We start from the raw sequence: 70160 nt of genomic DNA, 5'->3' as shown, positions 1-70160 counted from the left end.
GTAACAAATTACCACAACTGCATGGCTTAATACAGCAGAACTATATTCTCACCATTTTGTAAGCTAGAAGTCCAAGAGGGCCTGTCTACCTCTGAAGGTTCTAGAGAGGAATCCGTCTTTGACTGATCCTAGCTTCTGGTGGTCCCCAGCAATTCTTGAGGCTCCTTGGCTTATGGCTGTATCATTCAATCTCTGTCTCTGTTGTCACATGACCTTCTTTTCTGTGTTTCCATATCTGAATCTTCCTCTTCTTTCTCTTATAAAGATATCAGTCATTGGATTTAGCCCCAACCCCCCAATCCATTATGACCTCATCTGAACTCTGCAAAGACTCTGCTTCCAAATAAGGTCACATTCTGAGATTCCAGGTAGACATGAGTGGGGGGCGGGGGGGCATTATTTGACACAGTACAGTATTACTCATTTCTCCTGCTGTTAGAAGTGAATATACTTGAGATCACACAGCTTTGTAGTTAAACTACTTGAAGAACTGCATAGATTTCCCCCTTTCCTCTAAATTAAAAGCAGATCAGCCAGGAAACTTTCTTTTAAACCTTTGTCCACAGAGACACATTTGATTTGCTTATTTCAGAGGGCAACTGCTCTCTTCTTGGGCTTCTCTAGCTCTGTCTTAGACTGGCCACTGTCTGTTGAGGCGTTCTAGGGGGCCCTGCTGTCTACCAGAGTTTGGATCCAAGTTTTTGATATTTTTTCTTTTTTTTTTAATTTTTAAAATGTTTATTATTTTTTTAAATATTTATTTTAGCGAGAGAGAGAGATAGAGCGTGAGTGGGGGATGGGCAGAGAGAGAGGGAGACACAGAATCCAAAGCAGACTCAGGCTCTGAGCTGTCAGCACAGAACCTGATGCGGGGCTCAAACCCATGAAGCGCGAGATCATGACCTGAGCCGAAGTCAGACGCTTAACTGACTGAGCCACCCAGGTGCCCCTAATGTTTGTTTATTTTTGAGTGACAGAGAGAGAAGGAGAGAGAATGAGCAGTGGAGAGGCAGAGAGAGAGGGAGACACAGAATCTGAAGCAGGCTCCAGGCTCTGAGCTGTCAGCACAGAGCCCATTGTAGGGCTTGAACCCACAAGCTGTGAGATCATGACCTGAGCCTAATTCAGATGTTCAACTGACTGAGCCACCCAGGCACCCCCTTCTTTTCTTTAAAAAGAATTTTGTTTTAAATTTTTTTTAGAGAGTGCAAGCAGGGGAGAGGGGCAGAGAGAGAGAGAGAGAGAGAGAGAGAGAGAGAGAGAGAGAGAATGGGAATCTTAAGCAGTCTCCATGTTCAGTGCAGAACTTGATTTGATGCGGGGCTTGATCTCACGACCCTGGGATCATGACCTGAGCCAAAATCAAGAGTCAGATGTCTGACTGCGCCAGCCAGGTGCCCCGATATTTTTTCTAAAAGTGGCTCTGATCTATGAAGAGATCTACCTCTCTGAATTTTATTTGAGCCTCAGTCCTGGAGACTTTTTATAAATGGTCTTTTTGGAACCGTCAGTGATTTATAGATTCTTCTCTTGATGGAGGGAAACTTCCTTTTAATGAACTGCCGGGAAATAATCAGGAGCATTTTAAAGCACCTAATGTGCATAGGACTCTTTTCATAGTAGTGGGCTTGGAGAAAAAGAAATGGAAGACATCTTTTATTCTGAGATGCTTTGAATATAAATTGACACATACACACACACACACACACACATAAAAATACTTCTGAGGAGAGGCCCAAAGACTGTGGTTAAATACCATGAAAGAGGTAGGAACTGAATGCTTTAGAGATTCAAAGAAGAGATCATTTCCAGCTAGGGTTAGAGCCGGGTTAGGTTTCAGGAAGGAGGCTGCCTTTGAGCTAGGTCTTGAAGGTCTAGGATTTTGATAGGTGACATTAGAATGGAGGCTTGTTCCAGGTGGAGGAGAAGGATGTGTGTGGGGATATACATGTTCAGGAAATAGTTCACATTAATTGGAGTATAGAGAAGACGTAGCCTGATATTCCCCATTTCAGGAGATGGGAACACAATCCCTTCAGCTACTTAACCCAGAGAGAAGCAGCTTCTCTCATATTCATATCCAGCAGTCAGTACTCCTGTCCACACAACCATCAATGTTGTTTTCCAGAATCCAAGTAATTCTTACTACCTTCTCCACCACAGTCTTGGTCCAGGGTGCCATCATCTTTCACCTGAACTATTGCAGCTGCCTCCTGGCTGGTTGTCCTGCCTCTACCATTGCCTTCCTACAGTCTATCCAAAATAGCAGCCGGTGTGATCCTGTTAAAATGCCAGGTCTTGTCTTCCTCTGGTCAAAAGCCTCCTGTGGCTCCCCATCTCACTCGGCGAAAGAACACCTCTTCCAGTAGCCTATAGGGTCCTATGTTCTCTGATTCCCTTTTAATGTCTGTGACCTCATTTCTTACTACCCCTCCCCCTGCTCATTGCATTCCCATCACATTGCCTCCTTGAACACCCAGGGCCTTTGTACTTGTTATTTCTTCTATGTGCAATGCTCTTTCTCAGATACCCTTATCTCCTTCAAATCTTTGCTTCAGTGTCATTTTCTTAGTCCTTCTTTGACCATGGTATGTAAAATTGGAACCCTTCTGCCCACTCCCTCCCCCTGGCACTCTACTCCTCTTCCTTGCTTTCTCTATGGTACGTGTATCTTCTTCCTCTAAGAGTATGTAATTTATAAGGTTTCTTGTCCAGCTCCCTTACTAAAATGAAATATCTTAGAAGGCAGAGTTTTTGCCTATTTGCCCACTGGTGTATCTCAGCACTTGGAACTGTACCTGGCATGTTGTTGGTGCTCAGTAAGATGGATGTGAATGAGCGAAGTGTCACAGGACTCATAAAGAGGAGAAGTATTGAAGAATTCTACAAGGATCACTTTCAGCCAATGAAGAAGGTGCTATTGAATGGAGCCTGAGAGCTGTAGGATTTGCATTCTTGACTATGTCGGGCAGGCTGTCAGATCCTCTGTCTGTCGGCCCAAATAAAAGGCTCATCCTCTAGCATGCCTAAGCCTTCACATGTTGTTGGAGACAACAAAGCGATTGGTTCAACAAAAAGAAAAGGTTTGGTGTAGGGGAGAGGATCAGAACAAGGCTGGAAAGACAGAGGCCAGGTCAGGGAGATACAGAAGAAACCCTCATTTGGCCTCAAGACCAAATGGAGGCATGCCCAGGCTATTGCTCTTTGACTTTTGATGAGCTGATGAAGACTTTATTAGCTTCTCTGTCTGATGTTTCACCTTATTAATGATCCCAGTTTTGAAGGGCTTCTGGGTTTAGATGCTCCTAGGCCTGTGGGACAAATCTGGAAGACTTAGAAGGTTCTAGAGTTAGGCTGTCCAGTAGGGTAGCACCAGCTACAATGGGCTAACTACATTGAAATTAATTAAATACAATTAAAAGTTCAGCTCCTCAGTTGCACTAGCCACATTTCAAGTGCTCAGTAGCCATCTGTGACTACTGGCTACTGTATTGGACAGTGCAGATGTGGAACAGTTACATAACCACAGTAAGTTCTGTTGGATTGTGCACAGTGAATGACTTGAATTTACAGTACCAGTTCATTTTGGTATCTTGCGAAAAAGAATTGGCCTGCCTACCTATTTGTTTGGGCTTGACTGATGCCTTTGTCACTTTTTTTTTTAAAGTACCTAACTTTTTAGACCTAGTCTCTGTGTTTGCAATTTGTGTGACTTACAAGGTAAACAGTTAAACACATGTGCAAATGGATATAAAAACATTAACCCTGTAGTCCATTCACACCTGTTAGAATGGCTATCATTTAAACGACAAGAAGTAACAAGTGTTGGTGAGGATGTGGAGAAAAGGAATTCTTATACGCTGTTGGTGAGGATGTAAATTGATAAACTGCCAATAGAACTACCATATGATCCGGCAATTCACTTCTGTGTGTTTATCTGAGGGAAATGAAAGCACAAATCTCAAGAAGATATCTGCACCCCCCATGTTCATTACAGCATTATGTACAACAGCCAAGACTTGGAAACAGCCTAAGTGTCCATCGATGGATGAGTGGATAAAGCACATATGGTATACATACAAATATACATGTGTATACACAGTGGAATATTGTTCAGCTATGAAAAGGAAATCTGTCATTTTTGGAAACATGGATGGACCTTGAGGATATTATGCTAAGTGAAATAAATCAGAGAAAGACAGATACTGTATGATCTCACTTATATATGACATCCAAAAAACAAACAAAAAAAAACCCACCCCAACTCTTAGACACAGAAAACAAACTGGTGATTGCCAGATGTTGGGGGTGGGCCTGGGGGAATTGGATGAAGGGCGTCAAAAAGTAGAAACTTCCAGTTACAAGCTAAATAAGTCCTGAGGATGTAATGTACAACATGGCAACTATAGTTGATAATGCTGAATAGTATGTTTGAAAGTTGCTGTGAGAGAGGACCTTAAAAGTTCTTATTACAAGAAGAAAATTTTTACAAATACAATATCTAAATTGAACATACAGAGGATGAGAGCATATCTGGATGTGGAGAACAAGTGATAAGACATCACAGATAATTATTAAATTCCTTCAATAAAATGACTATTACCAAATAAAATCAGAGCTGTTTATATTCTAGGCTTTCCCTGCTGATGGAAATGCTGCATTGGATATTCCTCAGCACTCCCTTCTTTCAGAAAGATCCCTCTTGGTAGAGGGCCTGCTTTCTCTAATACCACTGCGAACAAAACAAAACAAAACAAAACAAAACAAAACAAAACAAAAACAAAAACTTCTCTAGCTTCAGTGAGCCTTATTTCAGAAGTATTTCTTGAGAGGAGGAATGTATTAAATAGGCAATGTTTTTCTATCATGTCTCCTTTAAATGCAGGTAGGGTGCAGGGTTTATTTTTGTATGTTCTGTTAGAGTTGAAATCGACTTGGAAATATTTCTACTCCATGCTTCATATTTTAAACAACTCTTCCTCTTCTCCCCTTTCCTTTATTAAATCTTCCCAATTTGCAGTATTTTTTAAAGATGCACATAAGTAGGTCTGAGTGTGTCTGTCCATGAGTGAGCATCTGTGTATAGAGAGATGCTCTGGTGAAGAAGATGTTGGCATTTGATGATGTGAAGATAGTCTTCCCTGTTACCTCAGAGACAATCACGAGGCCAGGGTACCATGTAGACAGAACCTCTGGGGTAGGATACTCCTCTTTAATTGGTTTGTTTAGTCCCTTCCCCTCCCCACACAGAGACCCCAGAATCTCCCTTCTAATGTTCTGAGATACTTCCCCTTCCCCCAAACACCGCTTTCCTTTCTGCTAATCTCAGTACGTCTGTCTGGTTAGCTACTTCATATATAAACCCTAATTTTAGTTTCCCACTGCTTTCTCCAGTTCTGCACAACTTGTATCCATCTTTTCTCTGTACTGCAAGGCCATTTTTCATACTTTTTGTTGAACCAAATCCTTCTTGAATACTCTGACCATCCTGTTTCCCACCAGGAATTTTTCTTATTACATTTTACCTTTTTTATATTTTCTGTCAGATGGTGAGACCTGGACTGAGGATCAATTAATTATAAAGCAGAAAAGTCTTGAAGTAGGGCTACACTACCTGAAGGAGATGAATGTGAACAAAACAAACACGAGGGGCCCTATGAATGCAGATGAAACTTCTGTAACGTCATAAACTCTATCCAACAGCCACAGATTCTTAATTGAAGAGACATCCCAAATGTGTACTATTTGTGGAAAGTTATTTAGGTGAAACTCATACCTTATTCAGCATGAAAGAATCCACACACAAGGGAAGACTTTTGAGTGTCATGAATGTGGAAAAACTTTTGGCCATAGTTCAAACCTTATCCAGCATCAAAGAATACATACTGAAGAAAAACCCTATGAATGCAGTAACTGTGGGAAAGCCTTCTGGTGCAGTTCACACCTTATCCAGCATCAGATAACTCATACAGGAGAAATGCCTTATATGTGTAATGAATGTGGAAAAGCTTTTGTTCAGAGCTCAAGTCTTACTTGACACCGGAGAATCCACATGAGGAAGAAACCCTATGTGTGTAGTGAGTGTGGGAAGGCCTTCAGCCAGAGCTCAAATCTAATAGAACATCAGTGAGTTCACACCAAAGAGAGACCATATGAATGCAATGACTGTGGGAAAGCTTACAGTTGTAACTCGCACCTCATTGAACACCACAGAGTCCACACAGGGGAGGCTCCTTATGATTGCAGCAAGTGTGGGAAATCTTTTAGTAGGAGTTCACTTCTTATTAAACACCATAGAATTCACATTGGAGAGAAACCCAATGAATGTAGTGAATGTGGGAAGGCCTTCAGTCAGAACTCTCACCTTATTCAGCAGCAGAAAACTCACAGTGGAGTAAAAGCTTCTGAATGTAAGGAGTGTGGGAAAACCTTCACGTACAGTTCATGCCTTTCTGATCATCTGGGAATCCATATAAGAGAGAAACTGTGAATGAAATGAAGATGGTAGATGGAGCCTTTGGTCAGAGTTCAGCTCTGATTGAATGCCAGAGAGCCTGCATGGGGAAGAAACCCTTTGGGTTTCATGAGGGTGTACAGCCTCCAGTCCTGGCTCAACTCTTATTAAGATGTGAAAATCCAGATAGTGGATAGATCTCATGGATGTGTTCAACACATGAAAACCTTTAGACAGAGTTTCCACCTTATTCAGCATCATTAGATTCACCTTGGAGGAAAGTGTGTCAGAGAGGGGTGTGAAAGGAACCTAATGCAGCACTACCAAGGTGATGGCTAAGTGGAACCTTCAGTTAGTGCTGCTGTTTATCTGCATCACAGGGAGATTCTGTGGTTTGCTTTTCAGATCTTCCCAGTTGTCTTCTGAAAATGGAATGAGTCAGATCCACTTCAGGGAAGAAAGAATCAGGGAATTCTGGATTCAGATTCATAGATCAGGAAAGCAGCAAGGTGACCTTTGAACCCAGTAGTTCTCCTTCTAGCTCATCTATTCTGTTGTAACTCTTGATGGAAGTGACCCTTGGGTCTTGGACCAGCATTTCACTCCTCAGTGTCCTGCAGATTATTGAATCTCTTGTTTTATATGACCTAAATGCACTTAATAAACAGGCATATTTTCTAGGCCAAATAACTTCAGTATGACATGTCACGGGCTTTGTTATATGTCAGCTTGGGTAGGTTGAAATGCACTTGCCAGACTTCCCTTTCCTGTAATTTTTGGTTCTTGAGGGCTAGAGAGGGAGATTCTTGGGAGACTGGGAGGGCAGAAAAAAAGCAGCAGTTATTTTGTAACTCACCCATGCGGTTGCTAGTTAGCAGCTGGGCCTGCAAAGGGTCCACCTTCCCCTGGATCCTCCTTTGCCTTCCCTAGGTTGTGTGTGTGTGTGTGTGTTTGTGTCCTTGTGGTTTTACCCCTCTGATTGAATCTTAGTCATACTCAAGGTCACTGTTCTTGAGACAAGTACACATTTATTTTAAGTTTAGGTGGAGAGAAATGGGTAACTTCTGGCTGTTTTTGAAACAAAACTTCAATAATAATTTTCAAGATTTCCTTTAAGAAAAAGCCACAGTTCAAACTCCTTTATAACAAAAATGACATCATAACCTGAGGCAGAGCTTCACTACTGGGTAATTGTTGAGGAAAAAAATGAATAGTGTGATACATAATAGATCATTTTTTTAAGGATTTTTTATTTTGGGGTGCCTGGATGGCTCAGTTGGTTGAGCATCTGACTTCAGCTCGGGTCATGATCTCATGGTTTGGAAGTTTGAGCCCTGCATTGGGTTCTCTGCTGTCAGTGCAGAGCCTGCTTCGGATCCTCTGTCTCCCCTCTCTCCTCTCTGTCTCTGCCCCTCCCCCACTCATGTGTGTGCTAGCGCTTGCTCTCTCTCAAAAATGAATAGGATTTTTATTTTTAAGAAATCTCTGCACCCAAACATGGGACTTGAATTCATGACCCTGAGATCAAGAGTCACATGATTCACCAGCTGTGCCAGCCAGGTGCTCCCATAATGGATACAATTAAAAAAAACACACAAAAACTTTTGAGTGCTCATTACCATGAATATTTTTATCACTGAAAGAAATCCCAAAAACATCTCTACTGGGTAGTACATTGTTAGATTTATTCTAGGTATCTGAGAAAAATACCTACTTTGTTGTAAATGCTTATTTTTTTATCACAAAAAAATAAGATTGTTTTACCCCTAGTTAGTCTGGATTAATGATTATTTAAAATATCAAGTGAAAATTATACTTACATTGTAGACTCTTAAAATTGAAACTTGCCTGTCCTGCAGCTTCCATGCCTGGTCTGGTGCTGTGCACACAGTAGGTATTGAGTGGATGGCTGTGGAATGAATCTGTTTACTGGACACCAAAGTCTTGTTGTTTGTCTCAGCTCTTCTATCTACACTCCTCTACCTTCCTCTCTGTATAATCTGGAGGTGATTATTAGCACTAACTAAGGGTCACCTTGCCATCTAGATGTGTCCCGAGTATGGACTTGCACTCTGTGAGGCCTGATCTGACCTCTGAGTTGGTGTGCCCTCTTACTCTACTCGGCATGTGACCCTTCTCGAGTCCCTCCCCACTCCTTTCACCACACAACGGGCCCTTTCCTTCTGTGGGGTCTTGAGAAGCTTCAGGGATGAGGCAGGGCTTGATGAGTTGGGTTTGAAGGCTGGGCAGGATTCTTTTTTTTAAGGGTATTTATCCATTTTGAGAGAAAGAGAGAAAGCACATGTCAGGAGGGCAGAGAGTGCGTGAGAGAGGGAATCTCAAGCAGGCTCCACACTGTCAGCACAGAGCCCAACGCAGGCTTGAACTCATGAACGGTAGGATCATGACCAGAGCCAAGATCAAGAGTTGGACGCTTAACTGACTGAGGTGCCCCACAGACTGGGCAGGATTCTGACTGGCAGAAAAGAATAGCAGGGAGGGGCATCTCAGGACAAAGTCATTGTGCAGGGTCATGGGCCAGACTCCAAGGGTGGAGGTGTCCGTGGAGACCAGGAAAGGAGAGCAAAAAGTTTGTCTAGCCGTATCAAAGGCACTAAAGTAGTGGGGGAGTGGCTCCTGGCTGGCTCAGTCAGTGGAGCATGCAACTCTTGATCTCAGAGTTGTTAAGTTCAAGCCCCACGTAGGGTGTAGAGATTACTTAAAAAAAAAAAAAAAAGATGTAGGAAAAAACCCCACTAAAGTGGGGCTCTGGTTCTTTGGGCACAAGTGTTACTAGTGGCCAGAAAATTGACTAAGCTGTTAGACCTCAGGTGAACACGAGGGCAGCCGCTCATCCAGGTTGGCCAGGCTTTTCTCAGTCTTCGTATTGGAAGTCTCACATCTGAGAAAATGCTCAGTCCTGTGCGAACCAGGATGACTGATCACCTGAAGCCATAGTAACCCCTCATCCTTGCCCACTCATGGCTCCTAGCTGCAACAGGACATAATAGAGCGGGAATTCTTAACTTAGGTAGCATACTGTATCACCTGGGGAGCTTTCAAAGTACCTCCGTCCCAATCTCAGAGATTTTATGGAATTGAGTATGACCTGGATATTGGGATTTTGCAAGTTACCAGCGAATTCTAATGTGCATTCAAGGTTGGGAACCTATATATATGCAATAGGGGACAACAATGCTTCACAGGTGCTGAAAGACACAAAAAGATCACATAGGATCTGTGGCGTAGTCACTGAGGGCTAGCAAGAGGGCTGGACTGGGAGTGTGGAGCACATCAGGAGCCTATGTGAAATGAGAGAGAAGGTGTCCCAGGTGAAGGAGCTGTGGGGCCCTGGCATTGGGAATGGAGCCAGCTAGTGGGTGGATTCCCTAAGTGCAGTAAACCAGGTCTGGGGGCTGGAGAGCAGAGGCCTGCTCACTTCCCAGTTCTGTTAACTGGTAAAACTACAGTTTGGGTTTTCCCTTGGGAGCTCTGGCCCAAGGAAGCACAGAGTCTGGGGGAAGTCAGAGCTCCAGCTCATGGGGACTCCACCCCATTTTCCAGCAGACAGTTATTCTTGCTTGTCCTCTACCCTGGACCTGGGAAAATATGAAAATGCTTCCAGAGGAGGCTATAACCTAAGCCTCTGCACACATTCTAAAATCTCCAGTCCTGGAGGGGGCTGGCCTGGTAGTCCTTAGCCATGCTGTGGGCGCAGCCTTGGGCTCCCCTGAATGAGAGGTTCTTCCTGTGCTCTGTTAGAGGATGGAATCTGGGAAAGGGAAGATAGTAAGAGGAAGAGGAATTTTGGCATTGGCGCCCAAATATGACTGCTTTAATTTACCAGAGGCCTCTCATGGCCCTTAGGATGTAACTCTACAAGACCCTTCACATCTCTGCTCTGCCTATTGACGTCTTCAGTTCTCTGGGGGCCGCTCCTTCCAGTCATTTTGAAATTTGTTGGGTCCTTGAACACAGTATTTTTTCAAATGTAGGTCAAAGCAACTAGTGGGTCAGAAAATTAATTTATTGGAGTGAGTTGCAACCAGCACTGAGGGTAAAAGAAAAAAGTAAGCATGACTGGACTGGGATAGAAAGCATTTGTGTGCATTGCACGTAGCTAAGGGAAGTGAGATTTTTCCATGTGCACATGTACACATATGTGCCATGTATAGTAGTTCTTGCTGAAGAGCAGGTGAAAATCTTTGCACAATGCAATCCCCTTTTGGGGATAAGATTCCATGTAAATCCTGCCTCCTTGCAGGTCTTCCCTTGGGCTGAATTGTCCTCTGCCATCCCTGTAGCGTGCTATCCATCCTTTGTGTACTGAGCACATTTTTTAAAAAAGTGATTTATTCAGGTACCGGTCTCTGTGCTAGATGGCAAGTTCTGCGAGGGCAAGGACTGTACACACAGAACATTGAACGTTGTATCTGTCATTAGAGAAAGTACTTTGATGCTGCGTGGCTGAGTACTTTAGGTTACTGCTGTGGATATGTTCTTAGCCAAGTTTCTTTTTATTTTTTCCAGTTTTTTTTTTTATCTGAGAGATTTCAATATACGGAAAAGTTGAAAAATGGTATAAATGAACACGCTATATATCCTCTATGTAGATAAGTAATTATTATCACTTGTCCATATCTACTTTCTATCCATATAGTTTTTTTTCTGAATTATTTGAGAGCACGTATGGACATAACCTTCACCCCTAAGTAGCATGGCATGCTTCTCCTACAAGTAAGGTTAGTCTCCTACATAATCGCATCACTTTTTTTTTTTTTAATTTTTTTTTCAATGTTTATTTATTTTTGGGACAGAGAGAGACAGAGCATGAACGGGGGAGGGGCAGAGAGAGAGGGAGACACAGAATCGGAAACAGGCTCCAGGCTCCGAGCCATCAGCCCAGAGCCCGACGCGGGGCTCGAACCCACGGACCGCGAGATCGTGACCTGGCTGAAGTCGGACGCTTAACCGACTGCGCCACCCAGGCGCCCCAATAATCGCATCACTTTTAACATACTTAAGAAAAAGAATTTAATTTCCTAATAACATCTAAAATGCAGTCTATATTCAGACTTTCCCCGGTTGCCCCAAGAATGTGTTTTATAGCAATTTTATTTCTAATCAGAAAAAAAAAAAAAAAAAACCCAGGGTCACATTGCATTTGGCTTTATGTCTCTTTAGTTTCATTTAATCTAGAATAGTTCCTCTGCTTTTGTTTGTTCATTTGTTTGTGACAATGACTTTTGGAGGAGTCCAGAACAGTTATCCTTTAGAATTTTTCACAGAATTGGTTCCTGTTGTCCTGTGGTGGTATTTAACTTCCCTCCACCCCCCTGTATTTCCTCTAAACTGGAATGAGGTTTAGAGGCTTGATTAAACATTTTTGGCAAGAAAACCTCATAGGTCATGTCTCCATACTGTAATGCCTCCGTAGGCAACCGACGTCATATTATCCCACCCTAAGTCATGCCGTTTATTCACCTGTTTCAGGTAGTGACTGCCAGATCTCTGCTACGTAAACGTATGTTTTCCTTTTGCAACTAGTAATTTGTAAGGACGATAAACTCTAGCACCATGCAAATAATGTATTCCCCTACAGCCTAATGTTTTTAGCAACTATCCATGATCTTCTGGGCAAGTTCTTAACCCGAGACTTTATTCATTTGCAGTATGAGGATAATAATGCCTGTCATTTGGGTTTACTGTGTAATGAGATTCAAAAGTATAACATAACAGTGCACGTGAAAATGCTGCCCTGGTCTGCCATGATTTCTCCCTTCTTCTGAAGACACCATTCCTCTTCCTTTAAGAAAGTTTTTATGTTGATCCAGATATGTAATCCAAATTGCTGACTTCTCAGTGACCCTGTCTGCCTGGCCACTGTGAAGCACAGTTGACTTATCTTCTCTGGCCAGAGTGGAATGAGCATGTGACTTGAGCTAATCAGAATGCTTACTTGGGAAATTTTGAAACAAGGAGAGGGTGAGAATAGGGTGAGGAAAACCTTCTTTTCCTCCAGGATGACTAAATGTGAAGACTGGAGTCTGGAAGTGAATTGTTTCCCCTGCCACCTGGAGAATGAAAACCTATCGGGTGGAGGAGATCAGAGTTACCTGTCTGAGATGAGGGCAGAGGTTGTGGGAAGGGGGAGGGTCTTCCTGGCCTAGCTCTGGTCCTGCCAGCTGGACCTCTGCCCCGAGCCAGCTAAGCCTGTGGAGGCTGTCTCTGGGGAACATTTACAAATTGGGTTCTGAAACTTTGAGAGATACAATCCTGAACAGTATAGGGGCCTGTCACATGCTCTCACGTGATAGGTGACTGGGTGAATTAGTGGCCCATCCCATCTCGGTTTTGAATATGTCAGGGCCAGAGGAGAGGTGAGCAGGTGCCAGACATGGTACTGGCTTTTAAAAATCTTAGAGTTACAAATGCATTTCCTTGGTGAAAGCAGACTCAAAGTGGGGCGGAGTGGGGGTTGTGTGTGGTGCTGCTGGTGGTTTATCCAGCTCTAAGTGTGGCCACCCCGTACCTGTCTCCCAAAGCCGGAAGTTAGTCCTGCCCTCTCTGAAGAGTCTTCCCCCAGGTTGAAACCAGCCGCCAGGGTGAGAAGGGTAGCCAGCCTTCTTAGGGGAGGGCAGAGAAGGGGAGAGGGATGGAGGGGCCGGGAGGCCTGAGGGTGATCAGGCCCATGCACAGGACAAAGGCTTGGGAGGGTGCAGGAGTGGGGTGATCGGGGATGAGGGTCTTGGAGAAGGGGAATGAACTGGCAGGCTCCTGAGGAGTCAGGGGGGCTTGTCATTGGACGGGTCATTGGACCCTTTTAGCCCTCCAACAAGAGGAGTTACTATTATTATTCCCACTTCGCAGACGAGAAAACTGACACCCAAGAAGTAAGTTACCCAAGGTCACCCTGCTGGTAATGGCAGAGCTGGAATTCGAATTGAGATCTGCCTGGCTCGAGATCACTTCCACCCCGTTTGGCGCACGGGGGCGCGAGGTCCGTTCTGCAAACAGCCCCGGAGGTCAGGTACCCCGGGCCGAGGGCCAGGTGAGTGGGCAGGTGAAGCTGCAGGGCCGATGAGCCCCCACCCTCCGCCCCAGGGCCCCACGCGGGCTCCGTGGGCTCTGTCAGGAGAGGGCGCATTCTTGCTCCCGCCTCCGGGCCAACCGAAGCTCTGGACAGAGGGACAAGCTCTGGGCCAAAGGGTTGGATGAGGGGCTGGCCTAGAGGGAAGCCCTGCCCTAGAGGCCCGGAAACCCCGAAGGTGCCCCAGGAGGGAGGAGAGACCACCCGGGAGGGAGTGGCAAGGTGGGCCCAAGGATTGGGGGCGTGGAGAGGGCCCCCAGCACCCCTCCCCCTGCCGCCTTCAGGCCACCCCCCAGGCTTTTGCGACCCACTGCGGTGGCGGGGCTGGGGGGATGATCAGAGGTGGCAGGGGTGGGGGGATGATCAGATCTGGGTCCATCGTTGTTTCCAGAAAATGTCACTGTGGCTTTGGGGCAAGGGAAGGGCCCAGGAGGCTTTTCAGCAGGAAGGAACCTCAGAGCAAACCCGGATCAATTTGCTGCCCAAGTTGCCACTAATGACTGGTGGGAAAAGGGAGTGAGGCACCCTGTGACCCTGACAGGTACCCCCACCATTCCAACCCAGATGTACTTTATGTCACCCACCTCATTCATCCCCTAGCGCAGGTCCCAGCTGACCCCGGGGTTGCACGGCCTGGGGGGGGTGGGGTGGGGACAGGGGTGCATTCTGGCTGCTGCAGGGTAGCTCAGGAACTGTCCCAGAGGGAGCCCAGAGTGAGAAGCCTCCGCACAAGCCCTGCTTCCCAGATGCCAGTCCTCCAGGCTCCACGTAGCTAGCAGCTCTTTTACTTTCCAGTGTCACAGATCCTTTTTAAATAATAGTTAAAACACTCTGTGTAATAGTAGCTGACAGTTGTTTTTGTTTTATTTTGAATGTTTGTGGCAAAATTAAAAGTTGGCAGTTCTACATCGCCCCCCCCCCCCTCCACTCTCCCTTTCTCACACATGCAAATGAGCTTACCTAGTAGGAAGAATTCACTGGCCACTAAATTCCAAACTAAACTGCTGGCCTGGTCAGCTGAGGTGGGAGAGGCAGCCATGTGGGATTCTGGTCCTTGCCCCAGGGCTGACTGACTGGGATCCTGGACCAGTGGTGGGTCTTTCTCTCCTGCTCTGTTTCAACACTACAAAAAGATGTACAAATCCCCTGTCATATTAACAGGTCTATGGTCCTTCGAGTCTGGCCTAGATCAATGCACCCCACAAGTTGTATATCTGTGGGGCGCAGTCATCCAGGCCCAGTGCTAAGAGCTGTTCCGAAGGTCCTTCTCACTGGTGAGCAGCCGGGCAGGGGGCACGATAGGACTGGGGTATGCCTGGCCCTGAAGTAAGCCAGGCAGGGGAGAGGAAAGCATTGCACCTTGGGACGTGTTTTTGTGTCTCTCACCCCACAGTTACCAAGAGCCTGCGAGTTCCTGTCTGTTTTCATCCCTGAATCACCCCCATTGGCCTAAGCTGGTCATGGGGCGTCCAGTAAGTGTGGAGGGAATGGATAGTGGCTGGTGGCTGGGGGGGCTGTGTGCAGTGGCCAGGACCAGGCTGAGCTTCACAGGAGAGTTGGGCTTTGAGGAGGAAAGTGGGGAAGGAGGCTGGAGGAGTTGGGGATGGCTCTGGTATTCCAGGAGTGGAGGGAGACCTGTGGGCATGGGGCAGGAACAGTGTGGGTGTGGGGACTTTCAGAGAGGAAGCCTGGGAGGACAAGGAAGGTGGATGAGATGGGGACATGGAGAGAGGGAGAGGCTGGCACGCGCTCCACGCCAGCATGTGGTGATGGAGAATGGCTGAAATGGGGAAAACATGAAGGGCGGTTTTAGACAAATTGAGGTTGCGGGGTGGGGGGCGTAGGCAGGACACAGACCATCAAAAGACAATGTCCAGTGTCCTCCGTCCCACCCAGAGCAGGGGGGTCAAGATGTAGCCATGACTTATACCAGACAGTTTTAGAGCTAGAACTGCTCTCCGGGCCAACCGACTCCATCATTTGAGAGCAAAGAAGACTGGGGCCCTGAAGTTCATGTGACCCATCAGTGAGGCCTGGAGGGTGGAGGGAGTGTCTAAAGGGGAGCTTTGGAGAGAGGGAAGGATGAAGTTGTTCAGGTGGGAACAAGAAAAAGTAGTGACAGGAAGGAGGTGAAAGCACATTGGGATGTTTCCAAACCACTCTGCCAGCGCTCGAAGAGCACTCTGTGTACCTGGTTATACACAGCGTGTTTGGGTAGGAGGTGCAGGAGGGCACCCGCACTCCACCCTCCGCCATTAGGCTGGTCCTATTTGTGGTGATCAGCAGGTCCCACAGCCTTAGAGACTCTCCTTGCCCCGGCTGCAGTTTGGGGGGTCTGCATTGGAGCCTCTCCAGGTGTTGGGCCTGAGCACGGATGTTCACACAGGATGAGGACTGGAGAGAGCAACCCCTCACACTGAGGGCTTTGCACCTCAGACCCCAGCCTTATTATCTCTCTCATCATCATTCTGAAATCCCCAAAGCTCTTAACTGTTAGCTGCCTGCCAAGCTTAGTGGAGAGGGTCTTTGTAGGTGGGTGGTAGTTAACAGAACTGAGCAGTGAGAACTTTAGGGTTGGAAGGGTTCGGGAATGGCCCATTCCAACGTCCTCATTTTATTGAGGTGGAAATTAGGGCTCAGAGAAGGGACGCTGCTTACCCAAGATCACCCAGTGACTTAGCGGCAAAAAAAATACTTTATGCATTTTTTTAGGTCTGCTGAAGAAGTCTGTGAGGCTGTAAAGTTTATCCAGGCAAGGAAATCAACATTTCCCGAGCCTCACATATGTGCTACCGTTTGTGCAGGCATCATCTCCTTCCCTGTGTTCCACTTGAGAAGCCTTCACTTTTCCCTTGAACAGGTGATGCTGACTTTGGAGGACAAGGACATGAAGGGGTTCACGTGGGCCATAGCCCCAGCCTTGACCTCCCTGGGCTACCTGCTTATACTGCTGGTCTCCATCTTTCCCTTCTGGGTGCGGCTTGTAAACGAGGAGTCCCACGAAGTGTTTTTCAGTGGCCTGTTTGAGAACTGTTTCCATATCAAATGCTGGAAGCCTCGACCCTTATCAGGTAAGGAGGGATGGAGGTGGGGATGGGGCAGAGGGAGATGGGGCCAGTGTGGGCAGTTTGGGTGACAGAGAGGACAGAATTTAATAAGCCCCTAAGGGCATTTTCTGAGTCTCTACTTTTGGGGTTAGAGGAAAGTAGTGGCCAGGAGAAGGTTGATAATATCAGGTTGACCACCAGGGTCAGGAGCAAATGTGTCAGCAACAAAGTTTATTTGCGGGGTAGGACTGGCTTCATCTAGGATGGAGGGGTGGGGGTCCTGCCCTACTCTGTGAGGCTGGATTTCAGCCTCACTTCCAAACACCCGTCCGACTGTGGGTGGCTGCTCTACAGAGAATGTGCTCAGGCCTGAGGACATTTCGAAGGGAATGCACAGAAATACGAGCTCAGTGGACTGTGGATGCACTTGAGGCTGTGTTTTTATAAGGGGCTTGAGAGGGTCAGGGGGATGTCTGTCTTGGAAAGGAGGTGAACCTGGGGGATATAGGGGTTCTCTCCTGATAACAGAAGAGGAGAAGCCTCTTTGGGGGAAGATGGGCCACACTGTGTGAGCTCCTTGACCTGGAGTTGCTCAGCCTCGGTACTACTGACACTTTGGCTGGAAAATCTTTGTTGCGGGGCTCTCCTGTTGTTTGCAGGACAGTTAGTAGCACCCCTGCCCTCTACGGCCCACTTGATGCCAGTAGCACCCCTTACCCTCAGTTGTGACAACCAACTTACCTCTTAGCATTGCCAAATATCCCCGGGGTGAGGAGGTGCAAACCTGCCTCCAGTTGAAAACCATTGGTTTAGCCTAAGAGTAGATTCTAGAAGTTTAGTGATACCTTTGTCTTAGGAGTTTAGTGATACGTTTGTCTTTTTGTCCCACCCCCAGCTGTCCATCTCTGCGTGCTTAGAAGGCTATAAAAACTCATATTAACGGCAGCTCTTTCTGCCCATGGGTCCTGTCCCCGTGCTTTAATAAAATCATCTTTTTTTGCACCACCCCCCCCCAAAGAAACCCTAAAAACCTCATTTTAACATGGGTCTGAATCATGCCAATAATAGGGGAATAAATCACCCTGTCATCAAGTCCCTTGCTCTGCTATTTTGGATCTATTTCATGACTTGTGTTAACTGGGATAATTAAATAAGCATTCCCCACAGAGTTCAGAACATCTCAACCTCACAGGTTCTGATTTTCCACCAGCCACTTATTTCAGTGTGACCAGTATTGATGGAGTTCTTCACATTTCCACATGCAACTTGTATCATTTATGTTGCTTACTAAAATGACTGTTTGTCCATCTAATTTTTTTCCCCCATACACTTCCATGTCATGGGGAACAAAATGTTGGAACCAGAGCATTCATTGTTGGGGGCAAAGTGGAGGGGTCAGAGCTGGGGTCCCAGGCCATGCTGTGGGACTGAGGGTGGTAAGCTGGTGGGGGGGGGCTTCTCTTTGCAGGCTCTGCGGGGCTCTGTCCCTTGTCATGGGTCAGGTGTCCAGCTGCAGCCCAGCCTCCCCTCCCCCACAGTGTACATCATTCTCGGCCGCGTTTTCCTGCTGTCCGCGGTTGTCCTGTCTTTCCTCACCACCTTCATCCTGGTGTCCTTTGCATCTCAGCTGTTTCCGAGGACCCGGAAGCACAATTTGGTGTCAGCCTTCATCAGCTTCCTCACAGGTGTGGAATAGGCAGGCAAGCCTTGTTGTCAGGCGGGCCTCAGCCTTGGGAAGGGGCTGGGGAGGGGCCCAAAGGCAGGGAGATGGTTGGTCTCTGTGGTGTCAGGAGAGAGAATTTTTAGGGACCCTCTCACCTGTGGCCTTCTCGGAGGCAGCCTTCCCCCCCACCCCGGATCACAGTCCCTCTCTCTGAGGCTGCACAGCACCCTGTACTTCCAGCTAGCTCCACCCTCACTATGTTGGCTTGGGGTCATTTGTCTGGGGGTCTTTTTACCATAATCTCTATCCCAGTGACTTTCATAGAATCTGACACAGAATGATAATACACAAGTGAAATATGTGAGTGAAATATAAGTGTTTGTTGGATGAATGGATGGAAGACACCATCTCTGCCCTTTGGAACCTTTTGACTTTAAAAGGCTGGCCAAGGCCCTACCCTGGGAGGCTTCCATCACATGGAGGAGGTGGAACGCTCACAGTGGGAAAATCAGGTTGAATTGCACCCAAAGCATCACACCCAGAGGGCCCCGTCTGGAGTCAGCCAATGGCACAGGCACAGAGGGTACCCGGGAAAGGGATTTCTGGTTATGGGGCCTCTGGGAGGTGAGGCACATGGGCTTTGAAATGTGTTGGGAAGGAGGGCAAGACAGGCATGTGGGGTAGAGGTTATTGACTCTGAGAGGGCACATGTGTGGGCTGGAGAAAGGAGCCTCCATGTAGGAACCATACAGGCTGTAAGCCAGGTGACTCTGTCTGATTAAGAGCAAAGGTGGGAACCATGTGAGGAGATCAAGAGTGCTTCCCTATGACCCTGCAGGGGCCAGTGCCTTCCTGGCCTTGTTGCTGCATGCCCTGGAGATCCAGAATCTGAGGATGAAGCCCAGCCCCCCCAAGTTCTCGGTGCAGTGGCCTTACTACGTTCTGGGCTTTGCCATCCTTCTGTTCATAGTGGCTGGTGAGTGTCCTGGGGCTGGTGCCCTTCTCCCTGCCCTCTGTCTGGATTCAGAAGCCATGGACACTCTAGAGCAACACTGTCCAAAACTGTGGTCACTAGCTACTTGTGGCCATTTCATTACTTAAAATGAAATAAATAGAAATTCAGTTTCTCGGTCATGCTAGCCACATTTCAGATGTTCAGTAACCACATTATTATGTGTCTAGTGGCTGCCATATTGAATGGTGCAGATGCAGATATTTCCATCGTTGCAGAAAGTTCTACTCAACAGCACTGCTCTAGAGCCTCAGCCCTATAGCCCATCTTCCTCCTCTTTGACTTTGGAACCAACCCCCAGATCTCCTATTCTGTCTTACTCTGTCCTGGCTCCTAAGGGTTTCTATGCCTATCTATATCTATCTCGGAATCTACAATCTTATTCACCTCAGTCTCGCTTTACTCTCTTATTTTATATACATCACCGTCTAAGTCTCGATCCTATTTGATTTTGTCCTTTTTCCTAATCTTCTTCCTACTATATTAATCTGACCCATGACATAATCTGTGTTAACTTGATTTTATTATACACTGAATATATAAAAACATTTATAATATATAAGAGGTAATTAAAAATAAACTGTGCACCCATTTCCACCATATAGTTTAAGAACTAGCCATATTTTCATGGAATCCATTGTTTGTAAGTTACACCTTTATTTTATTTACCACTGAAAGAGAAAAAAGGATGCTAGGAATAATTATAAGGTGGTATAACTTGTAAGGCACATCCTTATTTCAGAGATGTTAAGTGAAGAAAATTGGCTTGTCTGCATTAATGAAATATGTTAGAATATTAAGAATCTTTGAAGTCCTGCCCCCTCAACCATGTGGCTCTTCCTGATCTTGTCCTCCTCTCTCCCCTCGGGAACCAATTATTCTGCAATTTATGATAATCATATTACTACACACATATATATCCTTAATATATTACTTAGTCTTACATGTTTTAAAACTTTGTATAATCATACTATATTTATTTTTCTGGAACTTGTTATGTTTGATCAACATTGTAACCTCCATGGTAATATGAGGAACTCTTAAGGTTCATTCATTTTTACCATCTTAAGTATTTAACTGTATAACTAAGCTTGCCTGTAGAAGGAATATGGTATTTCTCTGTGGGAGAATTTTAAGCTCACGATTCAGTTTCTTAAATGACTGTAGGACTATTTAGGTATTTTATTTCCTTTTGAGTTAGTTTCAGTAATTTATATATGTCTATAAGCTTATACATTTTGTTTAAAATTTGAAATTTATTGGCATAAGTTTATTCAAAATGTTTTCTTTTTTAACTCTTTATTTTGTGATGCACCTGTAGTGATGTGCTTCTTTTTTCATACCTAATTTTCTTTTTTCATTGCCAATTTTGTCAGAGGCTTACCATATTTTTAGTCGTTTCAAAGAACCAGGTTTAAGCTTTCTTGAACCTTCATATTTTATGTTTGTTTTCTATTGAATTAATTTTTACTTCTTATTTTGAACTTCCTTCCCTACTTCTTTTTTGCATTTATTCTGCTATTCCGTTTCCAGCTTCTTAAATCACGATCCAAACTCATGGCTTACTTCTTCTTTTCTAAGTAGACAATTAAAGCTCTAATTTCCCTGTAAGAATTGCTTTATTTGAATCTCCCATTTTCATATGTAATATTTTATGTTATTGTTCGATTTCAAACATTTTCCAGTTCCCCTTATGATATTTTGGATCCATGAAGTATTTTAAAATATACTTTTAAATTTCTAAGCATATAATTTTTTACTGTATCTTGTGTTAATGATTTTAACTTAATTTCAATTTGATGAGAGATCATGGTCTGTATAATCCTAATGTGTTCAGATTTATTGAGACATGTTTTATAGTCTAGTTTGAGGTCCACTTTCATGTTTTATGTTGAATACAACTTTTCATTTATAAACATTAGATCAAGCTTGTTTATTATATTGTTCAAATCTTGATTTAGAATTGTTCTGTTTTACTGGTGAATTGAACTTTTTAAATTTTTTTTTCAATGTTTTTTATTTATTTTTGGGACAGAGAGAGACAGAGCATGAACGGGGGGAGGGGCAGAGAGAGAGGGAGACACAGAATCGGAAACAGGCTCCAGGCTCCGAGCCATCAGCCCAGAGCCCGACGCGGGGCTCGAACTCACGGACCGCGAGATCGTGACCTGGCTGAAGTCGGACGCTTAACCGACTGCGCCACCCAGGCGCCCCTAAATTGAACTTTTATTTAATCATTATGCCATGATCTTTTTTATTTCTAGAAATCCCTTTTGTTAAAGTCTGTTTTATCTGATATTACTCTAGCTATTTCTACATTCTTTAGGTTAGTATTTGCCTGTTATATATCTTTTTGATCTTTTACTTATATGTAACACATAGCTTATGATTGTATTTTTTCATCTAGTCTTACAATCTTTGTTTTTTTAAATGTTTATTTATTTTTGAGAGAGAGAGAGAGAGAGAATGAGAATGAGAATACAAGTGGGGGAGGGGCAGAGAGAAGGGGAGACACAGAAGCCGAAGCAGGCTCCAGGCTCTGAGCTCTCAGTACAGAGCCTGACTCAGGGCTCAGTCTCACGAACTGTGAGATGATGACCTGAGCCAAAGTCGGGCACTTAATCCACGGAGTCACCTAGGCTCCCCCTACACTCTTTGTCTTTTAACTGGAGCATTTATTATTGACTGACATTTATTGTGACTACTGATACATTTGATCCTTTTTTTTGAAGTTTATTTTATTTACTTTGAGAGAGAGAGAGTGAGAGTGGGAGAGGGGCAGAGAGAGAGGAAGACAGAGAATCCCAAGCAGGCTCCACACTGCCAGTGCAGATCCCAACGTGGGGCTCGATCTCAAGAACTGTGAGATTATGACCTCAGCCAATATCAAGAGTTGGACACCTGATTGACTGAGCCACCCAGGTGCCCCATATTTGTATTTTTTCTACCACCTTACCTCGTGCTTTCAATTTTTTCTGCTCCCCAGTCCCACCTCTCTTGCCTTGCTTCTAATTGATTGACTTTTATCTATACATTTCTCATTATATCCTCCCCCTCTTTAGTTTGGAAGTTATGAAATCTATTTGTATTCTTGTAGTAGTTACTCTTGACATTTTAATACGTTTACTTAACAAAGTTGGAAGTTCATCAACACATTTATTTTCTTCATAAGTAATATAAGGTACTTCCCTCCTAATTTATATGCTATTTTGCACAATGTTTTAGTTTCTTCTGTTTTCTTTTAGTTCTATATATTTGACAGTATTGTTACTTTATGCATTTAATATTTATTTGTTTAAATTTACCCACATATTTATCAGTTTAGATGCTCATCAAACCTCAGACCTTCTGTCTAAGGACCCTCTGTCCTTCTGCCTGAAATACATCCTTTATAATGTGTTTTAGTGAGGTTCAGTTAGAGATACACTTTCTCTCATATTTTGTTTGTATGAAATTATCTTCCTTTCATTTTTGTTTACTAAAATTAATTTTGCCATACTTACATTTTTTTAGATAGTATTTTTTTAAGTTTATTTATTTTGAGAGAGAGAGAGAGAATATCCCGTTCTCAAACTCACGAACTGCAAAATCATGACCTGAGCCCAAATCAAGATGCTTAACCAACTGAGCCACCCAGGCGGCCTACTGTACTTACATTTTTTTTTTAATTTTTTTTTTAACGTTTATTTATTTTTTGAGACAGAGAGAGACAGAGCATGAATGGGGGAGGGTCACAGAGAGAGGGAGACACAGAATCTGAAACAGGCTCCAGGCTCTGAGCTGTCAGCTCAGAGCCCGACGCGGGGCTTGAACCCACGGACCGTGAGATCATGACCTGAGCCGAAGTCGGATGCTCAACCGACTGAGCCTCCCAGGCGCCCCTGTACTTACATTTTTAAGTTGACAGTATTCTCACAGCATTCAAGATATTCTGTTATTACTTTACCACTTCCATTGTTGTTGTTAAGCTGACTCTGTAAAAATATCATTCTTTTGGGACACTTGGGTGGCTCAGTCGGTTGAGTGTCAGACTTTGGCTCAGGTCATGATCTCGAGGTTCGTGAGTTCGAGCCCCGCATCAGGCTGTCTGCTGTCAGTGCAGAGTATGCTCGGATCCTGTGTCTCCCTCTCTCTCTGCCCTTCCCCCACTCTCTCTCGTGCTCTCTCTCTGTCAAAAATAAATAAACATTTAAACAGTATATCATTTAAAAAAAATTTTAATGTTTATTTATTTTTGAGAGAGAGAGAGACAGAGCACAAGCTGGGGAGGGGCAGAGAGAGAGGAAGACACAGAATTTGAAGCGGGCTCCAGGCCCCACAGCGTTAGCACAGAGCGTGGGGCTCGAACTCATGAACTGTGAGATCATGACCTGAGCCGAAGTCAGAGGCTCAACTGACTGAGCCACCCAGGCACCCCTATATCATTCTTTTTGAGGCACTCTTTGTTTTCTGTAAGGCTTTCTTGGGCATTTTGCAGAGTGTAGATATTTGTGTTATGATTTGTGGTGTGAACTGAGTCTGAGGAGTAATGTCTTTCAGAATTTCTCAAATATTTTTATCTTCTTTCTATATTCTTTCCCTCTTTTCCAGGAAGACGTATGTTAGACTTTGTTACTGTATCCTGCGTGTGTGTGTCTCTCTCTCTTGCTTTCCATTTCTTTGCTTTCCCCCCCCCCCCCCCCTTCTATCTCTTTGTCTTTCTGGGCTGTATTCTGAATAACTTGTATAGATGTATCTTCAATTTAATCCATTCACTTTTTAGCTGTGTCTGATCTGCTATTTAACTTATCCATTAATTATTTTAGTCAATCTGTTTTTATAACCAGAAGTTATATTTTTCCTTAATGCTTGTTATTTTTTATACTCTTTTCTCTACTTATATTTTTAATCTATTCTATAAATATATTTTTATTATACATGTTAAACATACTTTACATTCTGTGTTTATAAGTTTAACAACTGAAATACAAGTCTGTCTGTTGGCTGCTGCTTTTGCAGGCTTTTGCTTATGGCATCTTATTTCTTGGTACAGTTGTGATTTTTGACTGTGAATTATTTTCCTTGAAAAAAAAATTATTTTTTGGTGGAAATCCTTTGAAGCCTGTATGTAAAGTATTTTCTCAAAAAAGGATCTGCATTTGTTTCTGCTTGGTGCTTATATGCACAACTAGCCTAGAATCACATAGGTATTTGTGTAGTTGCAGATCCATATAATAGCTAGCCTCTGTTGATAAGTTCTTAGTCAATGTTGGTAACTTCAAAGTTCTAGCTTTGTAGACCCTTGTTAGATTCATCTTGAGTAGGCCCTGGGCTTTTCCTCTCATTTTCTGTGTCCCAAAAGGCCCGCAGAATGGAAACTCAGGGTCACCGGAGTTGAGTGTATGTCTCCAAGGTGAAGGCTAATTGTGTGCTTGCTTAACTCTCTAGGTTCCTGTTTTCACTAGAGTTTTGTTTCTAAGAATGCCTTACTCTGATGCCAGTTTGCTGATATATTTACAAATTAGTTTTTGAAGAAAAATCTTATTTAGAATTTTTGTCGTTTTTAGTGGGAGGGTATGTAGTCTGCTATATTGCTGAAAATAGAAGTTGTCCTTTATCTGAGTCTTTAATACAGCATTTACTGTTCACTCAAGATACCTCTATTTGTTTTATGACATCAATTCTCTTCTTCCATTTTACTTTACTGAGGGTCTTGAGTTGCATCAAAAAGCCTGGGTTTTATGTCTTAAACCCCTTTTTCTTGCCTATTAATAGTTAGACAGTTGCTAAGATGCCTTCCAACACTGGCTGTGCTTCTGTGAGTTTATCCATAAATTTGTATGCCTTGTCTTGTGATGGGTCCTGTTTTCCCATCTATCTCTGTAATTCTCTACATCGGAGGGGAGAACTAGGGAAGGTGGATGCGACCGGAAGGGGTCACACATTAAAGGAGGGAGTGCCTGACCTCTAGGGCACGGAGAGCTCGACTCAACTCTGACCTGAACTTTCGCTGTCACCCAGGTGCCATCTGCCTCTTTCAAGAAGCAGCCTGCCTTCGCTGCCGTTTGTTGCCCAATTCCCAGAGTATCCAGGAGACCCAAGGGGTCATACACCTGGAGAATATGGAGAGTCTGGGAGGAGACCTGAGCTCAATACAAAAGGAGACACTGCTGAAGGAAGAAACAATTATCTAGTCCAGGAGAGCGTCCTCCGCCATCGGCAGCTGTGTGAGTGCGTGTGTGGAGGCATAAGCGGCAGCCAGTTTCTGCTGTTTTTGGTGAGCTTCCTGAGTGTCAGATCCATGTTCTACTTCCCCACACTCACAGTGATTCTGTCTTGCTTGTATTTGCAATTCGTTAAAAAATTTTTTTGAATTTTTCTGAGTTTCCTGAGTGGTTTTTTTTTGGGGGGGTGGGGAGGCAAGTGTTTTCAATAAAAGGACTACTGTCTTTTAATCCATACCAGCTTAGAGGACAGGAAGGGAGGAAGGAATATTCCAAAATGGTCAAGTGAAGTCAGCTTTTGTAAAACAAAAACAAAACAACAAAAGCAAAAACAACAGAAGGTGTTTGAGTTAGTGACATTAATCAGAAAAAAGTGATGTCCCCAGACACAGATGGGACTCAGTGCAGGAAACTTCCTAAGTCTGTGTTAGAGGGAAGGGTTGGGAGTGGTTAAAGGGTGAACGCTTCTCAGGATTGAGCTCCCAGATCTGGAAGTCTGAGCCTAATGGGTCTGTGCTCTGGAGGAAGCACAGGCAAGTTAGCCAACCAATGTATGGGTGTTGCCTCCTCTCACTAGAGCCGGAGACCTCCTGAGGGCATCTCTAACGTGTCCCCTTCACGGTCCTCCTGGTGCTTACAGAATGGGGAGCTCTTAGCTCCCTGGTGTAGCTGGTAAGTACAAATGCCTTAGGACAATGAAGGGGATAGAACAGTGATCCAAGTCCTCTGCTGGCTTCATACCCATTTTTCATCTGAACAGTACCAATCAGCAACGCCTTCCCACTTTGCTCTCTAAAGAACACAGATATGGGAAAAGCTCTTGCAACTTAAGCAGTGCAACTTCAGAAACAAGTATGGGGAGCCGTGTATCTGGAGGGGCATGTGGTGGGCAAGGCTAGAGTCAAGTGGGCTTTGCTGTGACTGTTAGCCAATGGCCTGTAAAGGTGGACCTTGTGCCATGCACCACAGGGGCTAGTTCCTGTTCTCCAGAGGCTCACACCCCAGCAGAGAAGCCAAGACATACACACCAGAAAAACAGCCACTTAATGTTTTAGATTGTTTTTAGTTTCTTACCACATTTCTCTCCAAAAGGTATCTTGAGAGTTTCTTGCAGGGATATGGTGACAGCCTAGTTCTAGTCTGCCCACTTTTCCTCCTAGAAAACAACCCAAAAACCCATACAGGAACTATAATTATCAGTGAAACTAGGAACAGAGAAAACTTACAAACTCTAAAATATGTAACTGCAGCCCAAAGCACTAAGCCAGCAGAACCAGTATGGGAAGCTACAACTGGGAGACCAGCATGGTGAGCAAGGGGGAGTGGGTCAGAGAATACACAGAGGCCCTAGTGGTGGCAAGCTAAAAAAGCCACTAGCAAATATGAACCTTCAGATTTCTGAGAAGGACCCACCTTGAGAGGAAATGGCTATGAATAGGATAGGGAAGCAACAGGGTGGGGCACACGTGGGGGGTGGGCAGAGAAGGCACAAAGTGCCTGGGAGTCTATCAAAGGAAATTTTTAAGGAAGCACCACTTTTTATTTATTTATTTATTTATTTGTTTGTTTGTTTATTTTTAACGTTTATTTGTTTATTTTATTTTTTTTTTAATTTTTTTTTTCAACGTTTATTTATTTTTGGGACAGAGAGAGACAGAGCATGAACGGGGGAGGGGCAGAGAGAGAGGGAGACACAGAATCGGAAACAGGCTCCAGGCTCTGAGCCATCAGCCCAGAGCCCGACGCGGGGCTCGAACTCACGGACGGTGAGATCGTGACCTGGCTGAAGTTGGACGCTTAACCGACTGCGCCACCCAGGCGCCCCATTAACGTTTATTTATTATTGAGAGACTGCGAGACACAGAGAGTGAGCAGGGGAGGGGCAGAGACAGGGGTAGACACAGAATCTGAAGCAGTCTCCAGGCTCTGAGCTGTCAGCACAGAGCCTGACGCGTGGCTCAAACTCACAAACCGTGAGATCATGATCCGAGCTGAAGTCAGAGGCTTAACTAACTGAGCCACCCAGGCACCCCAGGAAGCACCGCTTTTTAAAAAGAGAGACCACCTGGGAAGGTGGATGACAGTGTCTCTTGGTAGTGTTGGAGAATGGAAGGAAGGAAAGAGAGTGTAGTATGATCCCTCTGAACCAAGTTAGGATGTAAGAATCCGAGGAATCTTGGCTACATAGGGAACTATATATTAAAGAAAGCATCCTTCCATGTAGCAGTGGAAGAGTCCTCACACTGAGAAGCAGGGAACACTCTGCTTCTCTGACTCTCCTTCCACAGGATACTCCTGCAAATAGCTGGCCCAGGAAAATCAAACTCATTCAAATAAAAGAGTGAAACAGCAACATCAATACAAAGGTATTATTATTAAAAAAAAAAAAAAAGCACAAAGAAGGGGCACCTGGGTGGCTCAGCTGGGTAAGCATCCGACTTCAACTGTGATCTCACAGTTTGTGGGTTTGAGCCCTGTGTCGGGCTCTGTGCTGACAGCTCAGAGCCTGGAGCCTGCTTTGGATTCTGGGTCTCCCTTTCTCTCTGCCCCTCTCCTCCTCTCTCTCTCTCAAAAATAAATAAACATTAAAAATTTTTTTTAAAGCAGAGAAGTAAAAGTCTGGATATGAAGAAAACTCACCAGAAGTGTTGCCACAAAGTAGAGGAAAATTATAACACAATATTCCAAGATAAATTTAAACATTTAATGAAACAATTGCAGCTAGGGGGAATCAGAATTATAGGAACTCAGAGAAGAACATTCTGAGAACAGAAGGTGAGAGACAGGTAACAGGGGAATATGAGAGGAGAATGGAGAGAATTCAAGAAAGAACTGGAAAAGGGAAGGAAGACTAACTTAGAAGAAGCACCAGAGAGAGGAGATACTAGAACAGTAAGAGGCGTAAAGCATAAGGGTAGTAACAGTGAAGAAAATGAAATCAAGAAATGAAAAGGGTTAGCGAGAATGTGGAAGCAATGAAAGACAGATAAAGGAGATCCAAGATATGTAAAGTTGGAGTCCCTGAGGAAAAACTGAAATAAAGGGACAAAACAAATATTTAAAATGAAAATTCAAGAAAATGTTTCTGAAGTAGATTTCCTTTCTATTGAAAAGTAGTGACAGTTACCTGGGACAACTGATACAAAATGATCAATTCCTTCCATGATGGGGCTGTGCTTTGTTGTTTTGTTGTTGTTGTTTTTAATTTTTTTTTAAGTTTATTTATTTTTGAGACAGAGAGAGACAGAGCATGAACGGGGGAGGGTCAGAGAGAGACGGAGACACAGAATCGGAAGCAGTCTCCAGGCTCTGAGCCGTCAGCCCAGAGCCCGAGGCGGGGCTTGAACTCACGGTCCGGGACCACCTAGGCGCCCCTGTTGTTTTGTTTTTTATTGAAATACACAGTTTTTCTGGAACAAAGTGTGGCCCCATCACGGAAGACCTGGAGAGTTTTTACTTCTTTTATCCACAAACACTGGCATACGACACAAGATGTGCAAAAATGTGAATCAGAGAAAAAAATAACCAATAACCAATAGAAGCAGATGCCATGATTATCCAAACATTGGGGTTAGTGGACACAAACTTTAAAATAGCTATTATTAATAAGTTAAAGAAATTAGAAGGAGAAAAAGCACAGAATTTTAAAAAAAACACAGAAAACTCTACCAAGATGCCATTTCTCCCTATGAGATTTGCAAAAGTGAAAATTTTGAGACAACACGTTGTTTTGGCTATGCTGTGGGGATAGTGGGCACTGTCACATGATGTGGGTGTAATGACAAAAAAGGCATGATCCCTGCTGAGGGGAATCTTGCAATGTCTGCAAAGCTATGGAAGCATTACTGATGTGATTTGAAGTTTGGGTTTGAGAGCGAACGGCCAGGAAAGAATTCTTGAAACTTTTTGGTGCAAATTATTTTATTATAGCACAGAGACAGGACCCAGGGGCAGAAACAGCTGCACTGAGATTGTGAGGAGTGGCTGATTATATACTTTTTAATTAGTGGGGGTTAGGGATAGTTTAACTCTCTAAGGAATTTAGAAGCAAGGCTTTTGGGACCTTGAGGGGCTAGCTGCTGTTAAGATAAGGTTATTCTTGGGGCAGTTGGATGGCTCAGTTGGTTGAACATCTGTCTCTTGATAGGGGTTCAGGTTGTGATCTCAAGGTTGTGGGACTGAGCCCTGCAACACTCAGCGTGGAGCCTGTTTGGGATTCTCTCTCTGCCCCTCCTCCCCCTGCCCCCCACCTGCTCTCATGCACAAGTGCTCTCTCTCTCTCTCTCTCTCTCTAAGTAAATAAATAAATAAACATGAAAGAAAGATATGGTTACTCTTAGTCTTAAAAAAAATTTTTTTAACGTTTATTTATTTTTGAGACAATGTGAGAGAGTGCAAGCAGCGGAGGGGCAGACAGAGGGAGACACAGAATCTGAAGCAGGCTCCAGGCTGTGAGCTGTCAGCCCAGAACCCAACGGCGGGGCTGGAATTCACAAACCGTGAGATCATGACCTGAGCGGAAGTCAGACGCTTAACCGACTGAGCCACTCAGGCACCCACGTTGCTTACTCTTAGTCTTTAATAAGACATAAACATTAAGGCATTAAGGCAGCCATGAGTTCCTTGAGGAAGGTCACGTTCTGCGTGTCTCTGGTATCTTATCTGAGCTTCAAGCTGCAAGGAAATTTAATTTTGGCTACTTTCTCTTGCCTTTGTTCTCCTCATCAATTAGTGCTTTAACAATCTCAATTTCATGATTTATCTAACAGATAATACCTGTACACACACTGTTATGCCCAGAATTCGTGATCCCCAAAGACCACTAGGGAGCCAAGTCCGATGCAAAAGCAAAAGAGCCTTTATTCGAGCTAGCTCGAGCTCAATCCCCTACCTGCACCAACGCAGCGGTGAGATACCAGGGAGAGAGAGCGAGTTTCAAAAGGACAAAGGTTTTATTGGGGCCTAGGGGCAGTTGGTGAGGTAATGGCTGTGGCCTCAGCCGATTTGCTGGGGAAGGGTCCGAGTCCTGTTAGGCAGGTGAGGGGGGGGGGTTACTCAAGGGGAGGAGGTGTGGTCAAGGTGAAGGACACAGAACAAGATGGAGTCGGCCGGCGTAGGCCCGCCCTTTCAACACTTAAAACTGACATTGGTCCAGGGTTATTAATTGCTGCATTTGTCACATCGAATGAGCAACTCAAATGTCCATTAGTAGGGGACATGTTAAATTCTGTTATATCCACACTAGCTTTAAAAAAATGAGGATGTCTATGTATAGACATGGAACATTTTCTAGGACATATTACATGATAAAAAAACAAGGCATCTAATGTAGTTCCTTTTGTGTAAGAAAGGGGGAGACGATAGGGAAAAATATACCAATATTAGTATTTGCAAACAAACTAATAAATCTTTAGAGATGGGGGTAGATTAGCGAATGGGCTGGGAGGAGTGGGCAGAGGTAGGAGCAATAATTCTGTGTAACTCTCAAATCATGTAAACGTTTTACCTATTCAAAAATTCATATTAAGTCTTAAAGGATAAGCGGGGTAATATAAGTAAAATATCCCAAACTGTCCATACCAGCACTTTGAACCCCTTAACCTTCATTTCTATAGTTAATGCAAAACATCTCTCACATCGGCCATTTTGTCTTGCTAAAGATAGGCCAGATTTAATTCTACCCATTTTTTTTTTCTTTTTTAATTAAAGAACTGGAGAGATGAAGTATTTACTCCAATGCCAGGCCTGACACCCCAGGTCCTCTGATGTTCATTCGGTACAGGTTTTTATTTTTTTATTTTTTAAATGTTCATTTCTGAGAGAGAGAGAGAGAGAGAGAGAGAAAGAGAGAGAGAGAGAGAGAGAGAGAGAGAGAGAGTGAGAGGGGGGGGGGCAGCGAGGGGGACAGAGGATCCAAAGCAGGCTCTGCGCTGACAGTGGTGAGCCCCATGTGGGGCTCCAACTGAAGGGACCCTGAGATCATTGATGAGGTTTTACGGGGTGTTGGTGGAGTTTGTGGGGTCCAGAGCCGATGGCCAAGGAAGAATTCTTGAGACATCTTTAGTGCAAAAAAGGTGATTTTATTAAAGCACACGACAGGACCAGTGGGTAGAAGAGCTGCCTTGGGACCATGAGGAGAGACTGGTTATATATTATGGTGTTGGGGGAGGTAAAGTCCAGTGGAAGTTTCCAATGAGATTTTCATATGCTAAAGAAGACTCCCAGGACACTGTGGCCCAGGTATTGTCTAGCTAAGGTTGTTTTTCCCTCTAGCAAAGCATTAGCATTAAGATAGTAGGGAGTTCCTGGAGAAACATTTTACTCTGCCAGCCTCAAGTATTTGTAATGGGCTGCAGGTTATAAGGAAATTTAATTTTATCTGCCATTTCCTTTTGCCTTTGTTTCCCACTTCAATCATGACCTGAGCTGAAGTCAGAGGCTTGACTGACTGAACCACCCAGGCACCCAGTACAGGTTTTTAAATGTTTTATTTATTTATTTATTTTTATTAAAATTTTTTTTCAAGTTTATCTTAAAGTTTATTTATTTATTTAGAGCGCTCTCAGAACAGGGGCAGAGAGAGAATCCCAAGGAAGCTCAGCACTGTCAGTGCAGAGCCCAATATGGGGTTCAAACTTACGAACCATGAAATCATGACCTGAGCAGAAGCCGGACACTTAACTGATTGAGCCACACAGGTACCCCTAAATGTTTGATTTTTAAGTAAATTCTACTGCCTCTTCTGTTTCCTTTCTGTGGTAATGACCTCCCCCGCCCCCCCCCCCCCCACACACACACACACACACACACACACACACACACCCTGCCCCACCATTTCTGTAGTTCACTTCACACCCTCATTTCTTTGGTCTTTTGTCAGATAATTTCCTTCTTCTCTGCCTCTGCCCCTCTCTCTTTCTCCCTTCCTTCTTCTCTTTCCCCTTCTTTTCTCCCAGGCCCTCACAATGCTCTCAATTCATTCAGTACCATGTTCATTGCTAGGAAAAAATGCCTTCACTTGTTATGATGAGCACTGGGTATCGTATGTAAGTGATGAATCACTAAATTCGATGCCTGAAACCAATATTACACTATGCATTAGCTCACTAGAATTTAAATAAAAATTTGAAAGAAAGAAAGAAAAAATGCCATCATATTTACTCACCATCCCTGAAATCGGTCTTCTGTTTGACAATGCCATTTCCCTAGCAATCCCTTGGTTATATTCTGATCTCTCAGCCAGGAACATGAGGTTGGTTTCCTTTGTAGTTTTCAGACTAATGTTCTTAATTTTTCTTCAAAAATCTTCTGTTTAGATCATGGAAAAGAAGGGCCAGTGATGTAGATAAAAGCTCTTCCAAATATAAAAGATAATTATAAAACTGCAGTTATGAAAACAATTTGGCAGGTCCTGACACAGGATACAGATAGATTACAGAATAGGTGTGCGAACATAGAGACAACTTTATATAGGAAAAGCCAGATCCTTCAATAAATGGTGTTGAGGAAAACTTCCTAGCCATTTGGAGTATGGAAGGCAAAAAGCAGATTTTAAAAACAGGATGAAAGAATTTGAAATATAAAACATATAATCTTTTGCAATGCATGAAGTTCATTAAGAAAGACAAATAGGAGGGGTGCCTGGATGGCTCAGTCTATTAAGCATATGGCTCTTGATCTCGGCTCAGGTCATGATCTCAAGGTTCCTGAGTTTGAGCTAGCCTGGGGCTCTCTGCATTGTCAGTACAGAGCCTGCTTGGGATTCTCTCTCCCTGCCTCTGCTCTTCCCATGCTCACACACACATGCATGCGTGCTTTCTCTCAGAATACATAAATAAACTTAAAAAAAATTTTTTAAATAAGAAAACTGGGAAAACATTTGCAAGACATTTGAAAAAGGGCTAGGTTTCTTTCTTTTTTTAAAAAAAATTTTTTTTAATGTTTATTTATTTTTGAGACAGAGAGAGACAGAGCATGAATGGGGGAGGGGCAGAGAGAGAGGGAGACACAGAATCAGAAGCAGGCTCCAGGCTCTGAGCCATCAGCCCAGAGCCTGACGCGGGGCTCGAACTCACGAACTGTGAGATCGTGACCTGAGCTGAAGTCGGACGCCCAACCGATTGAGCCACCCAGGCGCCCCAGGGCTAGGTTTCTTAATGTGCAAGAACCACATCCATCAATAAGAAAGAGATAAATAACCTAACAAAAATAGAGGGAAGGATAAAAATAGCCAGTTCGCAGGAAAAGAAATACAAGTAACTAATGTAGGTAGAAATAATGATTGACTTCCCTTGTAATTAAGAAGTGAAAATAAAAATTGGGGCACCATTTATTTCCCTTATCAGATTGGCAAAGATAGAAAGGTTTGATAACATCCATTGTTGATGAGATTGTGGGGAAACGAACCTTATTCCCCATCATCATTGGGAATGGAAATTGGTGCAGTCTGTAATGTAGGGTAATTCATTTGGCAACAGCCAACAAAATTCCACATGCATATAACTTTTAGACTCAGCAATTTCATGTATGGAAATTCATCCTAAGATTCATTTGCAAAAAGTGAAAGAGGAATGACATATAACAATGTTCATTCTAGATTTCTGGTCAAACCTAATGCTGGAAAAAACCTAAATGTCCACCAAGAGTCTTCAGAAGTCATGGCAAATCCATGCAATGAAACACTATGCAGCTGGTAAAAAGAGCTGAGTAGATCAATATATGTAGATAAGGAAAGATAAGTTATTTCGTGAATAAAAGCAAAGTGCAGAACAGAATATAGCATGGTTCTATTTATGGAACACAAAAAGGAAATGCATTTTACGCTTAGTTTGGCTATAACATTTCTGGAAAAGTTCCTGAAACCTGCCTCATGGCCTCATCCTTGCCTCTGAGTCTTCAGTTTCTCCTTGTTGTTCTTGTTGGTTTCCATCCCTCCTTTCTGCTCAGCTTGTACTCATGGTCACTCAACGCAAACATCTCCCATCAGAACCCCCATCCTCTCATATGACAAATCCCAACATTACATTAATCCACCTGTTTGTTTTAAGCAAATTTGCCCCAGATGGCGCAAACAATTGTGTGGATTGATTCTGTCACTTGTTTTGTTTTTACCTTCACTTGGGTGTGCAGTGTTACTTGACAATTTTTCCATTCACCTTACAATTTTTCTTACATCATTCCTCACAATAGATCATTGTCCCTTGCATTCTAGCAGGTAATATCACTAAGGAAAGAGGCCAAGAATGAACTCCTTAGACACCTCTCTAGAGTAATTTTAAAACCATCTACTTCAGGGGTCAGCAAACTACAGGCTTTGTGTCAAATCTAGCACTGGCTGTCAGCTAAACATAGTTTTGATATTTTTACAGGATTGTAAAGATGAAGAATATGTGAAAATGTGTCCAGTAAAGCCTAGGGTAGTCACTTTCTGGCCTTTCATAGAAAAAGTTTGCTAAGCCCCAACCTAGACCATCACCCATGTTTCTTTTCTTCCCAATTAGCAGGAGCCCCTTTCTCCTCTCCACAGTTGCCCTGGAAACCTGTGATCTTATCCAATCTCCTCCTGCCTCTACCAGAATTCTCTCTTCCCTGTATCTTCTCCATGGCAAGCTGAAGAAATGTTTTTGATATCACTAGGAATAGCTCAATTTTCCCAGACAGATTGAGCCAATCAGCCAGTTTCATTTGGCCCTGAGTGACAAGGTTGTCTCCTATCTCTCAGAAGTGAGTGCATGTTAGTGGATGGAGGCTATCTGAAACTATTTCCAAGGTGGACTGAAAATGTAATTTGTAGTATAAAAGAATCTGAGATCCTGTGAGCTCAGTTGGACTTGGCCCTGGATGTGGTATAAGGTGTGGACCCAATATTATCTCTTTCCAGATGACCAGCCTGTTGTCTGCTTTTTAAATGTCCATTTTTTTAAAGTTTGTTTATTTATTTATTTATTTATTTATTTATTTATTTATTTAGAGAGAGAGAGAACCCCAAGCAGGCTCCATACTGTCAGTGCAGAGCCCCATGTGGGACTGGGGCTTGATCTCACAAACTGTGAGATCATGACCTGAGTCAAAATCAAGAGCTGGCGATCAAACACCCAGGTGTCCCTAAATGTCCATTCTTATCCATATATATGGCCTTTATAATTTACTAAATTATTCCATCTTCTCTCTCGTCCTCCATATCCAATCAATCCTCAAACCTTGGCAACTTTACTTCCCCAATAAGTTTCCTATCTAATCACTCCTTGCAAGCTCTAGTCACCAACTGCCCCAGGTCTGCATCATCCTCTTTTTCCTGGACTGCCTTACTCAGCCTCGTTTTACCCAACAGTCAGTCCTCTCATTTTCCACTTCCCTCCTTTCTTGCTCAGTCTTTCTCCACGGGTTCTCAGCAGCATCTTTCTAAAATCTGTCCCTTCCCGCCTTTAAACCTTTACACGGCTTCCCGTTGCCTTTAAAATGTTCTCCGAAACACCTGGTTTAACCACCTGCACTAGTGGCTAAGATGGTGTGGGAATGCCGGCAATCCCTCCACACTCGCTGGGCTCGTCGTGCTTCCTCTGCTGGGGACACTCACCTCACTTTTTGGTCCACCCTTCAAAACTGAGCTGAGGTGCCGGCTCCTCTGGCCAACTCCCTCCTCCCAACTACTCGGGTCGAGGCCCCTCTTCTGCGAACCTATAATATTCACTGCTTCCCTCCGTCTCCCTCTGCCCCTGCGACAAAGTACGCGAATATGCACGTGGTGACCGACGGGACTACAAAGCCCCTTGACGGAGGCTTCGTGTCCGGTAGTATGTCTGGAGGGTCCTCCTCACCGAGAAAAAGCAGGTGCAATGGCACGGAGGCTCCTAAAGGCCTGACGGCTGCGAGCCTCCTAGGGACGAGTCAGTCCGGGCGCGCGTTCAGGCACAGCCCCAGTGGACCAGCAACCACCGAGACGCACGGACCTCCGAGAGCCCTAGAGAGGAAGCGGAAGGGGCTCTTTCCTCACGCACCTGTCTGACAGCGTCCGCGGCCCACATCCGGTCTCTGAGGGCTCGGGTCGGGTCGTCGTGGCTGAGGGGCTGAGGGTGAGAGCCGTTCTGGGGCGTCGCAGGGCTTCGCGGGGCGGCGGGCCGGCGGCGGATGCGGCGGGTGTGGGGGCCGGCTTTCGGTGCGGCTGCGGGTCGCGGAGGCGCTGGCGGAGGCGGCGGGGCTGACAGCGGGCGGCGCGTTTCCCCGGAGCTGCCTCCCGCGGCACCGGGGCCCGGCGGGCGCGCCCCGGGGGTTCAGGTGGGAGCGACGTTGGTCCCGCCGGGCCTAGGTTACCTCAGCGCGGGGGCGTCCACGAACTCGAGACCTTGAACCGACGCGGATCTCTCTGAAAATCGAAAGTAGTCATTTTAGAGCGAGACGTGGGAGACTCACTTAAAGAATGACTTCTTTTCAAGCCTTCTTTCTCTTCGTGAAGTACCAGGGATGAAAGATGAATGAAGACCTTTCTTGCCTTTAGAGAGTCTGGTCGTCGGGGACACGTCGGTTAACATTTGTGCTGTAGTGCGGTAATGCGATAGGGGTGTGAAGAAATGCAGTAGCTAGAAAGTCGTGAAAGAGAAATCTCAATAGATGTAGCAAAATGAAAAATGAATCGACTGAAAACGTAAAGTAGGTTTAGGAAGGATGTAGAAGTACACAAACACACAATAGAATATTAAGTAGAAGCTTCGGACGAACCTCCTGCCAGTTGCTTATTCTCTGTTGCATTAAGAGTGGTCTTTCCCTCTAAAAATGGAGCCCCTTCCCCACTTTGGACTCCCAGCCTACATACCCCTCACCCCCAACCCAAGCCCATCATGAAATTAAATAGTACTCATTCTCTAGTCTGGTATAAGCCTCTTCTTCTTCTTTTTTTAAATTTTTATTCATTTTTGAGAGAGAGCTTAAGTGGGGGAGGGGCAGAGAGAGAAGGGGACAGAGGATCCCAAGCAGGCTCTGTGCTGACAGCAGCGCCCAAAAAGGGGCTCCAGTTCATGAACCATGGGATCATGACATGAGCTGAAGTCAGACGCTCCACCGACTGAGCCACCCAGGCGCCCAAACCTTTTTCATGAGTAGTTGAACCTATGTTAACCTTTCTCTCATTTTGACTTTCTGTGTTTCTCATCTGTACCTTATCTTTTGGGAGGCAGACTTTGGCCAGCCGTCTAACCTCTTACATCTTCAGTGTTGTCTTTGAAAAGTAAGGGGAGTAATACTCCCTATACATAATTGTATGTGTGTGTTCAGAGGCTTTCTAAATGGTAAAGCCTACACAAGTTAAAAGTCTTTTCGTTAATTATAATGATATATATGTCACTCTGTTGTTTTCAACATGTGACACATGGTCACATCCAAGCCACCAGTAAGTCTTTTGGTTTTACCTCCAAAATATGTCTCGACTCTTTCTGCATCTTTGCCACCATCTTGATCATCTCCTGCTTGGACCACTGTTAAGTGCTGCTTCCCTTCTTTTTTTCTCTAACCTATTCTCTGTTGACATACGCCAGGCAAAATGACCTTTTACGCCAGGCAATGTAAAAACATATAGCTCCCTGCTAAAATAAGAAGATTAAGCCATAATTCTTAGTGTGGCCCATTTCCTGGATAATCTGGTTCTGCCTGCCTCTGTCACTTCTTCTCGTGCGGCTTTGTCCCTCACTTAACTTTGCCAAAGCTTCACTCCCATCGCCTTATTCTCAGACATGTGGAGTAATTTCTGACCTCAAGTCTGGTGCCTGGAAAAATCTCTGAATGACTGGCTCATACTCATCAGTGGGTCTCAGCCTAAGTGTCATCTCTTCAGAAGAGCCTTCTTTAAGTTATTCATCCCCCATTAACAGACCACCCTACACATTTCCTTTCTAGAAGTTATCTCCATTTAATTTTAACTTATTTGCTTGTATTTGTTTTTTTCTGTCTGTTGTACTAGTATATGAGTTTCAAAGGGCAGGTGCCTTGTTTGTCTTGTTCTGTATTATATTTCTAGTTTCTGCAGGCCTGGCACATATATTTGTTGAGCGTGTTAATTCTTACAGTGTTGGAAGAGTAGGCCCTGGTGACTCATCTAATTATAACCTATTTTATATTTTCTGATTTTAGTGTTATCTCCCTAATGAGATCCTACAATGTTTGTGGGTATAAAGTAAACTCTTTACATTTTTCTTCACATACTAGGTGGTTAGCAAATACTTAACTGAATTGAATTGGCATGATTTTCAGGATATATGTTTGGTCTTTTGTTCTGCTTCACAGAAACTAATTATGCTCTCCAGAATATCCATTGATGTAGACAAAGAACTGTGATGGACTGACCTTTCCTTGTCTCACTTATGCTGCCATTATTGTTTGTCTGGTCTTCCCAATAGACCCTCAGTCTTCTGGGAGGAGTGTGAAGATGCTAAAGGAGCGTCCAGGGATGGCAGAAGACCCCCAGCAACAGATGGGTGTTCCTGTGGTAAAGCTGGAGAAAGAGTTGCCATGGGCCAGGGGAAGGGAGGACCCTAGTCCTGAGACTTTTCGTCTGAGGTTTCGGCAGTTCCGCTACCAGGAGGCAGCTGGTCCTCAGGAAGCCCTCAGGGAACTCCAGGAACTCTGTCGCCAGTGGCTGAGGCCTGAGCTGCATACCAAGGAGCAGATCATGGAGCTGCTGGTGCTGGAGCAGTTCCTGACCATCCTGCCACGGGAGTTCTATGCCTGGATTCGGGAGCATGGCTTGGAGAGTGGCAAGGCTCTTGTGGCCATGGTGGAGGACTTCACAGAGAGAACGTTGGAGGCCAAGGCGGTGGGTGAGAAGGGGGTATCTGGGTCTTGTTTTGTCGGTATGGGAAGGGGACATTTAAAGAATTGAAAGGTTTGAAGAAGCAGTGGGAGTAGATGAGGTGTACAGTCTCCTTCATCTGCTCCCAGACTCCCTGAGGTACTTTTTGGAAGGCAGTGGAGTTTTCAGCATGAGAAGCCATTCCCAAGGAAGATGCAGGGCCTGTAGAAGAGCTGTTAGCTTCCTTTCTGGTCATCAGGACAAAGGCCTGGCCATATTTCCTTTGTGAGCCCCAGGCCCAAAGAAGGTAGTCGTGACCAATTTGAAGATCCCTCATAGACTCCTTCTCTTTGGGCAGAGATGCATGTGGAAAGTGGGGAATTCCAATTGGGTGAATATTATTATTAAGAAGCATTGTCTAAACAGTGCTGTTTTGATATCTGGGGCGTTGGCTCAAGTGGCTCACGTTAGTGGTTCTGTGGTGGTGTTCTGGTGACACCAAGTAACTGCATCTCAGATGCTTCCTTGGGACTCTGGCCACATGTTTGTCATTCTGTGGTATAGTCACCTTATTGTTGGCTGGGAAAGAAGAGAGTAGGACTGAACATTACTGTTTTGCTTGCAAGTAATCATCTTTCTTCAGTTTATTCTTCCTTTTCCTACTGCAGTTATTCGTGACTTTCTCTGTAATCCTAAGAATTATTTTTTTATTCCCAATTCAGGAGCTTAAAAGTAGACCAAGAAGGGCCTGTTTTTGGGAGTGTATCACAGTGTGAGTTGTCCTGATTTTCCTCGCTGTTTTTAAAGCAAGTTTTTCTCACTAGCTAATTCACTGCTGAATCAAGGCTTTGTATTTTTTACTTTCAACATTTATAATTGGGGGATTTTTTTCCTAGTAGGGAGCATTTTGGGCTAAAGTTGTCAACCAAACAATGTTTAGTCTCTCTGTGATATTATTCCTGGTGGAATTTGGTCAGTATTGAGGCAGGCAGGAGGGACCCTTGTAAAAGGGCAGGGACACATAACAGTTGCTCGGAGCCTGATAAAGAGAGGTTAACCTCTTTTTCACCTTTTCACTGATGTCCTGGGGAAGAGCTGAGCCGGCTTTGTTCTCCTCTTGCAGTTGGAATGGTCCTTTTCTTTGTTCTCTTTTTAGGTTTTAATTCAACTCCCTCACCCAGGCCTCATTCTAATAGGTGTTGGGGACTGTTCTTAGGTTCCATGCCTCGTGCAGGGAGAACGGGAGGAGACAGCACTTTGCAGAGGCCCTTGGGAACCAGGTGTTCACCTGGGGCCAGTGGAGGTCAAGCCTGAGTGGGGGATGCCCCATGGGGAAGGAGTTCAAGGCCTAGACCAAGGCACTGAGGAGCAACTCAGTCAAGACCCTGGAGCTGGGACACAAGCCTTCCAGGAGCAGGGTAAGATGCGAACAGTAAAGAAGTAAGGATGCAGAAAACTGCGCTTTGTGACCCTCCTTTACAAGCCCAGCAATTGATAAATAAGTTATCTGTGAACTGTAATTAGGAGTTTTCCTGATTACTTCCTTGACTTCAGTAGGAAACAGATGAAGTGAAATTGTTTTCTATACCTTGACTTTCTGATTTTTGCAGGGGATATCTGGGATTGTGCTCTCTTACTATTTCTTCTCTTCTTTCCCTCACATCCCTTCTAGAAACCTCCTGGAAATATGCAGGTGACATATAGGGGGATTTTTTAAGTGGGCAGACAAACCATATCCCTAAAAGTAATGTATGACTTCATTGTGTTACTGAATCTCAAAGAGGGTTATTCCCAGAGTGTGACCAGAGAGAATGAATAGCCTTCAAGGGCCAGGGTACATTGGGTCGAGACCATCTGCCCAGTTGAGAAGAGGGTAGGTCTGTGTGGTGTCTCCTTAAGGTTCCAGGGTTTTGTGTGTCAGGCAGTGGACACCTTTGAACAAGCTAACTACAAGACAGCACTAATCTTTCTCATGCTTTTTTTCCCCTTTGCTTAGCTCTGCCAGTTCTTCAGGCTGGTTCTGGCCTCCCTCCAGTGAACACCAGAGACCAAGAGATGGCAGCTGGGTTCCTTTCAGCTGGACCCCAGGTGAGCTGTACTTCTGCCTTTCTGACGTTGCTTTGAATGAGATTCGCCTTCCCCAAAGTTTCCCTGCACAACAAAGCGCCGCCCACAAGTTGAATTATTGTACCTTTCTTGTTCTGATGGATATGATAGCTTTGTTTTCTCCACTTTGTCATCCTCATTTGTTGAGTTGAGCCTTATGCCTTAGGGCCCAGGCATGAGGCTCAATTCAGATGATTTTATTGCTCTGTGACTTTTTTTTTTAATTGACTCTGTATTACTTTTTACTGAGGAGGAAGACATTATTGATAGAAACCCCATAAGCTTGATCTAGGCAGTGGTGGTCGATCAGGAAATCAATACCCTTTGTAGATCGTCTTTATGGATACTTTTGCTGCTGCTTTTCCTTGGGATCCTCTCCTCCTCCTGCGTCAGCAGGAATGTAGCTGACTCAGGGTTGGAGACTCCCTGGAACACTGAGCAGAGTGTTCCCTCTGGCCTCTACCCCGACTACACCAAGATTTGGCCTTGTTTGACTTCTTTGCCTGCCACATATGGGGGTAATGAGCACAGTTGGGGCACTCTTGTCATGTCTACTCTGTGTTGAGTGTTACCAGGGAGGTGGGAGATTTCCAGTGTGGCACCTTTTTGAAGGGGACAGTGAGTGTTTTGTTTTTTATTTTGAGAGAGAGAGAGAGAGAGCAGGGAAGGGGCAGAGAGAGAGGGAGAGATTGAAAATCCCAAGCAGGATTCTGCATTCAGTGTGGAGTCCAGCGCAGGGCTCGATGTGGGGCTCAAACACATGAATCATGAGATCGACCTGAGCTGCAATCAAGAGTTGGATGCTTAACCAACTGAACCACCCAGGTGTCCCAGAGACAGTGAGTTTTAAAGTGAAGAGTCCTTATAGAAGGAAGGTAGAAGGAAAGGGGTCATTTGCCAGAAAAAAATAATGACTCAAATCTGGTCTAGCTAAAGCACTGTTTGGGCAAGTTTTATGCCTGTACCATTTCCTGTTTCTGTTTCCCTAGCATGTGTTTTGGAGGAGATGAAGGATGATAGCATGTTTTAATTTTTCCAGACCCTCTTTTTTGCCGTAATAGTTCTTCATGGTGTTGTGGATGATAGTGAATTTATTTTATTTTATTACTATTTTTTTAAATGTTTATTTTAGAGAGAGACAGAGAATGTGTGTGTGCACAAGCAGGGGAGGGACAGAGAGAGAGGGAGACACAGAGTCTGAAGCAGGCTTCACACTGTCAGCTCAGAGCCTGATGTGGGACTCAAACCCACGACTGTGAGATCATGATCTGAACTGAAGTCAGTTGCTTAACTTACTGAGCCACCCAGGCGCCCAATACTGAATTTATTTTAATACAGTATTGTTCTTTTATTTTTAATTTTTTTTTTTAACGTTTATTTTTGAGACAGAGAGAGACAGAGCATGAACGGGGGAGGGGCAGAGAGAGAGGGAGACACAGAATCGGAAGCAGGCTCCAGGCTCTGAGCCATTAGCCCAGAGCCCGACGGGGGGCTCGAACTCACGGACCGTGAGATCATGACCTGAGCTGAAGTCGGAGGCTTAACTGACTGAGCCACCCAGGCGCCCCAATACAGTATTGTTCTTAAGACAAGGCCTGCCCAAATATTTACTTCCCTTTGAGGGAAGATCAGTTTTAGATGAAGGGATAAATAGCTCTGGGTCTTGATCAAGCTTGAGGATTGAGTGGAGGCAATTGAAAAGCAGGAATTAGGTGTTGTGGTTGTTAGGGTACAACCTAGGTGTCTGCAGCAGAGACTCGGAAATATAGTAGCTCAGACAAGTCCATTACTTCCCTGTCATTAAACTATCAAGAAGTAGGGACTTGTGCTCCCAAGACCATCTAGGGGTCTGGTTCCTTCTGTCTCTTGCTCTGTTCTTCCCTAGAGTATTATCCCTGTGTTTGCTTCCGCTTTTAGACTCTTCCTACTTTGGGATTATTTCTTTATCCTTAACACTCTTCTGTTGTTTCAGGGGTTGGGGCCATTTAAAGATATGACTCTGGCCTTCCCTGAGGAGGAATGGAGACATGTGACTCCAGCCCAGATAGACTGTTTTGGGGAATATGTGGAACCCCAGGACTGTGGGGTCTCACCTCCAGGTAAGACTGTTTCCATCCCAAAGGTAAGAAACTGAGGAGTTGTGAAAGTTGCAGGTTGGAGTTCTTGCCCTTGCCCCAGATTTCAGAACCTGGTGCTACCAACAAAAGAAGGCAAGTAAATGGGTCCAAGGAAAGAGTGTGGACCCAGGGTTTAAGGAGCCGGGCATGTGCTTTCCTGTCGGGAGAGGAACCAACGAGGGGGCAAGAAAACACAAGGTAGTTGTACTGGCTGTGATGAGACAGGTTGCTCATTAGGATTCCTGGAGCACCTATTCTGTCTCTGACTGAAGAGTACCCACGCAGGCTTGAAAGCAAAAGACGATCTTGTGTCTCGTTCCCTCAGCAGGGATTTATTGAGTGTCCCTCAGGCACTGGCTCCCAACTTTGCAGCTTTGTGCTGGGGCAGGACTAATGGTAGGGAAGCCTTCGGAGCACCAGGCGTGTGTACAGAAAATGCCCAGCTGCTCGATGTGGGGCCCTGTCACAGAGCAAGCAGAGCCTGGGCTGGGTCTGTCTCAGGTGGTGGCCAGGTTTTACCTGGGGTTGGAGCTGGAAGGGTGAGACCATGATGCACATGGAAAGTGCTCACAGGAGGAGGAGCAGCAAGAGAAGGAGGAAGAGTGAGCCTGGCGAAGTACAGGGAGAGGCCCTGGCGGGGAAGCCGGGGAGGGCACTGCAGGGGCTGGAGACTGCTGGAGTGGTGGTATCTCTGCAGGTTGGAGAGGGAGAGGAAAAGAAACGTGAGTGGGAACAACCCTTTCCTCTGTTCCCTCTGCTTTTCTTTTCATAACTTTTTGAGTATGTGCTGACTGCTCATCTGTCCTGACTCCAGCCCACCTGTCATTTTTCCATCTTGAAGTATGTTGAGGGATAAATGAGAGTATCACTGTACTGCCTTTAGTGCATGAGAGAACCGGTCCTGGCTCCACCACTTACTGTGACCTTTCTGGGCTTCTGTTTCTTCAGTCGCAAAATGGGGACATTCACAGAGCTCTCATGTCGTCGTGAGGATTAAGTGAAATGATAAATCTTAGCATTTGGTGAATATGATAGTGTTAGATACTTTTATTAGCTCTACAAATATTATTCCTTTATGAGTCAGTCAACATTCATTTATTCACCCAAAAATATTTATTTGGTATTGTGGCCAGTACTCTGCCAGTCACTATGAAGAGTTAAAGTCCCTTGCCTTTGCGATCTTAGCAGTTCATATGAAGAGTCCAAATGCACGGAATAATGGTCATTATGGAGTAGTGTAAGGGGCCCTAGAGGAGGGGCTCAGGAGACCTGGGTCCAGGACAGGGTTGTCACACCATGGCAGTGATGTGAGTGGCCAAAGGATGCCAACACGTGTTACAAAGAGATGTAAGACTTCTTTTTTTATTAAAAACTATTATTAAAAAATGTTTATTTGTTTTTGACAGAGAGAGAGAGAGAGAGAGAGAGAAAGAGAGGAGGGGCAGAGAGAAAGGGAGACACAGAATTCGAAGCAGGCTCCAGGCTCTGAGCTGTCAGTACAGAGCCCGACATGGGGCTTGAACCTATGAACTGTGAGATCATGACCAGAGCAGAAGTTGGACGCTTAATCGACTAAGCCATCCAGGTGTCCTGAGATACAAGACTTCTGTAGATGGTAGAGGATGTGGAAACCTTCAGACATAACCATGCGGTTCAGGACCTCTTGCAACACAGCTAAGATGGTGGGGATACCAATATTCTAGTGCCTTGATTCCCCCAGGGACCCTCTGCTGGTGATGCTGCTGTGTGTTGGAATGATTCTGCCCTCTTATTCCAGAGGATTTTTATACCTGCCCCGCCCCCCGTCCCTGCCATCTGACTGTTCTAGAGACTCTGGTTGTATTCTTGTGCTGTTCTCACTGTTTCAAACGACCCAAGCACTTCCATAAGCATTTATGCGGAGTCTGGGTGGGCCAAGGTCCATTTCCCACGCATACTGTCTACTGGCTGTCTCAGCCTTCAGGTCTTCCTGTGATTTATTCCCATGTACTTGTGGCTCCTGCATTGATAGCTGTTTTGGATTAGGCCTGAGAAACTAGAATTCTATGATACATAATACCTAGCACATACTCACATCTCCCCAGGGTCCAGCTAAGACTCGTGCATTGCATTTAGTGTTAGTTTTACTATTCGTAACACCTGAAAACTGGAAATTACCCAAATGAATATCAGTCAAGTTCATAAATAGATTACAGTATATTCTGACAGTGTCATACCAATGAAAAAGAACATAGTGTAACTATAGCTACATTCCATAATATGGGTGAATCTTACAAGGATAATAATGAGCGGAAGCATCCAGAAACAATATTTGAATCCACTACACAAAGTTCAAGACCAGGTAAAAGTACTTTATGCTGATAAAAGTTTGAATAGCATGTTAGCCAGGGGGCGGCAGAATATAGTCACTGGAGGGGCTGGGAGAGGGCTTTCTGGATGCTGGTAGTTTCTTGAACTGGATGCTTTTTATATAGTTGTGTTCATTATGAAAATTCTTTGAATTCTACAGTTATGTTTTGTGCGTCTTTACTTTCATGGAAAGTTTATAGAAGAATCTGTCAGAGGTGACAGCTGTGTCCTTCATATTTGTTTAGATTAGGCATGTGATGTTTTTCTTTTTGTGTTTTAACGGCCTTACCTGAAAGGACCCTTTCTGTGCCTAAGTGCTGCTTGTCATTTTTGTCTCTTTCTCTCTCCTTTTTTTTTTTTAAGATTTTATTTTTAAGTAATTTCTATACCCAATGTGGGGCTTGAGCTCACAGCCCTGAGATCAAGAGTCACATGCTATATTGACTGAGCCAGGTACCCCTCCTCTCTTTTTTTCTGTCTTGGCTCTTTTGCTTCCTAGGGCCTTCCCTTTTGTTCACCTCCCCTTCCGCCTGTTCTGTAAACAGTTGTTCTGTTAATTTAGAGAGAGTGAAACAGGGATCAGAGAAAGAACTTCTAGAAGGGTTGAGGCATTTCAGCAGCATTCACGCGCATTTCAGTCTGGTAGAAGTCAGTGACAGATCGGATTCATTCATTCATCCAGTAGTTAGTAAGCCTGTGACAGTCTCCCAGGAGACCCAGATTAATAAAATCTGGTTAGGTGGAGGGAGGAGCGGGGGCAGGGACCGTGTGCTGAGTAAGTGTATGGAGGCTATGGAGAACTCTCAAGTAGCCCACCTGGATGGAATAAGCTGGAATAGGTTTATAATCTCTAGGGCAGGGAGAACACCTTGAGGAATGTAAAATGGCATTTTCAACAAGGTCGTGTATAAATAAGTGCACAATAAACAAAGTGCTAATTCAGTATAAATGTGCTGAAGAGACATAGCTAAGAGAGTAATCAGGGAATGTTTCTTCAAGGAAATCATTGAGTTAGATTTAGAAGGAAATACAAGTCTGAGTTAGAAAATTAACTGAGAGCACATTAAGATTTGGCAGACTATTCTGTAAAAAAGATATGGAGAGTTTTAGCTCAGGTTGCTACAATAGAATATTATAGGCCAGTGGCTTAAAACAACAAACATTTATTTCTCCGAGTTCTGGAGGCTGAGAAGTTCAAGATCAAGGTTCCTGTAGATTCAGTGTCTGGAGAGCGCCCTCCTCCTGGCTTGCAGCTGGCTGCCACCTCACTGTCTTCACATGGCAGACAGAGTGAGATTGTGGGATTGAGGGATCTATCCTGTGTCTTTGCCTCTCCCATCATGAGGGATCATGCTCACATGATTTCTGTGCTAAGAGCTCTGGTTTCCCTTCCTCTTTTTATAAGGACACTGATCCCATCATGGGGGCTCCACCCTAATGACTGTACCTTATAACTTCCTGAACAGCCCATCTCCTGATATCATCATGTTGGAGCTTAGGTTTTCAACCTATGAATTTGGGGAAGACACAAACATTCAGTCAGTAACAAAGTGGGAAAAGGTAAAGTGAAGTCTGGTTTTAGAGTCCATGAAAGAAAACTGTGTTGAGGTTATTGGTCAGAGGGAAAAAGAAAGAACTGTTAATGGGACATCTTTAGAAGCCAAGTTCTAACATAGAACTTTACTTTCATAACTGCTACAGAATTAGCTTGTATCTCCTTTGTCCTGTAGGCATTGGGAGCAAGGAAAAGGAGTCTAAAACCCAGCAGGCAGACCTCAAGGGGGCGCTTGCTCGGGTGACGGCAGAGAGGTTTGGGGAAGCCACACTCCAGAGCCCTGAGCTTGGAAGAACCTGTGAGCAGGAGCCCAGTAGCTCTGTGGGAAACATGCCAGGGCCGCCTCCTCCTCAGCATGGTGTCATACCCCTGCCCGATGACCTCAAGACCCACAGCTCCTTTTGGAAGCCTTTTCAGTGCCCCGAGTGTGGAAAAGGCTTCAGTCGGAGCTCAAATCTTGTCAGACACCAGCGAACCCATGAAGAAGAGAAATCCTATGGGTGTGTCGAGTGTGGGAAGGGGTTCACCTTGAGAGAGTACCTCATGAAGCACCAGAGAACCCACCTGGGAAAGAGACCCTATGTGTGCAGTGAGTGCTGGAAAACGTTCAGTCAGAGGCACCACCTCGAGGTCCACCAGAGGAGTCACACAGGGGAGAAGCCTTACAAGTGTGGTGACTGCTGGAAAAGCTTTAGCCGGAGGCAGCATCTGCAGGTGCATCGGAGAACTCACACAGGGGAGAAGCCCTACACTTGTGAGTGCGGCAAGAGCTTCAGCAGGAACGCAAACCTGGCTGTGCACCGGCGAGCCCACACCGGGGAGAAGCCGTATGGGTGCCAGGTGTGTGGGAAGCGGTTCAGTAAAGGGGAGCGATTGGTCAGACACCAGAGGATCCACACTGGGGAGAAGCCCTACCACTGTCCAGCCTGCGGGAGGAGCTTCAACCAGAGGTCCATCCTCAATCGGCATCAGAAAACTCAGCATCGCCAGGAGACCCTGGCACAGTAAGGATGCACCTTTTTTATGAAAGGAAGGTGCTGGAAGGTGTAGGACCTTTCAGGATCGCCAAGTGGAGGGAGATCCCATCGGAGGATGCATTCGTCTTTCCTCACTGAAGGGCTTTGAGGAGGGAGTGGTAGAGTGATAGGGTGCAGAAAGGCACTTTGACCCATTTTCTTTCCATTTGTTGTCAAACAAGCAAGGCAATGCCTGATTTATTTTGAGTTTCCAGAGAGCACAGCTCCTCACGTCTCTTATCCAAGTGGTGCAACTGTTTTTTACTGTCTTTTGGGAAATTATATCCTGAACTTCAGGTTGAAGTTTTTCTCCTTCATTGGGATGTCATGTACGCCTCTCGAGCAAGTCTGACAAAGTTTTGTCCCATGTTGGCAAGTTACACCTCATTGTGATGAGGGCTGTATCGACCTGCAAAATCGTTAGTTCAGACTCTGCCTCTGTTCTTTTCCATTAAACAAGTATTTATTGAACAGCTACTGTGTCTGGTGCTGGGAGCACAGTGGTGAATGAGGCACATGAGCTGTGAGCCTCCCGGAACTGGTGATTTAACAGTGGGAACACACACAGAACCATTAATAGCTCCAGACATTCTAAGTTATGTTTGTGGTACGTGCTGTTTGAGAGGGTAGTCTTCTGGTGCTCACTCGTTCTGCCCTGCCACTCAGGTGCTGGATCTTCCCCTCCCTAGTTAGGATCTCTCAGGCAGCCTTGTTTATTTTACTTTATTTCTACCCCCTTTGTCTCTGTAACAGCATACCCTCATTTGTATAGTTTCCCCATTATTCCTTGTACTGTAACAACTATCCACCCATCCAATAGGAAATTAATATTTTGCTATTGATTACCGAATAAACATGAAAGTATTTTAAAAAGTGTTCAGTTCTATATAAAGATCTAATTAAATAAATCTGAAAGATGAACTTTTATTAATACACTGTATTTGATGGCATTTTATAGCATATAAGATGCTTTTTTTTCTATTTTCACTTTATCATTCCACACATATTTATTGAGGCCCAACAGTGTGCCAGGAACTCTTAGGTGCTTGCCATATATCAGTAAATAAAATGGGAAAAGTCCCTGACCTCGTGGAGCCTACATTTTAGTGAATATATTTGATTTTCAGAACCTCCTAAGGTGGAACCCATGGGTACTCCCATAAACCCTCTGGACCTGGGATCTGAGCCTTTGTCCTTGGTCCTTGTCAGTGTCTTGCCTTGAAATGCATTCGCCACCTACCTCTTGCTACCGGATAGTCTCTGTCAATACATCTAGATCCTTGTCATCTGAGAGGCCCTCAGTTGCCAACTGGGACTGATGAGGTGGTAGCGATGTGTTTTACATAAGTGCCGATTCAGGCAAAATAGAGATGTTTGTAGGCATTTAAAAATACTTAATGAGAAGATACAGTATTTGTACTGTTTACACTTTCTTATTTTGCCATCACTAAAGGGTTTCCTTTCTGTTTAAAATTCTGTTTAGAATACCTGTGTAATGAGCATGGACTACAATGCAGTGTTGTAGTGCTATGCTTTCAAATGCTGGACGCTGGGTGAGTTTGTCTTTTGTTGACATGGTACTATAATTATCAGATGTGATTTGTTTTGTGGTGCCTTTTAATATTAGATTCTTTTACTCTAAGGTTTTTTTCTCCCCATTTTTTATTGTAAATCAGATAAATGATGACTTCAACACAGTTGTATTACTCAGTCTACTTTGAAACACATTATTTTATCACATATTTCTTAGATAACTATGGTAGATAGCCATGATGTTTAATTTTGATTTAGCAGATGATTTCCTGGCCTCTCCACTGTCTCCATGAGCCTCTAGTAGCCAGGCCATAAATATATCTGAGATGTCATCCACTATCTGAGACACTAGGCTGCTTCTCCTTAGCAGTGTTGTGATCCAGATGTAGAATCAGCTCTTTTTTCCCCACTTCCCAGACAAGCTTGGCAAAGCTTGTAGCCAGCTAGCAGCCAAACCCAGGGACAGGCTTTTCATGAGTCTCTGGCTTCTGGTCTGTAGGACCTGGGGGCTGACCTGGCTTGAGCTTGGCCTTCTCTCGGAGGTCCATATTCCAAAGCTAGGTGAGGAGTGTTGGGCCACTACAGGCTGGGAGTTGCTCATCAGTGGTCTTCCTGTTTACCTGAATTAAATGGTTAGATTCTTTTTGATAATATGCTTAGCCAAATAGGACTGTGGGTTTTCAGCCAGTTGGAATCTCTTCAGAGAAACTCAGGTAGGAGCCAGGCCTTGCTTTTTTTCTTGGGCGCCTGTATCTGCTTTGAGACCAAAGTTTATGGATGATGCCTCAAACAGCCTCAAAAAATTTTTTCCATGGAATTTTAGTAGCATGTATTTTTGTTATGTATTCAAATGTTAAATATTTTTCTGTATTTTTCTATTTAGAGACTTTTTTATAATAGAAAATTTCAGACATATATAATGAATCCCCATGTATTCATTATTTGGCTTTACCCATTGTAAACTCCTAGCTGATCTTGTTTTATTTCTACACCCTTTTCCCTGTCTTCCTACCCTACTGAAGTATTTCAAAACAGCTCCCAAATACTGTCTATAAATATTTCAGTGTGTACCTCTGAAAGATAAGAACTCCTTGAGGGACGCCTGGGTGGCTCAGTCAGTTAGGTGTCCAACTCTTGATTTTGGCTCAGGTCATGACCTCACAATTCGTGAGATCAAGCCCCGTGTTGAGTTCTGTGTTGACAGCATAGGGCCTGCTTGGGACTCTCTCTTTTCCTCTTTCTCCTGTCTCTCTCTGCTCTTTCCCTGCTCGCACTTGCTCTCTCAAAATAAACTCTTTGCAAAAGAAAACCCACAATACTTTTATCATACCAATAAAAATAATTTCATAATTTGGAATTAATGTTTTCTTAAAAAGCACATACTTTTAAAAAGTTTATTTGAATTAGGATCTAAATAAGATGCATAAATTGTAATTGGTTGCTTTGTCTTCTAAGTCTTCAAATGTATAATTCCTATTCTTTTTTCTCTTGAAATTCATTCATGGAAGCAACTGCATTATTTATTTATCCTGTAGAATTTCTTGTCTTTGAATTTTGCTTTTGCATACCCATGACGTTATTTAATATGTTTTTTTGCCCTCTATATTAACCAAAAACTTAAAGGAATAACCAAATTCATTTCTTGTATTTTGGCAAGAACACATTATAAATGATGGCATGTCTGGTTGTTTCTCTCTGATGTTAGGATCCTAGATGTATTTATTTCATAAATTCTATAAATGATTCACTTATTAGCTGGAATGCTTCTGTCAAATTTTCCCTCATTAACCATTAGGTTTCTTAGATAGAGTTCACAGGAAAGGAAATGCTTGATTCGTCCTTTTGCCTGTTTTCACAATAATGATCTGGTTGCTTTGTTTTCTGTAATTGTGATCAGGTATTTTTTCAATCAGAATACATTCATGGATTTTGGATTTACAGCCAGTCCACTGTACTTCTTGATGCTCAGATCATTTCACTTTTGGTCATTGGGAGCCTTTTCAACTTGCCTCCTGATTCCTTTTGACATAACTCTAGTCATCTTTGATAGCTTCTTTATTTTCTGATAGGACAGGATGTTGCAAACTCCTCTTGTACATTTCCTGCTCCCTTTGAGAGTGAAGAGAAGTGCTATTAATTATGCCAGGACAATATGGTAAAGTGGGACTCCAGGACAGATGGGGATATTTGGTCACCTTATATACAGCCCTCATTGTGTGTGATTGGGTGTCTGTGGTTTCTTCACCCAACTATAATGTTGGGCACTTTCAGGGCTGGCAGGTAGTGTGTCCCATGCTGCTGTGATAATGAAGAGTGCCACTCCAAGGGGTATGACCTTTGTAAGAGAAACCCCTTTTTATACCTTGGGTGGTGACTTTCTGCCCAAGGTCTGTCCTGGGGAGCTATTGCATTAAACATTTGCTTTTCAAAATGTATGCCATGAATGTTATCAGCAGCCTGATTAACTATATTTCAGTACTTTCAGGTCCTCTTTTATTCCAGCCTAGGGGCAATTTGAAGAGCCCTTGTTTCTTAAAAAGTAAGTTGGTTTCAAGTTCATCATGCAACACAGGCTGACTTTATCTACTTCTGAGGTGAGGAAAGTAACTATCAGGAACATGTTTCTCTAGAGTCTACTTGCCCTTTTATTTTTTTATTTGTATTCTATTTTTAATTTTTTTTTAAAGTTTATTTATTTTGAGAGAGAGAGTGTACATGAACGAGCATGTGAGTGGGGGAGTGCCAGAGAGGGGGAGTGAGAGAATCCCAACCAGGCTCCACACTGGCATTACAGGCTGATATGAAATTCAAGATCATGACCTGAACTGAAATCAAGAGTTGGATGCTTAACTGACTGAGCCATCCAGGAGCCCTGCTACTTGTTCTTTTACAATTTAGCCAGTTTCTCAGCCTCTGCACTACTAATATTTTGTGCCAGGTAGTTCTTTGTTTTGGAGGCTGTCCTGGCTGTTTTGTGCATCAACCTACTACATGCTAGTAACACTCCCCAATCATAACGACTAAGGAGGTTTCCAGACATTTCCAAATGTCCCCTGGGTGGCAAAATTGACCCTTGCTGAGAATCACTGCTTGTAACATTCAGGATAATTGCTGTTGCGAATTAGATGTTTTGTTTTTTTCTAATTTAAATTTTAGTTAGCCAACATAGAATGTAATATTGATTTCAGGAGTAGAATTTATTGATTCATCACTTAGAGCATGCAGTGCTCATTACAACTGCTCTTCTTAAGTACCCATCATTCATCTAGCCCATCCTCCCCCCCCCCCCCCCCCCATTAACCCTCAGTTTGTTCTCTATCTTGTTAAGTAGTTGGTTTAGTTAGTGAAAGAAAGGACTGGCATTTCAAGGACTAGAGCTATTTCCTGCTAAGCTTAATACCCCAGCCTAACTTTCTGGAGAACAAAGTTTTACTAGAGATCACTGGGATTAAATGTAGTATTGCCATGTAGAGCCAAGAGCTATTGAGATAGAATCTCAGGATAGAGGCCTGGAAACTCTAAAACCTAGGTGGTTTCTATGCAGGTAACCTGGCTTATTGCTTTGGGTTCTTTTCAGGCAAGCACCTACCACAGAGCCTCTATATCACAGAGAACTTTTGCTTGGGGCCTAGATTCGCCTTTCCCAGTAAATGCATGTGTGTAGTGGGGGCCACTTAAACTCAATGCAGCCAATGCCAGCCTTTTTTCCTTCATAATAAGGTCCTCAAGGCACACAGCAGACAGTAAATATTTCAATGAAAGGTCTGGATTTCTGCCTTTTTTAGTAGCTAGAATGGTCATAAGAGTGCCTGAGGAAGAAACATGACATTGCATTGACCCTAGTGGCCCTTCTGATATAGCTGACACCTCTAGCTGTTGTGCTACCAACTGCAGTCACATCGAATTCACTTAGAAATGCCATAAGCCAAAGAAATTCACTGGGGCTTCCTACAATTTTGTATTCCTATCTTATTTTTTCCCTTTTATCTCAGTTTCTGAAGGACACATTTCTAAAGATTTATCATGTCCAACCTATCCCCAGTATTGGCACATTTCAATAAAAAATTTCAGTAAAACTTTGTTCACGACAGGGAGGGCGGGCAACGTTCTCCCTTGTGTTTGTTGCTGGGAATCTGAACTGCTAAGAGTGAGGATGGAGAGGGTTGGGTAAGGCAGGTGTTGTCCCTTGATAAACAGAGGGACTTGGGAGGAGCAATTCCAGTTTCCTGGAAGGGTGAATGGGCTCCAGTAGAATGGCTGCCATTGCTGCCACATGCTGTAGCCATAGCTCTGTCATCTGAGTGGCCAGAGACCAGGAAATGGCCGTACTCCCAAGAGCTCACCTCATATGTTTTCCCTTCCTTAGTAAAAACCATAATCTCTGGAAAAGGTAGTAGATTAACCTTTAGATAGATTGGAAACAAAGAGGTGGCACGAGTCTATACCTTGTGACTCCCACCTCTGGTAGCTATTTGAGTATTATGTTATCTCTGTGTCTGTGAAACAGTTGAGGAAAATCTGATCTACATCACCTAGAGATTTCATTGACTCCTGCAAAAGCTCAGCCTGTTGTATGAACAGGAAAAGTACAATGAACAGTAAGTGGTTTCTCATCAAGAGCCAGTCTTCTTACTAGGTTTCTCCAGTCTTTAAGGGTTCCTGCTGCCTGAACTGAGGTGCTAATGGAAGGACTGGAAAGTAAGAGATGGAAAAAATCCCAGCAGTTAAAACAGTGTGGAACTCATTCGTAAATAGACCAATGGAATAGCAGGAAAGGTTGAGAAATAGCCCTGGCTCTGTACTAAAGAGGTTAATTTTTTTAAAAGTCACATTGGTATAATTGGATAGCTATTTGGAGAAAGATAAAAATAGACCCACTTCTCACATCATATCCAAGAGTGAACTCCAGATGTATCAGGGATGTAACTAAAAAATGAAACTACCCAAGTACCAGAAGACACTGCGGATGAATTCCTCTAAAACATGGGTTCAGGGAAAAGGCTTTAAAACTATGGCTTAAAATCCAGATGCACTAAAAGAAAAGATTGGTGCATTCCTACATAAAAATTTTGAGAACTTCTGAATGGCAAAAACCATAAGCAAAGACAAATGACAAGTTGGGAGAAAATACTTGCAACATAACACAAAGTTCCAGTATTTCTAATATGTGAAGAACTTTGTAAAAAAATGAGTTAACCCCCCAAACAAAACAACCCCACTGAAAAATTGATAAACTAGAAATCACAAAAAAAAGATACTGAAATGGCTATTAATGATATAAAAAGATGTTCACCTTCGCTCAAAATAAACTCCAATTAAAACTGCACTGACCGAGAGATTTCTTTTCCATCACATTGGCCAAAATTCCAAAGCTTGACAATACACACTATTGATGAGTTTGTGGGGAAACAAACAGGAATTCTTACCCATTGCTAGCAGAATGCAAATAGTGCAGCCTCATGTGGAGGAGAATTTAGTAATAGCTAACAAGATTATGGATGAATTTACTGTAAAGCTATCCCTGTAACAATATGAAAATACACATGCACAACATTATTCATTACAGCATTCTTACTGCAAAAAATACTGGAAGCTGCATAAATATCCAAGATAGGTGACTGAAAAAATTATGACACATCCACACAATGTAGTATTGTGCAAATTTTAAAAACATTATCATGGGGCACCTAGGTTGCTCAGTCAGTTAAGCATCTGATTCTTGGTGTCGGCTCAGGTTATGATCTCATAGTTTGTGAGTTCAAGCCCCACATTGGGCTCTGCGCTGGCAGCATGGAGCCTCTCTTTCCCTCTCTCTCTGCCCCTCCTCCACTCCCACTGTCTCTGTCTCTCTCAAAATAAATAAATACACTTTAAAAAAGTAAAAAACATTGGGTCAGTTTTCACAATTGGAATATAAATCTGGCTTAGGTAGAATCATATCAATGTTAAATGTACTAATGTTGATAATTGTGTTGTGGTTATGTAAGAGAATATCCCTGTTCTTAGGAAATACACACTGAAAAATTTAAGGATAAAGGACCATTGTGTATATGTGAGGAGGGGGAGGAAGGAGGAAGAAGAGGGAAGAAAAGAAACAAGGTAAAAATGTTAAGGATAAGTTAATCCAGGTAAAGGGATATATGGATACGTTGTACTATTGTCATTGTAATTTTTATGTAATTATTGAAAATTCTTGAAATTATTTTATTATAAAAATTTCAAGTGTTAAAAAAAAAAAGAAGAACTAACATCATTTACTACTTCTGACCATGGGGGGGAAAAGGGTCCCACGTACTTGTCCGATGATAATGGCCCTAAAGTAGGAGCAAGAGGGTGGCACAGCATATAGCTCACAAGATACACCAATTTAATCATACCTCATCTTGCTCAAGAGCTGCAGATTCATTCCCACATTTTTTTCACTGTGCATGGTGGGCCAAGCCTCTTTCATGCAGTGAATGAAGCTGGTGTGGCAGCTTTCTTTTCGGTGTCTTCATCCATATTCTTGATTTTGTGCAGGTGTACTCACAAAATACTTTCCATTCAGCCTTTAGACCGGTCATTTGCTTCAGGCCTTGTGACCTCTACAGGTGCTTTCAGCCACATTATACCTCCTGCCGCAAATTAGGGATCATCTTCCCCAAACCTGCTGGCTTTAGCCCATTGCTTCAGGGAGCATCTTTGGTCATTAATGCATGCTCTGGTTGATACATACGTACAGGTATCCCTGTGGGCATTCAATCTCACAGTGTTTTGGAATTATTTCATAATTTGTAATTTACTTGGTGCTTATGACAGACCTCTATGACAGTACAAAACTGATGGTCAAATAAATGAAATCTGGAGGGTTAACTGGTTTGAACAGCAATGAGTTAAAAGGGAAGAGTAAGCCTCATTGTAGAATTGTTGAATATGAAATAACAGAAGGGTTGTTAGATGTTGGGGACTGGTCTTTAGAAGGCAGGTCAGGGTTGAAAGCCTAGTTTTTTGGTGTGTTCTGTTTTGTTTTTTAGAGTCAGTGGGTATGCCAAAAATTAGGCTTTCTGGGTGCCTATCACACACCCCTAGTATGTGATAGAGTTTACCTACCATCCAGTGACCCTGGGTATACATCTGGAAGCTCCCCCAATGCCAAGCCCTAGCAAACTTTGCAGGACCTCAGCTCCAGCCCACATCTAGTATCTTTACGCATGTTAGATCAGCAAGAGCTGTTATGCCTAGAGACCCATAACATTCCAGTGTCCTCACTGGTCCCTGACTGCTCTGTCACCCCCTACTCCAAATGTGACCCTGATGCCTCTCTGGTAAATCCTACCTGGCTCTGATCATACCTCTACCTTGAAGTACTTTATACTTCAGGAAACTCAGGGAAGGGGAGTAGTGGGACATGTAACTGGATTGTGTGGGGTTGGACTTTAGAAGATCATTTTCTCATAGAATAATGGCATCTGACTCAAAAGATCCAGTGTAGCAGGTCTAGAAGTTAGTGATCCAGCTCCACTGTCTGAGAACTTTCCCTTGCTTTCCACGCTACTGCAGAGGATACTGCTGCCTCTGGGTGGTAGTCAACACTCAGTAAATCCAGCTATGTCAGCTTGCTCGGGTGTATTCACATCCTTGCTAGTGGTGGAGTTAGCAAGTCTTTGTCATACTTTGTGCTCAAGGTGAAAACTGTCCTTAGGATAATCCAGATAGAGGTTTTGTTCTTTATGCTGTTAAGTTAATTAAAAAAGGAGGCCACTAATTTGACTGAGGTAGTTCTAATGCCTTGGTAGCCTACATAAGCAACCCAAAACCTAAGTCTGTAAATGCCTCAAGGTTAAGAAATCAAAACATAAGGACAAACAGTCACAAACAGCCAACTGGGCTTTCTCATACAAGACAAATGTAAGCTCTAGCCAATCAAATGGTTTCCTTGCTTTGCTTCCTATCTTTTTACATGTCTTGCCACTACCTCCTGTGGATAGAGTGCTGCTAACCACTTCTGGTTTGATACTGCCTGATGGGACTCAGTTTTTGCTCAAACTTAACAATTTAAAAACGCTTCAGGTTATCTTTTAACAGTGCTTGTCAACAGAGATTCTCAAATTATTATCTGAAGACCACTTGACATCAAAATCACCTGGGGAACTTTTTTTTTTTTTTTAACATTTATTCATTTTTGAGAGAGAGAGAGAGAGACAGAGCATGAGTGGGGAAGGGGCAGAGTGAGAGGGAGACATAGAATCAGAAGCAGGCTCCAGGCCCTGAGCTGTCAGCACAGAGCCTGACACGGGGCTCGAACTCACAGACTGCGAGATCATGACCTGAGCCGAAGTTGGACATTTAACTGACTGAACCACCCAGGTGCCCCTTGGGAAACTTTTAAAAACTGTATTTGTGGATGGAGTAGTGGTCCAAAGGGACCTAAGAATCTTCATTTTACCCAACTCCTCAGATGATAATAATGCACATAAATTTTAAGAATGGTAGCTCCATTGAGTAGAACACTGTGGCTTCACCAGAGCGCTCATTCAAACATTGGAACAGATCCTGAAGTTTACTCCCACCAGCCCAGAGCAAGTATGAGATGGCTCTAGGAAGGAACAGCAACGCATGACCTTCCATAGCAAAATGTTACTGTACTCCTCTCAGGTTGTAGCCATAACACACAAATTTCTTCAACAATACAGGACAGTTACATCCTGATCTCCCACTAGCAAAGTACTTTGTGAGCTAACAGAACCAAATCTGTAAGTTGTTCTGAGATCTGTGTTGGTAAAAGATCTTTAACAGTATTCTTTTAAGTAAACTCTTTGTTCTGTATAACTATAGAGGAGGATTCAGAGTGCATTGAGGGCATTGATGGCGAGACCACTGAAATGATACAGGAGAGTTTGAGAAAGAGCACAGCTTCTGTGACTGAGAACCAGTCCTCATCCAGAAGGCGAGTTCAATAGTAGACTGGATTCTAGATCAGATCTCTGTTCAAGAAAAAAAAAAAAGCCTTCCCTTTTTTTTTTTTTTTTTGAATGACGTGTTGTTTCCTCTTATTTTACCTTGACTTCTTAGTAAAATATCTTAAGATGTAATCCTTTTGTGCCTGACTAAAGTGATGTCTTGATTTGTTGAAGGAAAAAGAAGATAAGGGGGAGGAAGATAAGGGAGGGGAAGACTAAGTGCAGGGCCATTTGTAGATTTGGCTGTCACTTTGTTGGGAGAAGCCTTCACAAAGGACACATGTCCTTTATTATGTAGAGGTAGCAAAAATAATTCTCCTTATCTTTCTCATTCCACTGGATCTTTTCTCAGTATTTTGTTATTTTATTTTATTTTATTTTATTTTATTTTATTTTATTTACTTTCCAGTGTAGTATCAGGTGTACAATTTAGTGATTCAACTATTCCATACAAATGTTTCACAAATTTGCATGTTATCCTTGTGCAGAGGCCATGCTAATCTTCTCTGTATGGTCCCAATTTTAGTATAAGTGCTGTCAAAGTGAGCACTCTTTTCAGTTTTAATATCTATTTCCTTACCACCCTTCCATCCAAACTGTTCCAAACCTACTTTGTTTACGTGGAGCTGACTCTAGGTGTCATCTAAGAGGAGATCCATTCCTATACTGTAATTTTTATAGACCATATCATGGTCAGAATAGCTCCATTCATACAGAACACACTGACATCTCAATATTGGATCTTTATTCAATATGTATTATATTACTGCATTTCATTTTCCTTTCCTAATTTAGTAAGTGTAGTAGCAAAAACGAAAAAAAAGTAGTAGACTAACCTCAAGCTAGGGGCACCTGGGTGGCTCATTTGGTTAAGTGTCTGACTTTGGCTCAGATCATGATCTCACCATTTGTGGATATGAGCCCTGTGTCAGGCTCTGTGCTGACAGCTCAGAGCCTGGAGCCTGCTTCTGATTCTATGACTCCCTCTCTCTCTGCCCCTCCCTGGCTCAGCTTGTGCTCTGTCTTTCTCTGTCTCTAAAACATAAATAAACATTAAAAAATTTTTTTTAGAATAGCCTCAGGCTACAGACAGATAGAAAGACATGCAACTTTTCACCGAAGACGTTTAATAGAGATTTCAAGGTTTGTTTGTTTGTTTTTATCTCTTAGTTTGAGTGTGGAGAAAATAGAACACTTGTACACTGTTGGTGGGAATATAAAAAGCAAAAGTGCTTTGTAAGACAGTATGGCATCTCCTCAAAAAATTAAAACTCGAGTTACCATATGATGTAGCAATTCCACTTCTGGGTGTAGACTCCAAAGAATTAAAAACAGGGACTGCCATGTTCATAGCAGTGTTATTCACCATAGTCAAAAGGTGGAGGCAACCCAAGTGTCCATCAATGGATGAATGGATAAGCAAAATGTGGTCTTTCCATAAAACGGATTATTCAGCGTTAAAAAAGGGAGGACATTCTGACATGCTACAGCATGGATGAACCTTGAAGGCATTGTGCTAAGTGAAATAAAAGGACAAGTGCTGTATGATTCCATTTATATGAAGTACCTAGAGTAGTCAAATTCAGAAAGACAGAAAGTAGAGGAGTGGTTGCCAGGGTCTGGGAGCAGAAGGAATGGGGAGTTGGTGTTTAATGGGTGGAGAGTTTCAGTTTTGCAAAGTGAGGAGTTCTATGGAGGGATGATGGTGTGGCTGCACAACAGTGTGAATGTACTGTATGCCACTGAACTGAGCACTTTAAGATGATAAATTTACGTTATATGTATTTTACCACTAAAAAAAAAAAAAAGAAATGTGTATTGGCTTTATCAACTTAAAGAATCATTGGTGGTATTGGTAAGAGCAGTTTCAGTGGCATGGTGGGGTGGGGGGAAGCGAGATTCCAGGGTGTTTTGAATTCTCCCTTGAGTTCTAACTCATAGATACTGCTACCCACTTTGAAGATCAAATAGGCATCTCAAACTTATCACAAAACGAACTGCTTGGTTTTCTCTCCACCATCCAAACCTCTCTCTCTCTCTCTCTTTTTTTTTTTTTTCTCATCTTAGTGGATAGACCTTGCATTCCCTCAGTTGCTCAGGCCAAAAAGCCTACAACACTCTCTCATACCCTGAATCCACACCATCAGCAAATTCTGCTGGTTCTCCTTTCAACCCACACACAGTCTGGCAACTTAATATTACCTCCAGCATGTTCAGGTCCGAGCCACCATCTCTCTTGGACTACTTTAACAGCCTTCTAATTAATTTGCATGCTTCTATTCTTTCTTCTTGATAGTCTCTTCACCATATAAGAACCAGACAATCCTTAGAAAATATAAATAAGATGATCTCACTTCTCTGTTCAGAACTTTCCAAAGGCTTCCCTTCTCAGAATAAAAGCCAAAGACCTTATTTAACTAACAGTTCTTCCTGGAGCACATTGACCAACATGCCAGGAATGCTCCCTCTTAGGGGCTATGCTTTTGTTCTCTTTGTCTGGAACCCATTTTCTCAAGACCTTTTGCAACTTTATATCTCTTCTTCATGTGAGTTTCTGTTTTGAGAGACCTTTCCTAACTACCTGTGATATTTTTAAAATGTGTCTGCAAATTCTTTGTCATTCTTCCCATTAAGAGATAGAGTCTAATTCCTTTCCTCTTGAATATTGACTGACCTTAGTGACTCTTAACAAAATACGGAGGCAGTGAGGCTATGTTACTCCTCAGGGTAGGTCATGAAAAACAGTAGTTGGGATGCTGGCCTTGGAACAGAACCGTCATGCTGTGAAGAAGCCCATGTCACACAGACATGCTACACTCCAGCAACAACAGCCCTAACTGTGGTCCTCACTGACAACCAGCATCAACCATTAGATATATGAGTGGGGAATCCTTCAGGAGAACTCCAGCCCAAGCTTGTTTGTATACAACTGCATGATGGACCCTGAGGGAGCATTGCTGAGATCAACCCAGTCACCCCCAGAAATATGAGAGAGAAAATAAATGATTGCTGTTATTTTTTAAAGATTGCTTTAACTAACATTTATTGACTATTAGTTATCACAGGTTATTTTATATACAAGAACTTGTTTAACCTCTATAGTAGCCCTGGTTAGATAGGCATTATTTATTTTTTATTGTTTTATTATTTCCTGTAAGTAGGGTCCATGCCCAATGTGGAGCTTGAACTCACCACCCTGAGATTAAGGGTCACATGCTCCACCAACTGAGCCAGCCAGGCACCCCAGTAATTGCTGTTATTTTAAGACACTAAATTTGGGTGGTTTTTTTCTCAGCAATGGACACTTGAAGCACAGACCCTACCACAATTATACTCCTTATCAGTTGCTAGTTCCTGACCTATGTTTTTCTTTTTCTTTATAGCACTTAGCACTTACAGCTTTCTGACATGTGCATATTTGTTGTTTTTTTTTTTTTTTTTCCTGTTCTCCTCCCATGCCCTGGAACATTGGCTGCATGAAGGTAGAAACTTTCTTTTGTTTGCTGATATATCAGTACCTACAATATTACCTGGTGCAGAATTGTCATTGGAGCTCAAATTGTATTTGTTAAGTGGATGTAGCTATGGCCCTCTGGTGTGGAAAAGGCATCCACTGTGAACAGGAAGGTATCGGGGTGAAAGGGTTATATAGGACTTGGAAAATGCTGTAAAGGAGATATTTATTATTCTCATTATTCTTTTTTTTAAGTTTATTTTCAGAGAGAGAGAGAGAGAGAGAGAGAGAGAGAGAGAGCACAAGTTGGGGAGGGGCAGGGAGAGAAGGAGAGAAGGAATCCCAAGCAGGTTCTGCACTGTCAACATAGAGCCCCACCTGGGGCTTGAACTCACGAACTGTAAGATCAGGACCTGAGCTGAAATCAAAGTTGGATGCTTAACCAACTGAGCCTTCTAGGCGCCCCTATTCTCATTCTTTTTTTTTTTTTTTTTTTTTTTGTCTTCAAGCTTTTATTTAAGGGCAATTATCTACAATGAACTTCAGATCTTATTAAAAGCAGCCATGTCCATGGACTGCACATAGTCCTCAAAAGCAGTGATCCACTCCTCCAGCATATCTGTTCCAACTTTATCATCTTCCACTACACACTGTATTTGAAGTTTTTTGATTCCATACCCCACTGGAACTAGTTTAGAAGAGCCCCAAACCAAGCCGTCTGCTTGAATGCTTTGGACGCACTCAGTTGCATATCTGTCTCATCGTCCCAAGGTTTCACGTCTAGTAAGATGGAAGACTTGGCAACAAGTGCAGGTTTTTTGGCTTTCTTTGACTCATATTGTGCAAGGCGTTCCTCTCTTAGCCGCTTTGCTTCTTCACTTTCTTCCTCCTCCTCAGAACCAAAGAGATCAATGTCATCATCATCTTTACTATCTGTAGCTCCACTTCCTGTGATGCATTCCACATTAGCAGGGCCATACTTGCCCAAAGTTTTCTTCACTCCTGGAAGGCTGGTCTTTTCCTTTTCGTAAGACTTGATGTGATTATACCAACATAGGACATGATACAAGTTGGCAGGTAGAGGGCCGGAGACTACTTCAAATACTGCCACGTCTGCTTGTGATGGCACATACCCCTCGATGTAGCTCTTGTCTGCCAGGTAGTCGTTGAGCACCTGGAGGCCAGTGGGGGTTTTCAGGTCTCCAAAACCCATGGCATGAGCTGATCCCAGAACGGGGCTGCAGTGGAGGAAAAGACGAGCGTGGGGAGTGAGCGCCTTGTGCTAAGAGGGAAAAGGGTCTCATTATTCTTGAAGATGCTTCCACTTTACTACTGGTGGTACTTAATAATGCTATTTAAAAAAATGTGGATACTAGAACTATTTTTTCCTTTCTTCTTGAATACCTTATTTATTATTAATTTTAAAATATAATTTATTGTCAAGTTAGCTAACACTGTGTTTACACTGTGCTCTTGGCTTCAGGAGTAGATTCCCATGATTCATCGCTTACATACAACACGCAGTGCTTATCCCAACAAGTACCCTCCTCAATGCCTATCACCCATTTTCTCCTTTCCCCCAGGCCCCCATCAACCCTCAGTTTGTTCTCTGTATTTGAGTCTCTTATGGTTTGCCTCCCTCTCTGTTTGAAACTATTTTTTCCCCTTCCCTTCCCCCATGGTCTTCTGTTAAGTTTCTCAAATTCCACATGTGAGTGAAAACATATGATATCTGTCTTTCTCTGACTGACTTGCTTCACTTAGCATAATACTCTCCAGTTCCATCCATGTTGTTGCAAATGGCAAGATTTCATTCTTTCTCATTGCCAAGTAGTATTCCATTGTATATATAAACCATATCTTTATCCATTCATCAGTTGATGGACATTTGGGCTCTTTCCATAATTTGGCTATTGTTGATAGCACTGCTATAAATATTGGGGTACCTGTGCCCCTATGAATCAGCACTTTTGTCTCCTTTGGATAAATTCCTGGTAGTGCTATTGCTAGGTCTTGGGGTAGTTCTATTTTTAGTTTTTGGGGAACCTCCACTCTGTTTTCCAGCAACTGCACCAGTTTGCATTCCCACCAACAGCGCAAGAGGGTTCCTGTTTCTCCACATCTGCGCCAGCATCTGTTGTTTCCTGAGTTGTTAATTTTAGCCACTCTGACGGTGTGAGGTGGTATCTCAGTGTGGTTTTAATTTGTATTTCCCTGATGATGAGTGATGTTGAGCATTTTTTCATGTGTCAGTTGGCCATCTGGATGTCTTCTTTGGAAAAGTGTCTGTTCATGTCTTCTACCTATTTCTTCACTGGATTATTTGTTTTTTGGGTGCTGAGTTTGGTAAGTTCTTTATAGATTTTGGATACTAACCCTTTATCCGATATGTCATTTGCAAATATCTTCTCCCATTCAGTCAGTTGCCTTTTAGTTTTGTTGATTGTTTCTGTTGCAGTGCAGAAGCCTTTTATCTTGATGATGTACCAATAGTTCATTTTTGCTTTTAATTCTCTTGCCTTTAGAGACATGTTGAGCAAGAAATTGCTGCGGCTGACGTCAAAGAGGTTGTTGCCTGTTTTCTCCTCCAGGGTTTTGATGGTTTCCTGTCTAACATTTAGGTCTTTCATTCACCTTGAGTTTATTTTTGTGTATGGCATAAGAATTTAACACTTTATTTTTAAAATTTTTTTTTTCAACGTTTATTTATTTTTGGGACAGAGAGAGACAGAGCATGAATGGGGGAGGGGCAGAGAGAGAGGGAGACACAGAATCGGAAACAGGCTCCAGGCTCTGAGAGGTCAGCCCAGAGCCTGACGCGGGGCTCGAACTCATGGACCGCGAGATCGTGACCTGGCTGAAGTCGGACGCTTAACCGACTGCGCCACCCAGGCGCCCCAACACTTTATTTTTTAAATAGAAATTAACAGTCTGATAAGTTCACAGAATTAGGTTTATGCTGCCAAGACTGTAAAGGTGGCTGGGCTTCTGAACTTTTTATAGTTGACCTCTGTGTAAGATGAGGAAGAGAACATCCTTTTCCACTTGCCCCTCAGCAAGCGGTCTCTGGGCCAGGAATAGAGCCAGTCTGCAAAGGTGTTTGCTATGAGAGAAGGATTATCTCATCCTGTGCCCTTCCTTGGAAGAGAGGCCTCTGAGCCAGAGAGCCTTCTCACAGCCCACCAGTGAGCAAGGTCAGTTGAAGGTCTTTCATATTTATTCAGCACTGCCCCTCTTTTTTTTTCTTGTTCACTTTTTTTTTTTTTTTAACCTTGGGTCCAAACCATTGTATTATTCACCATTGTAGCAAAACCATATTAAAGGAAGACCTCCCCTCCATGTTGACATCGGCTTTTCTTCACATCATTTTTATAGGTTTGAGGTGAGATTTTCTTGCTGTTATTGTGGTTTTATGGTCAGAGACCCAAGAAAGCCTAAATCCTTTCCTGCCAAATCATTACAACTCTTGAAGGTTCCCAAGGAAACACTATGCTCAAAGGACAATAGCAAACTTTGAGCCAGAGTACCACTTTGTGGGTGTCTGAGTTATACTCAGTAACCTCCATCGTGGACTCAGTGATCAAAAGTGAGCTGGAAAATAGTATGGGCCTACCTGCTTCCTACTCTTAGCCCCAAATCTGAATTGAGGATCGTGTGCTCGGGCATGGTGTGGAGAGAGAGAGAGGGGTGACTGGGCTTCAAGTGGGGATTCCAGGCAGACCACAAATAGAAGAGGACTAACCAGGGGCCAGGCTAGAAGGAGGGGACTTCATTCCTGGATGCTAACCCTCTAGGGTATACTGCCCTTTATAAAATATGCACCAGTGAACTCCTTAGGCTCTGACCTCCCAGATTGGTAGCTCTTTTACCTTGAAAGGGGAGAGGAAGATATAAAACATATTGGTTAAGACTAAATCATGGGGAGAAAGGATGTAAATGTTTTTTTTCCCAGTGTTTGCCACCATTGTCATGGTCATCATTAGCATCTATTAGCAGCATACTTTTATTGAGTCATTATTTAAAAAACTTTTTTAAATGTCTTATTTATTTTTAAGAGAGAAAGAGAGACAGAGCAGGAGCAGGTGAGTGGCAGAGCGAGAGAGGGACACAGAATCTGAAGCAGGCTCCAGGCTCTGAGCTGTCTGCACAGAGCCCGACGTGGGGCTTGAACTCATAGACTGCGAGATCATGACCTCAGCCGAAGTCGGACACTTAACCAACTAAGCCACCCAGGTGCCCCGAGTCATTATTTTAAACCAGGCACTTGATAAAGTCTTCTGAGGATGAGTTTCTTAAGATGAATAGGAGCTTTTATAAAATTTAAAAATGACCCAACCATCCTGTTTGGAGTGGAGTTGTGGTGAACACAAATCATGCAAAGCCAGATATGAAAGGGTTGAACAGCATTACAATTATATGGTGTTCCAGGAGACAGAAAATTCTCTCAGCTGGGGAGACTTGAGGTGGCTTCATGAAGGGTATGGTATTTTATCTGAGCCTGAAGGACACCTGGAAATTTGATAGAAATGGGCAAGTTGACTCTACTGGAACAGCAAAAGTAGAGACTAAAAAAGCACAGTGTGTTTGGTAGAATGGTGAATTTCAGATGGACTGGAATCAAATGGCCAGTAACTATGGGGCCAGAACCAGAAGTCAGTGGTTAGGACTTTCTGTGTAATGCTCTATCAAGTTCTACCATACCCCTTGCAGCCTGTCTAGGTGTTCAGCTGAGATATCACTGTAAGCATCCCTAATGCGAGTATACAGAGCTATGGAACCCTACCCAGCAGCATCCAAGGCCAAGAGTGGGATGGCTTTGAGGACAATCAAGTCTGTCCCCAGAGCTAGATTCAACCCAGAATGTGGGGATGATGGTTGAGGAAGTGGGGGTACAGCAGAAGAGTTTAGAAATTGGGATGCATGAAGGTTAAGGATTTGAGGAACAGAGGGTGCATGGGAGCTGTGAGAGGGCATCCCTTTGGCACAGGCTATCAGCACAAGCCACAGATTCTTTTTTCACATGGACTTCTCTGGAAGGTCTGCAGACAAAGCTAATTTGCATCTGTTTATGTGGTTCTGTCTTTAGGGGAGAGGTTATGCCCCTCACCATGTTTGGGCAGTTTGAGCAAAGCCCAAGATGGAACTTGCAGATTACTTATGGAGAAATGAGAGGACTTCCTGGCCATGGTGACCCAGGACAATTAAGTCTATGTTTCTCTAGCCCTCTATATGTGGAGCCTGTCTCTAATTCATCCCCTTCCCAGCACAAAGGCCCTAAGAGGGGTCTTTGCTGTCACAGCCCACAGGATAAAGCCTTTATACTGAACAGTTTTCTTGTGGCTCCCTTCATGTCCTTGTTTCTCAGGCAGTAAATGAAGGGGTTCAGCATGGGTGTGACCACCATATACATCACTGAAGCCAGTGAATCCTTGTCAGTTGAATGGGATGATGAGGGACTCAAGTAGACCCCTGTGATAGTCCCATAGAAGAGGGTGATTACAGCGAGATGAGAACCACAGGTAGAAAAGGCCTTTTGTTTGCCCTGGGTAGATGGGACCTTAAGCACAGCAGACACAATGTGGGTGTAGGACACAAGAATGGCGAGGAAAGGAATGAGGACAATCAAACCCCCTACCAGCAGAATCATGAGCTGGTTGAGCTGTGTATTGGAACAGGATAGCTGGAGCAGGGGAATGAGGTCACAAAAGAAGTAAGGGATGACGTTGCTGGCACAGAACTCCAGCCGAGCCATGAGGACAGTGTGTAGCAGGGAGTGGAGGCTGGCGATGAGCCAGGAGCTCCCCAGCATCAGGGCACAGATTTGCAGACTCATCATGGTGGAATAGTGAAGGGGGTGGCAGATGGCCACATAACGGTCATAAGCCATTGCCATCAGGAGAAAGTTGTCCATGTTGGCAAGCAAAATGCAGAAGTAGATCTGGGTTAGGCAGCCACAATAAGAAATGGACTGAGTCTGCATCTGGATGTTCACAAGCATCTTAGGGACTGTGGAGGAGATGAAGCAGAAATCCACAAGGGAAAGGTTGCTGAGGAAGAAGTACATGGGTGTGTGGAGGTGGGAGTCTGAACCAATGGCCAGGATGATGAGCAAGTTCCCTGCTGCCCCGACCAGGTACATGACAAGGAAGAGCCCAAAGATCAGATCTTGCCTTTCGGGCTGGCTGGAGAGCCCTAGGAGGATGAACTCAGAGGCACTCGTGTAGTTTTCTTCCTCCATGGTTGCCTGGTCCTGCTGGGAGATAAGATCAGGCACAGGCTATATGGAGCAGGGGGTGGCACCCATGCCTCCCTTTTTTTCCTCATATAACTCCTCAGCTCACATCTGGCCAACTCACATTTCTGTTCATTTGGTACAAACTCCAAAGAAAGCTCTCCACCTACCATAGGAAAAGCTTCAACTAGGGAGTCTTATGGTCCCAACAGATCCCAAAGTCAGGGTTTTAATTATTCATTAGCAAAATGCTGCTGATCTGGAACGGTGCAAAGCCCCATCTGCCATCCCTCAAAAGAGAATCCTTGTGACATATGGCCAGGTACTCAGTGGTGCCCCCAAATTTCTGTCATACTCATTTTTTGATCTGAGCAACTGATGTTACCTCACTATTAAATAAAGAACCATAGGGGTTCTTTGGGTTCTTTGGGTGGCTCAGTCGGCTAAGCATCTGACTTCAGCTCAGGTCATGATCACGTAGCTTGTGGGTTCGAGCTGCACGTCGGGCTCTGTGCTGACAGCTCAGATCCTGGGGCCTGCTTCAGATTTTCTGTCTCCCTCTCTCTATGCCCCTCCCCTACTCCTGCTCTGTCTCTCAAAAATAAACATTTATTATTTTTTTAAATTAAATTTTATTTTTTTAGTGTTTATTTCTGAGACAGAGACAGAGCATGAACGGGGGAGGAAGAAAGAGCCTGCTAGGAGCAAAGGAACTTACCAGTGCAGCTGAGGAGGGTAAAGGAGGGATAGAGATTTTGGTCTGTTGCAGATCTCAGTTGAGTTCTTGGCCTGTGTTGAGAGAGCTGTTCCTTAGTGTGGAAGCTAAATGTCCTCCTTCAATTTCACTGCTTTGATTTTCTCCAAAAGACCAAAAAAGCACTACCAGGTGAACTTAGACTTGGGGCATTTGGGTCAGGGCCTCCTGGAATGGCCAGCACTGGGGCAGGAGAAGAGGTATGTTGAGCAGCTTGGTGGGGCAGGGGCATGGTGGGGAGAATCATCTGTACTGGGTGTACTGAGAGAAATCTCCTCTGAGACTGGGACCAGCAGTGTGTGTAGTGGCAAAAGCTCTATCCCTTCCTGGCGTAATACTCCTTTCAAACCAGAGTGGCACCATCCTATTTTCCTTCCAAGCCTCCACTTCCCCAGAGATGTGGGAGAAAAAAAAAAAAAATTCTTGTTACAACTTCCCACTTGTTAGGAAGGTACTCTTCCCAAGTGCTCCTATTTGAAGAAAACTGAAGTTAAGAGAGTCTAACTTAAAATGAAAAGGGGTTTTCTCCTAGCTTCTGAATCATTCCTGTCAGCATGCAGACATCACCCAGTTTTAAAAATCCACTCTTGGGGCGCCTGGGTGGCGCAGTCGGTTAAGCGTCCGACTTCAGCCAGGTCACGATCTCGCGGTCCGTGAGTTCGAGCCCCGCATCAGGCTCTGGGCTGATGGCTCAGAGCCTGGAGCCTGTTTCCGATTCTGTGTCTCCCTCTCTCTCTGCCCCTCCCCCGTTCATGCTCTGTCTCTCCCTGTCCCAAAAATAAATAAACATTGAAAAAAAAATTATAAAAATCCACTCTTGACCCACATTCCCTCCATCCTTGGGGCTATCAGGTTACCT

General features: G+C 43.8%; 4 protein-coding genes, 1 non-coding gene and 1 pseudogene across 15 annotated transcripts in view; 3 read left to right on the top strand and 3 right to left on the bottom strand.

Annotated features, from left to right (window-relative positions):
- Positions 1 to 25623, top strand: part of TMEM225B (transmembrane protein 225B) — a 28845-nt gene extending 3222 nt beyond the window's left edge. For 3 of the 9 annotated variants that reach the window (XM_032591561.1, XM_032591562.1, XM_032591563.1), the window contains 5 exons: positions 13325 to 13505; positions 16405 to 16615; positions 18130 to 18276; positions 19093 to 19230; positions 25267 to 25623. In XM_032591561.1, coding sequence (XP_032447452.1) covers positions 13377 to 13505; positions 16405 to 16615; positions 18130 to 18276; positions 19093 to 19230; positions 25267 to 25439 — 798 coding nt within the window. In that variant the 5' untranslated portion in view covers positions 13325 to 13376 and the 3' untranslated portion in view covers positions 25440 to 25623. Of the gene's footprint in view, positions 1 to 13324; positions 13506 to 14253; positions 14819 to 14937; positions 15017 to 16256; positions 16297 to 16404; positions 16616 to 18129; positions 18277 to 18694; positions 19231 to 25266 lie in introns of those variants that run through there. The other 6 variants (XM_030300446.1, XM_030300444.1, XM_030300445.1 and 3 more) reach the window with 6 other exon arrangements.
- Positions 5768 to 7711, top strand: LOC115503916 (annotated as a pseudogene).
- Positions 25624 to 36455: 10832 nt separating the features above from the next.
- On the top strand, positions 36456 to 49262 carry ZSCAN25 (zinc finger and SCAN domain containing 25). 3 transcript variants are annotated; one of them, XM_030300389.1, is made up of 6 exons: positions 36456 to 36541; positions 38855 to 39270; positions 40463 to 40664; positions 41243 to 41334; positions 43325 to 43451; positions 47549 to 49262. In XM_030300389.1, the coding sequence occupies exons 2-6, from the start codon at positions 38884 to 38886 to the stop codon at positions 48379 to 48381; spliced, it is 1641 nt and encodes a 546-aa protein (XP_030156249.1). In that variant the 5' UTR covers positions 36456 to 36541; positions 38855 to 38883; the 3' UTR covers positions 48382 to 49262. The 3 variants fall into 3 exon arrangements, with proteins under 3 accessions (XP_030156249.1, XP_030156250.1, XP_030156253.1); XM_030300390.1 differs by having other exon boundaries at positions 36498 to 36541; positions 38742 to 39270; XM_030300393.1 differs by lacking the exons at positions 36456 to 36541; positions 40463 to 40664 and having other exon boundaries at positions 36722 to 39274.
- A 10042-nt stretch (positions 49263 to 59304) lies between these two features.
- On the bottom strand, positions 59305 to 59411 carry LOC115504623. Its single transcript, XR_003965730.1, has one exon. It is a non-coding gene; the product is annotated as a U6 spliceosomal RNA (small nuclear RNA).
- Positions 59412 to 62792: 3381 nt separating this feature from the next.
- LOC115503887 (elongation factor 1-beta-like) lies at positions 62793 to 63543 on the bottom strand. The gene is given in 2 exon segments (XM_032591566.1): positions 62793 to 63063; positions 63066 to 63543. Coding segments are annotated over 2 exon segments (669 nt in total). The 5' UTR covers positions 63529 to 63543; the 3' UTR covers positions 62793 to 62857.
- A 4065-nt stretch (positions 63544 to 67608) lies between these two features.
- LOC115503881 (olfactory receptor 1F12-like) lies at positions 67609 to 68553 on the bottom strand. The gene has a single exon (XM_030300433.1). It carries the CDS (start codon positions 68551 to 68553, stop codon positions 67609 to 67611), a length of 945 nt encoding a protein of 314 aa, XP_030156293.1.
- Positions 68554 to 70160: the final 1607 nt, after the last annotated feature.

The sequence above is a fragment of the Lynx canadensis genome, chromosome E3 (genome assembly GCF_007474595.2).
Source record: "Lynx canadensis isolate LIC74 chromosome E3, mLynCan4.pri.v2, whole genome shotgun sequence".
In the NCBI taxonomy this organism is placed as follows: Eukaryota; Metazoa; Chordata; class Mammalia; order Carnivora; family Felidae; genus Lynx; species Lynx canadensis.
The sequence above is the reverse complement of the archived record's forward strand: the minus strand, read 5'-3'. Positions and strand labels throughout refer to the sequence as shown.

Bases quoted from the DNA above. Each gene is read 5' to 3' on its own strand.
- ZSCAN25 (XM_030300389.1), top strand. From the start codon at position 38,884: ATGCTAAAGGAGCGTCCAGGGATGGCAGAAGACCCCCAGCAACAGATG. The intron at 39,271-40,462 runs GTGGGTGAGAAG...GACTGTTCTTAG, and splicing joins GAACGTTGGAGGCCAAGGCG to GTTCCATGCCTCGTGCAGGG. The intron at 41,335-43,324 runs GTGAGCTGTACT...CTGTTGTTTCAG, and splicing joins TCCTTTCAGCTGGACCCCAG to GGGTTGGGGCCATTTAAAGA.
- LOC115503881 (XM_030300433.1), bottom strand. From the start codon at position 68,553: ATGGAGGAAGAAAACTACACGAGTGCCTCTGAGTTCATCCTCCTAGGG.